The sequence below is a fragment of the Geotrypetes seraphini genome, chromosome 18 (genome assembly GCF_902459505.1).
Source record: "Geotrypetes seraphini chromosome 18, aGeoSer1.1, whole genome shotgun sequence".
Classification (NCBI taxonomy): Eukaryota; Metazoa; Chordata; class Amphibia; order Gymnophiona; family Dermophiidae; genus Geotrypetes; species Geotrypetes seraphini.
The window spans coordinates 19,264,011-19,336,099 of NC_047101.1; the positions used below are offsets into that span (position 1 = coordinate 19,264,011).

General features: G+C 43.3%; 1 protein-coding gene across 1 annotated transcript; it reads left to right on the top strand.

The window, feature by feature from the left end:
• Positions 1-37,837: 37,837 nt before the first annotated feature.
• HAND1 (heart and neural crest derivatives expressed 1) lies at positions 37,838-41,537 on the top strand. Its single transcript, XM_033927743.1, has 2 exons — positions 37,838-38,587; positions 40,890-41,537. Exons 1-2 carry the CDS (start codon positions 38,093-38,095, stop codon positions 40,986-40,988), a joined length of 594 nt encoding a protein of 197 aa, XP_033783634.1. The 5' UTR covers positions 37,838-38,092; the 3' UTR covers positions 40,989-41,537.
• The last annotated feature ends 30,552 nt before the right edge of the window (positions 41,538-72,089 follow it).

Below are 72,089 nucleotides of genomic sequence, written 5' to 3' on the forward strand. Positions count from 1 at the left end.
CTACTTCTAGATTTGGAGTGGATATCACCCTGTCCAGTGCCCTGGAGATGGGATCTACTGCTGTATGTGTGGGAGAGGCAAGTATATTGCTTCATGTACAATACTTGCACATTGGGTATTTTGGGAGCCACAGCATTCTGCAGACTCCAGAGCAAGCATAATGTTTGACAGGGAAGGAATATGTATCCCAAACACTATTTGATCAATGCCTGAGAGAGAAAAATTGCAAACATACTTCCACAGTTCTCAGGCATCAATCACCAGAAAAAAAGTTTCTATAAACAGAGGAACGCAGACTGTCTTTTTCACCTCTCGTACCAGTGCGAGGTCATTCATGGGTGCCCAGAAGAAGCAAATTGCACTGCCTGGCACAAATGCCAGTAGGAGAGTTAATGAAAAACTAAAAAAAAAAAAAAAAAAAAGAACATAAGAATTGCCTTACTGGATCAGAACAATGATCCATCAAGCACAGTAGCCTGTTCTCATGGTGGCCAATCTAGGTCCCTAGTACCTGACCAAAACCCAAGGAGTAGCAACATTCCATGCTACAGATCCAGGGCAAGTAGTGGATTCCTCATGTCTTTCTCAATAACAGACTATGGACTTTTCCTCCAGGAAATTGTCCAAACCTTTCTTAAAACCAGCTCCGCCATCCGCTCTTACCACAATCTCTGGCAATGTGTTCCAGAGCTTAACTATTCTCTTGAGTGAAAAAAAATTCCTCCTATTGGTTTAAAAAAGTATTTCTCTATAACTGTCTCCTAGTCTTTGTAATTTTTACGGAGTGAAAAATCAATCCACTTGTACCCGTTCTACTCTACTCAGGTTTTGTAGACTTCAATCCTATCTCCCCTCAGCTGTCTCTTTTCCAAGCTGTAGAGCCCTAACCTTTTTAGTCTTTCCTCATATGAGGGCTGAGAACACGTGATAGTGACGATAACTTTAAAGGCTACAGATGCATGCTTGGAAACAGTCTAGGATCTCATTTCTATATGATATGACAGCAGAGTCAAAAGTAATAACAAAGGCTTCAGTAGAAAAATCATGTCAGCCCAAGTGAGAGCAACCATTAGAGACAAAAGGTCACATAGATAGTGGAAAGACCCTTGGGTGCAGTTTTTTTATTTCTGGATTTAGCTCATGCTTTTTCAGTAACAAGTAATGTAGAGACAGAGAAAATGACAGCAGCGTAGCAGAGTCCAGTCCAGACTTACCCGGAGCAAACAGCACAAACCACCACTGTAAAAAGGTGCCACATGAAGAAAGCTTTTATTTTTCTAGAGACCTGAGTCTGTTTCCTCACCTCTTTCCCTCACCCCTTCCAGTATCTAACTCTATCCTCTTCCCCCAATCCAGCATATGCCCTTTTTTTCTCTCTCCTCTCCACTTCCTTCCAGCGTCTGCCCCACTCTCTCACCCCCCCTTCCATTCAGTGGCTGTCCCCCTCTCTCACCCCCCACTTCCTTCCAGCATCAGCTCCCCTTTCTCACCCCCCCCTTGCATTCAGCATCTGCCCCCTCTGTCTCCACACAATAAACCTACAGCGCCACTCAACCTCTTCCCCTTATCAGGCCATCTCCCTTCCTTCCCCTCACGTTTGCGGACGCTTTCCAAAACCAAAGTTCTCTCTCTTAGATGGGCCCTGACAGAATCAGTTATCACTAGTTGCATGCGGCTGCCCCAAACCTTCTCCTCTGACGCAACTTCTGGTTTCAGCCAGATGGCGTCAGAGGAGAAGCTTTGTGGCAGCCGTGCGTGTGCAACTAGTGAGAATGGCTGGCGCATCAGGGCCCCTCTGAAAAAGGGAATTGGTTTGGGAAAGCGCCACGAAGGTGAGGGGAAGGGAGATGGCCCGACAAGAGGAAGAGATGCCTGGACAGCGGGGCCCCCTGGAGCTAAGGGGCCCCGGGCCCCCACCCCCTGATGTTTTCAGGCCTCAGGCACCTGCCTACTGGGCCTACCCTTTAATCCGGCCCCGCCTGCACAATTAAGATGTCCTTTCTTAAACATAAGTCTCCTTTTACAAAGGTATGCTAGGGTCTTAAAGTGCGGAATAATGCACGCTAAATTGCCACGTGCGCTAGCCACTACCACCTCCTTTTAACCCTTTCAGGACCAAGGGACATATTTGTCCCATAACTTTAAAATCCTATAAATTTTGATTGGGATCGTCTACAGTTCTAAATTTGATATGTACGGATTCCATATGATACTGCCTTTATGTAAACAAACTGGTTCCGACATTCATTCATTAGCGTCGTTGCCAGATTGACGAGAAGATTCACTTGCCACACTGTCCATAAGCCAGAAGTGTGATTTTTTTAAATAAAAATAATGATATTTCACAAAAAAAATCAATTTTTTGGCATCTGCAAGCCCTTTTTACCATAAAAATGTCGTCAAAACCACAAAAATTGGCCTACGATCCTTATGGTCCTGAAAGGGTTAAGCAGGCGGTAATAATTCTGCTAGCGTGCGCTATAGCGCGTGGTAATTTTGTGCGTGCGCTAAAGCCGCTAGCACACCTTTGTAAAAGGAGCCCATAGTATGAGAAAAAAAGGCATGAAGGCAGATTAATCAGCTGTGGCCGAGTGCCCAACCTAAGTGAAAAGATGTTTAACCTGATGCAAATACTAGGATGAGTTTTAGCAGTAAATGTGAGTGATTGAGATTTTGCACCATACAACCTGGCTTACAAGTGAGGTCCATTACTATCATGGCATTTATAAAGCCAGCCTATTTCCAACATTGCCTTTTATTAACTTTGATGGGTTCAATTTTAGGATTTAGGGATGTTTAGAGACTATTTTTGTTTGATATTTTTCAGCATAAAATGTTGATTTATTGATTTTAATTTTTGATTCATGTTGCATGGATTTACATTTTATTAATTTTAATAGCTTTTATTTAATGCTGTATATATTTTATTGAGATAATTTAGTTTTATTTTATTGTAATTAGCTTTAAATCTCAGTAATGAAGCGTCGGAGAAATATAAATGTCAGATTAAATTAAAATTAAGAAGGGATATGGGGACATAATATAAACATTCAAATATTTGCCAAGCTCCAATAAAATATGAGAAGGCAAAACTTTCCATAGAAAAAAAACCTCTGGGACCAGGAATTATATTATGACATTGCGAGGAGGAAAGATCAAGGGAAAACATTTCTTCACTTACAACCTAGAATAACATAGAAACATAGAAAAAGACGGCAGATAAGGGCCATAGCCCATCAGGTCTGCCCACTCTACTGACCCACCCCAAGTCTACTTTCCTAGAGATCCCACTCCTAATGACCGATCTCCTTAACTTAACCCTCTATGGGATCCCACATGGGCATCCCATTTGCTCTTAAAATCTAGCACGCTGTTGGCCTCGATTACCTGCACCGGGAGCTCATTCCAAGGACCTACCAACAGAGAAAGTAGCAACCAAAACATGACAGAATTTAAATATGCTTGTGACAGAAATGAAGGGCAGTGGTAAGGGCAGTTGAGGGTTAATAGTTAAGAAAAGTAGGACAGAGCTCGAGTCATACGAAATCTTAGCGGGCCAACGAGAGGAAAGAGAAACAAACGTGAAGAAGGGATGGCCAACTGGATCAAGTTTCTAAAAGGGTTGGGGAAACATGAAATCAGGAGAACCTGACTGACCAGGAGAACCTAATTTAACCTGACCTTTGTAGCCACAGATTCAAGTGGAATAACAAGGTAACCACACAATTTTATCCACCCTGAGGACAGTTTTCCAAAAAAGCTGACCTCATCCATGTGAAGGACAATTTGAAACTCATATCAACCAAACAAGCCCACAGGAGTGGCCTATTGGTTAGAGTCGTTGCCTCAGCAGCCTGAGGTTGCAAGTTCAATCCCAGCCTGCTCTGGGCAAGTCATTTAACCCTCCACTGCCAGGACAGATAGGGAAAATACTTAAGCATGCCTGAATACTATTCAATGTATTGTAAACTGCTTTGGGTGAATCTCTTCAAGAAAAAAGACAGTTATTTAACAGTTTCATAGTTCATTAAAAATTTTGATTGAATTCTTATCATAATAAGAGTATAAATATAGATAGGGGAGCAAACAACAGATAATAGATAAATCCTTATACAACAGACAAACCTGGTTAGGAAAGGGAAGCTAAAACAAGAGGAAAAGAGGGAGAACTACAATCTGTGAAGCAAGAAAATGTAGAAGGATAAAAACAATGTGATATGAATAGGTAGGGATTGGTTATAGGAGTAAAAGAATAAAAAGAAAGGATAACTCAATCGTAGGCATCTTTACAAAGAAAGCATTTTAAACTACTCTTGAATTGATCCAAGTTTTGTTTTGCTCTAATATATAATGGGAGGGAGTTCCAGATTGAAGGAGCGGTGACCGAAAAGACGGAAGCACGACGGGTGCCAATTATTTTTAATGGAAGTTGAAGGTATGTTAAGGTTCTGGGAGGATCGTATGGTAGTAGAAGTCTATCTATAAAAGCAGGGGCATTAGTCTTTTGAGTTTTGAAAGTTAGTAAGGCAATTTTACCTGTAATCCGGTTTTAGCAAAGGAGTTACATGATCAGATCTTTTCAAGTTCGTGATGAATAATATATGTCACTCTTGAACTTAGGAAAACAAAATTTTAAAATTTTAATTTCATTTACACCCCTTTAGTCCTAGTACAGGTGGGACTTTCTAAAATTGGCAGATTAGAGGAGACCGCCCTTTTCAAATCACTAATTCTATCACGTGCTGCCTCTGTGTTTTTCTTTACGCATATAGGCCCTGATTCTACAAAGTGCGTCCCGATTTTAGGCAGCTGTAGGCGTCCTATAGCTGTCTAATCAGCCAATCGGGATGCACGTTTTTTAAAAAAATGCCTAGCCTGGGCCAATCAGGCCTTAGGATTAGTGGGGATGGGCGGACCTGCTATACCTAAGGCCTGATTGGTCCAGGCTTCTAGAGCCTGGGCCAATCAGGCCTTAGATTTAGCGGGGATGGGCCGGGAAGGGGCGGGCCCATCTCATTTCCACGAGGCAGGCCTGTCGGCTGGACGGCAGCAAGACCCGTCCAGCCGACCAACATTTAAAGGTTAGTTGGGGGAGGGAGATTAGTTGGGGCGGGGGGTCGTCGGGCTTTCCGGCAGGAGGAGTTGGGCATCCTCCTGTCGGCCATTACGAGTTTGGGGGGGAGGGGGGTTCGGGGCTCCGACAGGAGGATTTGGGCATCCTCCTGTCGGCGATTACGAGTTTGGGGGGGAGGGGGGTTCGGGGTTCCGACAGGAGGAGTTGGGCATCCTCCTGTTGGCGATTACCAGTTTGGGGGGAGGGGGAGTTCGGGGTTCCGACAGGAGGAGTTGGGCATCCTCCTGCCGGTGATGGGACAGGCGGCCGCGGCCGCTATACTTTTTGCAGCAGGGAGAGATCCCTTGCAGCGATAAGTGTAGCAACTGTGTCTAATTTAACCCGATTCTCTAACCGGCGTCTGTACCATAGACGCTGGTTACAGAATCGGGGTTATAAAGTCTTAAATACTCCTCTTCATTGTCTTTCATTTAACAAAACCTCTGGCCATCCTCAACACAGTTCTGGGTCAAGCAAAGTGACTTAAGAGCCTGTCCTGAAGGATTTTAGAACAAACCAGTAGAAAATGGAAGCCTGTGACCCCTCATCGCTATTTGCGGAGCAAGAGATTGACTGGGGTCTAAGACATTAGGGATATGCATAGTTAGTGTCCATATTTCATACTGCTAAACAGATGTTTCTTCAGTAATTTCTTAAAGTCAAGCAAATTTCCCTGCTGTCGTATTTATGTTGGTATTCGATTCCATTCTTCAGGACCTACACAGGAGAACATACTAGTTCTAGAGCTCACCAGCCTAAGATGTTTAACTGGAGGAATGGACAGTTCTACACGAGTAACTGAACGAAGTTTTGGTAACGGGGCATAAGTCAGAATGGAGCCCATCAAACATGCCGGGGCCATACCACGCACATACAATAGACCGTCACTAATAGTCTCTAGCGTATGCGGTTTTCCAGTTGTAGCCAATATAACTTAACATAGAAATCGGTTACGTGATCAGACGTCTCTAGTCGAAACGATGTTCTGTCAAGCAAATTTTGAGCGACAGCCAAATCTATAAAAATAAATTTCAGGTCTCTGTTTCTGTGTTTTTATGTGGCAAAAGCCATCACAGTCAGCTAGAGAGAGAGAGTGAGCGAGGGCGAACATGAACACCCTGGCTTTTTTCACTGCAGAGCAGCTAAAGATACAATTTCAGATCTGGTTAATGACATATCAAATTAAGCCTGTCACCCGTCAACAATAATTTCACTTTTATTAGAAGCCAAAGAAATAATGATTTTCTGGTATGACATCTCCCATACATGAAATTTTATATTGCTCGGTGTCCTGCCATCCTTCTCCCCAGCCCTACAAGAAAAAGTCTCCCTCCAAGGTGATGAGCAGAATTTCGGTTTAACAGCATTTGTCAGGAGCAGCCATTTATGTGATGCAAACATTGAGACACAGAGTTAAAGCATAACCAAGAATGCTTATATAACTTGGCATTTTAACTTGATATGCCACAATTTGAGGAGCCCTGATACATAGTAGCACAGTAAATGACGGCCGATAAAGACCTAAATGGTCTATCCCAATGGTTCTTAATCTTGTCCTGGAGGACCACCAGCCAGTTGGGTTTTTTTGAATAGCCCTAATGAGTATGTATGAGTGAGATTTGCATATAATGGAGGTGGCAGGTATGTAAATCTGCTCCATGCATATTCATTAGAGCTATTCTGAAAACCCAACTGGTTGGTGGTGGTCCTCCAGGTCAGGGTTGGGGGACTACTGATCTAGCCAGTCTGCCCTGTAATCACATGCATTACAATTTCTCGATTCAGGCGTGGATGTTGTTTGAAAATACTATCATGGAAGCCCAGACCAGATGTATTCCACGTGTTAAAAAAGGTGGAAGGCAGAAGAAACGAGAGCCGGTGTGGTTAAAGGGTGAAATGAAAGAGGCTATTACAGCCAAGAAATCATCCTTTAAAAATGGAAAAAAGATCCCAATGAAGAAAATAAGAAGAGATTGGCAAGTTAGATGCAAAGCACTGATAAAGAAAGCTAAACAAGAATATGAAAAACTTGCCAATAAGGCAAAAACTCATAGGAACAATTTTTTTAGGTAGATCAGAAGCAGAAAACTTGTGAGGGAATCGGTGGGACTGTTGGATGATCATGGAGTAAAAGTTGCTCTCAGGGAGGATACGGCTATAGTAGAGAGACTGCATGAATTCTTTGCTTCGGTCTTTATGGAAGAGGATGTAAGAAATCCACCTAAACCAGAAATGGTTTTCAAGGGTGATGAGGCAGAGGAATTGAAAGAAATCTTGGTGAACCTGGAAGATCTACTAAGTCAAATCGACAAGTTAAAGAGTGATACATCACCTGGATCAGATGGTATACAACCCAGGGTACTGAAAGAACCCAAATATGAAATTGCTGATCTGATGTTAGTGATCTGTAACCTGTCACTAAAATTGTCTGTAGTACCTGAAATTGGAGGGTGGCCAATGTTACACCGATTTTTAAAGAGGGTGCCAGGGGAGATCTGGAGAATTACAGACTGGTAAGCCTAATCTCAGTGTCAGGCAAAATAGTGGAAACAATTATAAAAATAAAATTGTGGAACATATAAACAAGCATGATTTAATGAGATAGAGTCAGCATGGGTTCAGCCAAAGGAGGTCTTGTCTCACTAATTTGCTGGACTTCTTTGAAGGTGTGAATAAACATGTGGATAAAGGCGAGCTGGTTGATGTAATGTATCTAGATTTCCAGAAAGCTTTTGACAAAGTTCCTCATGAAAGGCTCCTGAGAAAATTAAAGAGTCATGGGATGGGAGGCATTGTTCGATTGTGGATTAAGAATTGGATATCGCCGCAGGGATCTGTACTGGGACTGATGCTATTTAACTTATTTATAAATGATCTGAAAATTGGAACTACGAGTAAGGTGATTAAATTTGCAGATGACGCTACGCTGTCCAAAGTTGTTAAAATGCATATAGTCTGTGAAAAATTGCAGGAAGACCTTAGGAAATTGGAAGACTTGGCGTCCAAATGGCAAATGTAATTTAATGAGGACAAATGCAATGTGATGCACATTGGGAAGAATAATCCACATCATAGTTACCAGATGCTAGGTTCCACCTTGGGGATCAGCACTCAAGAAAAAGATTTGGGTGTCTTGTGGACAATCCGCTGAAACCTTCTGCCCAATGTATGGCGGCAGCCAAAAAAGCAAACAAGATACTAAGAATTATTAGAAAAGGGATGGTAAACAAGACTAAGAATGTTATAATGCCGGCACTAGAAAAGATTGAAAGAAGAACATAGAAACATAGAAACATAGAAAGGTGACGGCAGAAAAGGGCCACAGCCCATCAAGTCTGCCCACTCCACTGACCCACCCCATTAAGTCTAAGTGCTGATGACTTAGTTCCTTAGCTCGACCCTCGTAGGGATCCCACGTGGATATCCCATCTATTCTTAAAGTCGAGCACGCTGGCGGCCTTGACCACCTGCATCGGAAGTTTGTTCCAATGATCCACCACCCTTTCCGTGAAGAAGTACTTCCTGGCGTCACCACTAAATTTCCCTCCTCTGAGTTTAAGCGGGTGCCCCCTTGTAACCGAGGGTCCCATGGGAAAGAATATGTCGTTTTCCATCTCGACACGACCTATAACGTATTTAAATGTCTCAATCATGTCACCCCTTTCCCTGCGCTCCTCTAGAGTATAGAGCTTCAACTTGCCCAGTCTTTCTTCGTATGATAAAGGGAATGGAACTCCTCTTGTATGAGGAAAGACTGAAGAGGTTAGGGCTCTTTAGCTTGGAAAAGAGCTGGCTGAGGGGAGATATGATTGAAGTCTACAAAATCCTGAGTGGTGTAGAATGGGTACAAGTGGATCAACTTTTTTTTTTTTACTGTATCAACATTTACAAAGACTAATGGACACTTGATGAAGTTACAGAGTAATACTTTTAAAACCAATAGAGAAAATATTTTTTCACTCAGAGAATAGTTAAGCTCTGGAATACATTGCGGTTAATGTAGCTGGTTTTTAAAAAAGCTTTGGACAGTTCCTGGAGGAAAAGTCCATAATCTGCTGTTGAGACAGACATGAGGGGATCCACTGCTTGCCCTGGATCAGTGGCATGGAATGCTGCTATTTGGGTTTTTGCCAGGTTCTTGTGACTTGGTTTGACCTGTAAAGATGGGATAATGGGCTAGATGGACCATTGGTCCGACCCAGTAAGGCTATTCTTATGTATATTCTTATGTCTTTTTTCTTTGTTATTTCTGGGCCATAGACCTTAGAGGTCTATCCAGCTGTCCTTAGGTTCAAACTACTGGAGTTGCTGCTGAAACATGGTCTATGTCGAGCTTTTGTATATTCTCACTATAGATGGTCTCACAAATTTGTGAACAAATTCAATTACCCGGACGGTATCACTCAAATTCTCAATCCAACATTCGAGTATCCAACTTCTTAATTTCAGCTCCATTTTTATTATTGTATTTTGTGAAATCAAACTTCATAATTGTGCCAGTGTATGTTCTTTTATAGAAGAAAGGCTTCAGAAACACCTCCTCCTTTTGTGCATGCCATTTCTCTTTGGATTTACAATAAACTTTCAAATCTAATGAATGACTGAATCTTGTATCATCCCTCCTCTTGGCCATCTGTGCTCCAACTCTTTTGTCTCGATTTCTGCATGGATTTTTCCTCTTCACTGTTTTCATCTGTCAGTACTGAAGTTTATAAATGAGGACATGAAGAGTTAAATGGCATGCCCGAGGTCACTCGGTAGGATTTGAATCTCAGCCTTCCCAGTTCTTAGTTTTCTGTTCTAAACTATAGGCTATCGCTCCATTCCTAGCTGTTTTGAAACTATTCCGACAGCATTGTTTAAAATATGAGAGAAGTATTCATGTTCATGATGGGCTTCCAATATTTTCAATATAAAATAATTATAAATTGTCCCCATGCTCCTCACTCATGGTTAAGACAAGCAAACTGTTCCATGATGCGATAGATTTACAATGAACATCTGAGCACCATGCCCATTCATCTGTTGCTCATTTTAAAGTGTAGTTGATGTAAGTCATGTGGCTAGTTTTTAGGCTGTTCAATTAACTTTGGTTTATTAGTCATGTTTTTCTTCAAGGACCTTAATCTTTTCTCTACCCTCCATCAGTGTATGACTATGAATTAGAGAATGACACAGGGGCAAAATTGTTGGGCAGACTGGATGGACCATTTGGGTCTTTATCTGCCGTCATCTACTATGTTACTATGTCACTGTCCCTACCTCAGCCCTGTAAGCTCTGCTTTAACTGCACAAGCCTTGAACTTATCATTTTAAGGTGTTTGAGGCTCGTGCAGATAAGGACAGAGCTTGCAGGAATGGGACAGGGATAGGAAAAGAACTTGCCGGGACAGGAAAATGAGTTCTCTCGGGGACAGGGACATTCTCTACCATTGATGACATAAAGTACAACTCTGTCCAGCTATTGCTCCGAGCTTTCCTTCTCCCTCCATGAACCTGCTGAGGTCAGTGACACACACATATCACTCCATCTTTTTACCTTGGACGTTTCTTTCTGGAAGGGAAAACGTCTATGAAGAAGATGGAGATCAATTGAAGGTTTAGGGCAATACCAGAATTCAGTTTGGCAGAATAAATTTACTATTTCTTTCTACTTTGGCCAATCTTGGATATATGTGAGGAAATGAAGTGACAAAAGGATCAAAGTAAAGACCATGTGGTGACTTTATTTGAACTGATCTTTTTCTTCAATATAACATTGGTTATATGGCTCAAGCAGGGTCTGTAGGTGAAAATAGGACTTGGGAAGAGAGTGGGGGGCAGTGGTTAAAGCTACAGCCTCAGCACCCTAGGTTGTGGGTTCAAACCCACACTGCTCCTTGTGACCCTGGGTAAGTCATTTAATTCCCCCATTGCCCCAGGTACATTAGATAGATTATGAGCCCACCAGGACAGACAGGGAAAAATACTTGAGTACCTGAATAAATTCATGTAAACCATTCAGAGCTCCCCTGGGAGAACAGTATCATGCATCACCCTACTACCGGCAGTTACATTGGCTACCGATGGAAGCACGCATAAAGTTTAAATTTGCCTGCTTCTGCTTTAAAGCGCTAAACGGACTTGCCCCTAAATACATAATTGACCTTTTCTCCTTCTCTGCCAACAGACACAAGAGAAGCTCTCATTCCTACTTCGTTTCCCCCCCAGTTAGAGGTTGTAAACTGAAAAAACACCATGAACACCTTCTTTCACATCAAGCAGCATTGTGGGGTAAAGACCTAGATCAACTGCTTTCGCCCACTACTTATGAGGAATTCAGAAAACGTCTAAAAACTCAACTGTTCCTAAAGTATCTAGACAACTGACCCACTCTTCTTCTTTCTCCTCCATAGTGATTCCTCTGTCCTATTTATCTCTTTCTCCTCAACAACGCATTTCCGGTCCTATTAACTCTCCTCTTCCCCCCTCTTAAATTCAATCAATTTGTATCTCGCTTAATCTATTGTAAACCGCATAGAACTTAATGGTATTGCGGTATATAAACTGTTATTATTATTATTAACAGTATGGAAAATTGAATAAATATTCAGCAAACTCTAGCACTGGATGGTTGATTAAAAATTTGCTTTCAAAGCCACTACCTTATCTGTTAATGATATTACCTTGTTTTCAGGTCCATTGTTACATCTATGCAAATATAACTGTTGGGTTTTGTGCCAGTCCGGAAAGGTCCTCCAGGGTCATCCCCATGGTTGTTTTCAATGTGTCCAGCCATCTGATTGCAGGTCGCCCTCTTCGCCTGGTTCCTTTGATCTTCCCAAACATGATGTCCTTCTCCAGTGATCTCTCTCTGATGGTGTGACCAAGATAAGACAGTTGTAGCTTCATCATTTGAGCTTTGAGTGACATAGCCAGGTTGATCTCTTCCAGAATCAATTTAATAGTTCTTCTGGCGGTTCACAGCATGTCTAAAATCGATCTCCAGCTCCAAAGCTTAAAGGAGTCAGTCTTCTTTCTGTGTTAGTAGTAGTGTCTAGCCCATATATGTTTCATCTATGCAGTTTATTATAATAAAATGTGTATGTTGTGGTATGATAAGAATATAAGAATAGCCTTACCTGGTCAGACCAATGGTCCATCAAGCCCAGTAGCCCGTTCTCACGGTAGCCAATCCAGGTCACAAGTACCTGGCCAAAACCCAAGGAGTAGCAACATTCCATTCAGAATCCCAAAGAATAGGAAGATTTTGGAATCCCAAAGAGTAACAAAAGATTTTGGAACCCCAAACAGTAGTAACATTCCATGCTACCAATACAGGGCGAGCAGTGGCTTTCCCCATGTCTTTCTTAACAGACTATGGACTTTTCCTCCAAGAACTTGTCCAAACCTTTCTTAAAACCAGCTACGCTATCAGCTCTTACCACATCCTCTGGCAATGCGTTCCAGAGCTTAACTATTCTCCGAGTGAAAAAATATTTCCTCCTATTGGTTTTAAAAAGTATTTCCCTGTAAATTCATCGAGTGTCTCCTAGTCTTTGTAATTTTTGACAGAGTGAAAAATCGATCCACTTGTACCTGTTCTACTCTACTCAAGATTTTGTAGACTTCAATCATATCTCCCCTCAGCTGTCTCTTTTCCAAGCTGAAGAGTCCTAACCATTTTAGTCTTTCCTCATATGAGAGGAGTTCTATCCCCTTTATCATCTTTGGTTGCTCTTTTTAAAACCTTTTCTAGCGCCTCTATCTCGACCAGAATTGAACACAATACTCCAGATGAGGTCGCCCCCATGGAGCGATACAGGGGCATTATAACATTCTTAGTCTTGTTAACCATCATCTTTTTAAATAATTCCTAGGAGCTAGGTCAAATAATGACACAGAAAGAGGAAGCACATTCCACAAATTAGTTTGGGAGCAATTTTTAAAATTTGGGTACTGATCAAAGATGCATGTGCAAACTAATTGGATTATGAGCCAATTCATTGCAATAAGTTCATGTTATGGTACATTCGCTAGATTGTGAGCCCATCCGGAGTCAAACTCCCACAATTGCTCTCCTCGACCCTGAAGAAAAAGTTTCATTTGAAACATGCATGTTGGGAGAGATGGCTATGATGAGATTTGATTTAAAAAAAAAAAAAATATTCAAAGCAAAGTGATTCAAATTTATTTTTATACGAGTAGTTGCCCAACTAAGAATTGTAGACAAAAAAATATATAAAGTTTGAAAAGGATAAAATAATTCATTTATAGACATTTTTCAATAAAAGTGGACTGACGAAGACTTTAGCAGCTGCCCAACTGCATTCTGAAGGTCCATACAAAAATTTATTACACATGTAGCTGCTATATGTCAAGTGGTCTACATCAGTGGTTCCCAACTCTGTCCTGGAGGACCACCAGGCCAGTCAGGTTTTCAGAATAGCCCTAATGAATATGTATGAGAGAGATATGCATATAATAGAGGTGCCAGGCATGCAGATCTGCTCCATTGCATATTTGTTAGGGCTATCCTGAAAACCCGACTGGCCTGGTGGTCCTCCAGGACAGGGTTGGGAACCGCTGGTCTACATGACAATGCAATAAGAGTGCAGTATGGAAATTAGTACTTTATATGGGAAGATATATGACTTAGTACAGGGGTGTCAAAGTCCCTCCTCGAGGGCTGCAATTCAGTCGGGTTTTCAGGATTTCCCCAATGAATATGCATGAGATCTATTAGCATGCAATGAAAGCAGTACATGCAAACAGATCTCATGCATATTCATTGGGGAAATCCTGAAAACCCGACTGGGTTGCAGCCCTCGAGGGACTTTGACACCCCTGACTTAGTAATAATCAAGTGGCATTGAAGTACAGCATGTAGCAAAGCCGAGACAACTATTGCTTCTTGGTTGGTAGCCTTTTGGATGTATCCGATCCACCTTTTAAGCATGTTGTTTTACTGGCGTTTCCTCCTGAGAAGATCTGAAGGGCACCAAATGGGTGAAGGACGGTGAGCACACAGTGCAGTTTGCAACGGCAGCTCACGGCTTCACCCGGGGGATTTATAGCCAACGCTCCTTCTGAGCAGAGCTAGATGCTCAGCCAGGCCGCAGCAGGTGAGTTATGATTTTGCAGATAAACTCCATTTCTCAGGCAGCGATGTGTTGTTTAGCTTCACATTTTCGTTTCAGACACATCTATCTGTATAACGTATACAGGAGGAAGTTCTTCTACAGCCTGGCTTAGACGACCCCAATGACTTCCATAAACACCTTGTCATTCACAGTTTAACTACAAAAAGAAAACGGGGACATTCTCTGCGGAACAGGTTGTCCTTTCAGATGTAAATGGAAAAAAAAAAGTCATATTTCCCTCCCCCCCCCAGTGACGTTTGGTGTTCAGAATTAGTTGAAAAAGGGGTCAGTTGCTGGAGTTTCTATAAATAGTTTGCACTGTGTTATCTCAGGAGAGAGAAATTTCAGTCCCAGCCTTGTGCTTCCAAACAATCCTATTCAGATTACAGAGAAGGTAGACTCCCTAGTAGAGAGTTGCACAGGGACAGAAATCCCACCCATCCCCACCCGTCCCCATCAGGATCCTCTCCATCCCCACCCATCCCCGCCAGCATCCTCTCCATCCCTGCCCGTCCCCGCCAGGATCCTCTCCGTCCCCACCCGTTCCCGTCAGGATCCTCTCCGTCCCCAACCATCCCCGCAAGGAATTACCTCCATCTCCGCCCGTCCCCATAAAAAGCAGCAATTACCTCTGACAGGATCATCAATTCCACAGTTTCTTTTGTGTTTGCGCTGCTGTTTTCCTTGTGGAATCTCTTTGGTGGATCCCTTTTTTTGTTTTCTGTTCAGGTAATTAACTTATAAACCCCTTCTTTTACTAAGGCTGACGTGTCCATTATATTATATGGACGAACCCTGCTTCCAAAGCCTTCCATCCCCGTGGGAGTCCCGGTGGCTAGAGGGGGGTCCCCGTGGGAGTCCCGTGAGCCAGAGTGGCGTCCCCGTGGGAGTCCCGTGAGTTAGGGGGGATTCCCATGGGAACCCCACGGGACCTGCGGGATTCCCGCGATCCCCGTTCCCATGCAGATCTCTACTCCCTATGCCTAATTCTATAAATATTGCCTGAAAAATCGGCATCTGCTAGTGTGCATTCTAATATTTAGGGGAACCCTATTTATGCTAGGGTTTTCTCGGCCTAAATGGCTATGCCTAAGTTAGGCACCCTAACTCAAAAACACACCTATAGTCCGTCCCCCTAACCACGTCTACTTTTGACTAGGTGTTTTGCACTAGGCGCCTGTTATAGAATCATGCCTACCAAGTGATGCCTCTCATTTAAATCCAATTAGTGACAACTAAGAGGTATTGAGTGCTGATTATTGGCACAGATTTAGCCTATTGCTCAGATATGTACCTACGTAAGCGCCTACCTTTAAGCCTACTTTATAGAATTGGGGGGGGGGGGTCTGTATTTAACCAATAATGAAAATAATGGACCCGATATTCAGCCCATGGTGGTAAGTGGCTGACAGTGGTTACTGTGGATGGGCATACTAGATAGGCCATTTGTCCTTTAGCTGCCGTCAGGTTTCTATAAGGCACTTGCAGCCACAGGCTGAACTAACTACGAATATTCATTGCTGGGGTGTAGTCAGCTCTCTGCATGGAATATTCAAATATGTCCACTGACCTGTAAGTTACTCGGCACTCTATCAACTCAGACAGTATTCTAATTGTCAAACCACACATGTCCACAGTAGTGGGAGAGCAGACTGCCCCGGGTACCGTCTTGGTGGGGTCACTGGCACCCTTTCCCCTTTTCATGGTTTTACTGATTTGCAAATCATCATCATAATAATAATAACAGCTTATTAACTGCAGGACAGTGAAGTTCTATGCGGTTTACAAAGATTAAAAGAAGATACAAATAGATTGAACTGCGGTTTACAAAGATTAAAAGAAGGTACAAATAGATTGAACTTAACAGGGTAGAAGCTAGTGATTAACAGCTCAAGGGATCAGTTATTGAGGAGAAAGAGTTGTACGGGTCAGCTGCCTAGATACTTCAGGAACGGATATGTTTTTAGGCGTTTCCTAAATTCCCCATAAGTAGTAGGCGTAAGCAATTGTTCTAGATCTTTACCCCATAATGCTGCCTGATGTGAGAAAAGGTGTTGATGATGTCTTTTGAATTTAAACAGGCAGGTTCATATCTGCTATCGTATTAGCTGCACACCACACAATCTAATATAATAAAAGCCTAAGCCGCGCATGCGCACTCCCATTGCGTGTTCTGTTTTCCGAGCGCTGTAGGGCACCGCAGATAGGAGTACGCATGCGCGCAAAACACTCTCTCTCCTCCCCCGAGGCGGATGTTGGACGCGGCGGCTGTCGGCCTTGCTGTTCTTCGGTCTGCCCTGCTCCTTGCCTTAGTATATTTTTGAGGCAGCGGCTCCTCTCAGGATCCCCACCTGCGTTGGAAGTCCGATGCAGTCGAGGATCTTGAGAGGAGCCGCCGCCGCCGCCACGTCTTTCAACTTAAAAATATACTAAGGCAAGGAGGCAAGGATCTTCAAAATGGCAGCAACTCCTGCACAGAACGCCGATCCAGGGGAGTGGGCCAGCCAGCCAGCCAGCCATTTGGCCAGGGGACAGAAGCAGCAGAAGAGTGGCTGGATTAGAAACTGTTTTCTTTTTTGTTCCAGTTCATAGCCTCCCTGCCCCTTTTCCTGTCTGGAAGGGAGGGGCAGGAGCAGATGACCCCTGCTGCTCCAGAGTCTGAAAAGTAGTGGGACTGTGTTCCAGACTGTTAGGAGCAGCTTTTGAATGCTATGGTTTCTCCATTGCTCTCTATGGAACTGAGTCCACGTAATGGACCCTATAACTTGTTATGAGATTCTATGATTTTAATTGATTGTACATATTTGTGTTGCAGTTTCACCCCTGGCACAGCCTTTTATGGCAAAATGTGGCCACGTCTACTATGGAATTAATACACCACACTTAAAAAAAAAAATTTTGATTGATCTGCTCCTTGTGTTATTGTTTTGTCAATTGGCAGATCTTTGCCTCTTTATAGTATAACTAGTTCATGTCCATTAATTTGAAAAATAGAAAATCAGTGTTTTCAAGCAGCAGGAAAAATGGCCTTAACACACAGGAAAAACCCGCTAAGGGTAAATGGTAAGGCCAGCTTTTCCCACAACTTGGTAAATGGACCCCTAAGTATGAACATTTACACCATCTGTATGGTTGCCATAAAAGGCCCTAATTCTATAAACAGCGTCTAACTCCTTGGCATGGCTACCAATCATTGGCTAGGCGCTGTTAATAGAATTGTGCCTATCAGCGCCTAAGCGTTCATAGGCATGGGTAGGCATTAAAACCATAGGCGTGCCAGGGATTTCTTGGCCTAAATAAGTTCGCCTAAGGTAGGCGCCTAGTGGCACCTGTCAATCTATGCCCAAACTCTACCCCGGATTTGCCCTGAATTCATCTCTATCCATGCCCATTTGCCAGTGGAAGTAGTAGGCACCTACTGGCAAATTAATTTTTTAAAATAATTTTTAATTGTTTTTTTAATGGCGTTTTCAATTATCAGTGCTGATTAAGCCAGTTAAAAAAAAAAAAAAAATTAAGTTAAACGCCTAGATCATCTAGGCATGCCAATCTAGATACCAACTGTAGACATCCTTTATAGAATCAAGGCCAAAGTGCTCTTGCCCAACATATACGTGTGTACGAACATAAGAACATATGAATTGCCACTGCTGGGTCAGACCAGTGGTCCATTGTGCCCAGAAGTCCACTCACACGGCGGCCCTCTGGTCAAAGACCAGCACCCTAACTGAGACTAGCCTTACCAGCGTATGTTCTGGTTCAGCAGGAACTTGTCTAAATTTGTCTTGAATCCCTGGAGGGTGTTTTCCCCTATGACAGACTCCGGAAGAGCGTTCCAGTTTTCTACCAGTCTCTGGGTGAAGAAGAACTTCCTTATGTTTGTACGGAATCTATCCCCTCTCGTTCTCTCTACCTTGGAGAGGGTGAACAACCTGTCTTTATCTACTAAGTCTATTCCCTTCAGTACCTTGAATGTTTCGATCATGTCCCCTCTCAGTCTCCTCTGTTCGAGGGAGAAGAGGCCCAGTTTCTCTAATCTTTCATTGTATGGCAACTCCTCTGTTCTATAAAGGAAAGAAGATGCCTACTCAACAGAGTCAACAAAAATGTCCTCTAGGCACTTCACTGTAGATGGCTCATTACAGAATTGTCTTCTTTGAGTTCGAAAAATAACATGAAATTAAACAACAAAAATTGATGCTTTGGTGTTGCTTCCAAGTGAAAGCACATCCTATAGTCTCATAGCACACGTTGACTCTGTGGATTGCTACAGGAAAAGGTAGTGGATCATGGGGGAAGGGAGGGGTCTCGACATTGATCTACCGTTAAGCAAAGGGGAAGATGACAAGACCCGAGATGCCCTGTCAGCAGAGGTAGAGTAGCAGGGTTTGGACATCCTCACAAGAAATAGTGGGGGGGGGGGGGGGTGCAGGGGGGGGCTGGTTCATGCAGGGAAGTGAGGAAAGGCATTGAATGGGAGAAACAAGAAGAGCTAGTTTTGAGTTTGGTATGGGAATTTGTGTGTTCACTCCTCCTCCTCACTTACACATAGCCCTGAAAGGCGTACACAGCGCTGTACATTTTGACATTTATAGACAGTCCCTGCTCGGAAGAACTTAAAATCGGACTTGGATAGACAGTCATGACATATAGGGTTGGGGAGGCAGAATCCAAGGTGAGAGGAGTTAGGCGTTGAAAGCACTCTTCGAGAGGTGGGCTTTTAATTGGGCCTTGAACACTGCCAGCAACGGAGCCCTCTGTAGGGATTCGGGCAGCTTGTTCCAAGCATAAGGCGCAGCAAAATAGAAGGGACGGAGTCTAGAATTGGCATTTGAAGAGAAGGGCATAGATAGGAGGGATTTACCAGCTGAGTGGAGCTCAAGGGGGGTGGGGGGAGGAACATAGTGGGGAGATAAGCAAAAAGAGATGGTGAGGGGCAGCTGAGTGAGTGCATTTGTAGGTCAGTAAGAGGAGTTTGAATTGTATTGGGAAACAGATGGGTAACGCGAGTATAGCGGCTCTCCAGGAATGAGTCGGGCAGCCAAATTCTAGATGGATTGGAAGGGAGCGAGATGGTTAAGCAGAAAGCCTGAGAGTTGCAGTAGTCTAAGCACAAGGCGGTGAGGGTGTGGATAAGTGTTTTGGTAGTGTGCTCAGAGAGGAAGGGTTGGATTTCGGTAATAATATAGCGGAAGAAGCGGCAGGTTTTAGCGATATTATTATGTTCTTGTATACCGCCATACCCAAAGAGTTCTAGGCGGTTCACATCAATTAAATTAGTATCCGATCTGAACACGGATTTACAACATTTTGTCGGAATCACAAGCAACGGGGAAGGAAATGTTTGAATTATAGTAGGAATTAATCAGAGATGGATTGGAAGGGAAAGGGGGAGGTAGAAGAGGGCCAAAGGCGGGGAGGGGGAGAGAAAAGGGGGTGGGGTGGGGAGGGTGTTGGTTTATTGCGGGGGAATGAGGGTCAGGGGTCCTGTTCGCGGAATAGATATGTTTTGAGAAGTTTTCTGAAGTCGAGGTAGGTCGGGGCCTCGATAGAGAGGAAGAATCTCAGTCGGATAGATTGGATGGACCAATTGGTTTTTTTGTCTGCCGTTATTTACCACGTTATTATAATGTCCTGGTTAATAACACACACTGCCTTTCCTGAAAGTATAACAAGGCGATATACAAACTAAAATCAGTTAGAAAGAAACACCCTGAATTGACTCAAGAACTGTATAAGGATGCACTAGAAATTCCATTGCAAATGTAAGGTGTGGACCGCAAAGCAACGATAGGATTAGGCTCTAAAGATGTAGTCTGATTACTGGCTGTGGCTTAGCTATGGCCAAGACACTCTGGGACATTCTGCTATTGCGTCTCTTGCAAATAGAAGCTAATTGATACTATTTAAGCAGAGAAAAATATTTAAAGGATTTTTTTTTCCATTATTCAAGTTATTCTCAATGAAAGGGTCTGATTTATGTGATCTGTACAGTCAGACATGAATACAAAAGACAGGGGAAATATTTGACTCCACTGTAATGTAAACATCGGTGCAGCAGAGCCCCTTTTTATGGAGGCCGTGTAATTACAGGGAATTTGACAAGGCCCTTGATTTACAGCTATATTTAGATAAGCCGCTCAGCAAAAGGATTGGGAATGGCATCAAGGTCACATATGAAGCAGGGATAATGTTTTGCCTCCGACACAGATAAGATGATGTTTACAATGGCAAAGAATGTGGCTTTAGTCAGAAGAGTATCAACAGGTTCTGAATTGTGGGTGTTTTTTAAAAAAAACTTTATTTTATACGCCCTTGTATTGCTCTATGGTACTGTTTGCAGTTCTGGTCGCCATATCTCAAAAAAGATATAGCGGAATTAGAAAAGATACAGAGAAGGGCGAGAAAAATGATAAAAGGAATGGGTCGACTTCCCTAGGAGAAGCTAAAGCGGCTAGGGTGGCTTGGAGAAGAGACGGCATTTAATCTCGTAAATTTAACTTTTCGATAAACTGAAGAGGCTCTTTTTGATTGCCTAATGAGACAAAGTGCCAGGTTTTGAAAAGCCGTGCAGACCCCCCCCTGGACATGTCCGGAGATTTCCCAAACGTCCGGAAACCCTACCTTGGATGCCTATAATCAAATTAAATGCAATTAACATCAATTACAAGTTCTTAATTGCCAATTATCGACACTAATTAAGCTTTTTTAATAATTAACCCCCTTTCCCCCCTTTTAGGAAACTGTGTTAGACTTTTTTTTATCTCCAGCCACGGCCGAAAAAGATCTGACGCTCATAGAATGCCTATGAGCATCAGAACTTTTACCACCGTGGCCGGCGATAAGAAACGCTAACGTGGCTTCATACAAGGGGGGTAAGTTAGGTGTGCCAATCTAGAATCCTAACTTTCCCCACCTTTTACAAAACTGCAGAAATGTTTTTTTAGCTGTGGCCGGCACGCTAAATGCTAGGAACTCTGAGTGTTGGGAGCAGTGCAGAGCATTCAGTGCGCCGGCCTGTGCTAAAAACCGTTTTTGCAGTTTTATAAAAGGAGCGGGGGCTTATGCATCATTTATGGAATCTAGGCCTAAGCATTTCTGCATTAACTGGGAGCAAGTACTGCATGCAGGGCAGGATTAATTCGTCGAGGGCCCCTAGGCACACAAGTACACTGGGCCCCCCTGCCCCGCCCCACCCCACCATGCATCCAGGCAGAAACAGGAAGCTGCGTCAGAGGGAAGCTTTGGGCAAGCAGCACCGCTTGCACAATTACAGTTCCCGTTGCCTTTCTTACCCGCGTCACTTGCTTGTCTTACTTTCCGTCGATTGGGGGAGGGCCCGCGTTGCCGATCGATGCTGGAGGGGCCCATCACCGTTTGGAAAAACCAATGTTGATGCCCTCCTTCATCGGGCCCCCCTGATCATTTCTGGCCCTAGGCACGTGCCTACTTGGCCTGTTGGTTAATCCTGCCCTGACTGCATGTTAATCTGTTAACACTTGATCTGCAATAAAATATATTAGAAACACACTTTCTTGATGCATCGTTAACTTTGTGCTTGCTCTGTGTTGAAATTCTGCTTTATAGCACATTAAACCCCAAACATATAAGGCCCCTAAATAAATGAATAGAAAAGTGAATTCATTTCTCTACAATGTTTTAATAGTTCATGCCTTTTTTTGAATGAAAGTGGCACGTCGGTTTTTTACGCGGAGTTTGGAGAATCTAGCCCTCTGTTCACTAACTTCACCAAAAGAAGTCTGGAAGAGATGGAGTTAAACCAAGTGAAATTATTCAAGCCTTTAAACACAGAGGTAGATGGTTTCTCCTAAGTAGCCTTCCCTTATCAAGAAGATTCCTTAGCCACAGGCTGACTGTTGTTCTGGGCCCAGCCTTAGATTAGATAAATTAATCTGATATTTCTCTTTGGCTTAAATCAGGACAGGAAAAGAACTAATAACAAGTTCTCCTTTTCCTTTTGAACTGGCCAGTTTTTTCGAGGATCTTATGGCAAACTGCCGTTTCACAGTATACAACTCAAGGACACTTCCACAGAGAGTCAGTCCTAATGAGGTTATTCTCATAAACTGAATTTCACAACCCAGAAGCCCAGCATGTTGCCTCTATAAATAAACTAGAGGGAAGGCGGTCTGAGCTTTATTGATTGATTGATTAGGGCTGGTGCAATACTACTCAGAGCCATAGGCAAACCTTTAGCCTTGTAGACTCCTCCCCCCAATTCCTGACAGGACTAGCAGCAGCACTTAGCACCCTCCACTTGGCTGTGTGTGTGTGTGGGGGGGGGGGGGGTCCAGCACAGTGATTTCTCTTTGAACAACAGAGACCATAGGAGCCAACTCTGGGGGTGCAGGGGGTGTATGAGCACACCCAATGGAAACTCCATAGCATCGTCCAGAATAGGGTTACCAAATTTTACTATTGTAAAATCCAGACCTATGACCCCGCCCCATTCAAGTCATGCCCCCTTCATAGAAACATAGAAACTGACGGCAGAAAAGGGCCACGGCCCATCTAGTCTGCCCACACCAATGATCCACCCTTACCTACCTCTATGAAGAGATCCCACATGCCAATCCCATTTTTTTCTTAAAATCTGGCACGCTGCTGGCATCAACTACCTGCAGTGGAAGATCATTCCAGCGATCAATCACTCTTTCGGTGAAGAAATATTTTCTGGTGTCACCATGAAATTTCCCACCCCTGAGTTTCAGCGGATGCCCTCTCGTTGTCGTGGGCCCCCTGAGAAAAAAGATATCTTCTTCCACCTCACTATTGCCTATGACATATTTGAACGTCTCGATCATGTCTCCCCTCTCTCTGCGTTCCTCGAGTGATTATAGCTGCAACTTATCCAGCCGTTCCTCATACGGGAGATCCTTGAGTCCTGAGACCATCCTGGTGGCCATTCGCTGAACCGACTCAACTCTCAGCACATCTTTGCGGTAATGTGGCCTCCAGAATTGTACACAGTATTCCAGATGGGGTCTCACCATGGATCTGTACAACGGCATTATGACCTCGGGCTTCCGGCTGACGAAACTTCTGCGGATACAACCTATGATTTGTCTAGCCTTGGATGAAGCTTTCTCCACTTGATTGGCAGTCTTCAGGTCTTCACTAATGATTACCCCCAAGTCACGTTCTACTACAGTCCTTGCTAGGATGTCTCCATTTAGGGAGCAAGTCTGGCATGGATTTTTGCTGCCAAGGTACATGACCTTGCATTTTTTGGCATTGAAACTTAGTTGCCAAGTCCTGGACCAATGCTCCAGTAGGAGTAGGTCTTGTGTCATACGGTCAGGCATTGAGCTTGTTAGGCACTGTGCTTTGGTCTGTTGTGCTCTTGCCTACTACATTGCATAGTTTGGCGTCATTGGCGAATAATGTAATTTTGCCTCGAAGCCCCTTAGCCAAGTCTCTTACGAAGATATTGAATAGGATCAGGCCCAGGACCGAGCCCTGCAGCACTCCGCTGATCACCTCCGCTGTTTCGAAGGGGATGCCATTTACCACCACCCTCTGAATTCTGCCTCTGAGCCAGTCCTTAACCCATGCAATTAATGTGTCACCTAATCCCATCAAACTCATCTTGCTATCAAATGCTTTACTGAAGTCCAAGTATACGATATCTAGGGACTCCCCTATATCCAGCTTCCTTGTAACCCAGTCAAAGAAGCTGATCAGATTGGATTGGCAGGACCTTCCCTTTGTAAATCCATGTTGATGGGGATCTCGTAGATTCTCCTCGTTCAGGATCGTATCCAATTGGCATTTGATTAGAGTCTCCATAAGTTTGCTCACTATCGATGCGAGACTCATCGGTCTGTAGTTCGCAGCCTCCATCCTGCATCCTTTTTTGTGGAGTGGAATGACGTTAGCCATTTTCCAGTCCAACGGGACTCTTCCTGTACTTAGAGAAAGATTGAAGAGCGCGGATAATGGTTCTGTCAGGACATCACTTAACTCCCTGAGCACCCTGGGGTGCAGTTTGTCCGGTCCCATAGCTTTGCTAACCTTGAGATTTGATAGCTTGAAGTAGATGCTGCTGGGCGTAAACTCGAAATTTTGAAACGGGTTTTCCGAGCTTACCCTTGTCTTCAGCTGAGGGCCGGATCCCGGCGCCTCGCAAGTGAAGACTGAGCCCTAGCCCTGCCCCCTTTACCTGTTCTTATGCTTGGAGCCGCTTCAGGAGGGCATCTGCGCATGCATGACGCGATGACATCACCTTGTAGGATCCGCGCATGCACAGATGCCCTCCCGGCACGGTCTCAAGCTGGAAGCTTTTCAAAACCTGGAGAAAGTGCTGGGTTTTGAAAAGCTGTCCGGACGCCCAGTCTTGTCTGTGGTCCCATCTATGGCCATTAAGTTGAGGATGGGCCGAAGAAGGGCTTCGAAGGCTGGGATGGTTTAGATGGGCTGGAGTGAGCTTTCATGGAGACTCCAGTAGATGGAACCTAAACACAGTACCGGGCAGAGTTCTGGGTTGCTGACCCAGAAATATCTAAGAAAAAGGACAATTTAAATCGTTAATTTATAGAGCGTGTACGATTGGGGCAGACTGGATGGACCATTCAGGTCTTTATCTGCCGTCATTTACTATGTTACTATGTTTAAGATCTAAGTGATTGTTGAGGTATCTGGGTTTCGCCACATCTGGGTAGGTAGAACCAATGTTTCAGCCATCTTGCTAGGGTCCTCTCAGCATGATGGCTGAAATATCACTTCTACCTACTTAGACACAGTGAAACAACTGCAACAAGCATGACGCCAGCCGCAGAAGCCTAAGAGAAAAAGATCTAAGTGGTTTTCAAAACATATATGATAAATATTACATTGAAATATATATAAAAACCTGATCTAATGCAGACATAGGTCCACCCATTTTTACAACACCAGCCCTCAAGAGCATATGAAAAGGTCACCGTCTATCCCAACAGTTTCTTGAAAAGATATATTTTCTGGGTTTATTTTTTTACCCAGAAGATTAAATAAGAAATATCCAGTTTCTATCAGTGGACTGTTCCAAAGCTAAGATTATAATCTCTCTTGTCATCACCAAATCCTGGGCTTTTGTAGAAAGAATTACAAGGAGTGTAGACAATGCTGGATTTAGAGTTGGTGAAGCCCTAAACTATATTGTAGGCCCCTTGTTAATAAGCTACACCATATTGTATACTCTAAAAATAATGCATAAATGAAAATTTTAAAATAATTTTACCATACATTGATATTTTTATATATATGACAAAAATTTGTAATTTGGATCACTTTTATTAATATAGGTAATAATGGATTTGTTTGCAAAATCAGAAAAGTGATAAGCCTGAAAACAGAAAATTTATGCTTAAAATATTACCTTAATGCATTATGTATGAAGCCATTTTAGAAGTACAGATATGTAGAAATAAAAATAAAACAAAAAAGAATCCATCAGACTAATTAGAACATTTATTCAGATCAGAGTACAGATGAAAGAAATTCCACCTTTCAAACATTTAAATAAGTTTGATAAAAACCCACATATAATTTTCTGAACTTTTGTGAGGCTCCTGTAGATTGTCAGGCCCTAAACTGTAGCTTATTTAGCTTTGGAAAATCTGGCAACCCTATCGGAAAATCTGGACCCCTAAACACGCCCCCAGGCCCGCCCTGTAATGCCCTAATTCTGCCCCCAGTCCTGCCCTAGACCCGCCCTCCACTGTCTGCTCTTGTCAGGCAAGGAGTAAGTCCGCGGATGTGTGGACTTCCTCCCTGCCCGATGTGATTTGAGGAGGCTTTTGTCTGGGTTTGGAAAAGCCATCTGGACTCCCAGATATGTTCTCAAAAAGAGAACATAAGAACATAAGCAGTGCCTCCGCTGGGTCAGACCATAGGTCCATCCTGCCCAGCAGTCCGCTCCCGCGGTGGCCCAAACTGGTCACGACCTGTCTGTATCACCAGAAGAGGCTCCCTTGCCACCTTGGTTTCTCATTTAAGTCCTGTCTTCCTATCGAAGTCCTAACCTTCCGGTCTTGCACATGCACGACCTGGTTTGGTTTCTATACTCATTACTTGGTTAGCTTTCTATACTTGTGTTACATCCCAGATCCTCCCTCAGTATCCCATGATCCCTTTATCCCTCAGGAATCCGTCCAATCCCTGTTTGAATCCCTGTACCGTACTCTGCCTGATCACTTCCTCCGGTAGCGCATTCCAAGTGTCCACGACCCTTTGGGTGAAAAAAAACTTCCTTGCATTTGTTTTGAACCTATCTCCCTTCAGTTTCTCCGAATGCCCCCTCGTATTCGCTGTCCCTTTCAGTCTGAAGAATCTGTCCCTATCCACCCTCTCTATGCCCCTCATGATCTTGAAGGTCTCTATCATATCTCCCCTGAGCCTCCTCTTCTCCAGAGAGAAGAGCCCCAGCCTATCCAACCTCTCGGCGTATGGGCAGTGTTCCAGCCCTTTTACCATTTTCGTTGCTCTCCTTTGGACTCTCTCAAGTACCGCCATGTCCTTCTTGAGGTGCGGCGACCAATACTGAACCCAGTATTCCAGATGTGGACGCACCATCGCTCGATACAATGGCATGATGACTTCCCATGTTCTGGTTGTTATGCCCTTCTTTATGATGCCCAGCATCCTGTTGGCTTTTTTCGAGGCTGCTGCGCACTGTGCAGATGGCTTCAGTGATGCATCCACCAGCACACCCAAGTCTCTCTCAAGTCTGCTCATTTTAAATTTTTGTTCCTGTCCTTTCAGGTTAGACTCAAATTTATCATAATTCTGCTATCCGCTTTTTATTTAGATTATGGGTCAACCTTTCAGTACCTTTATTTTGGCTGATTCAGTCTGTCACAAGAGTCTCCAGCAGGGACTCCTAAGGCTTGAAATTAAAGTTTGTTTTCTGTTTTTACAAATTTGTACACCGCCTAAAAGACTGATTGGGCGGTATAAGAAATTTTAAATAAACTTGAATGCTAGACAACGAGAAGAGCTATTCTTAATTCCATTGTACCTCCGTGAAATACAGATTCATAAGAGATAGAATATGTCTTAAGGCAGTGGTCTCAAACTCGCGGCCCGCCAGATACTATTTTGAGGCCCTCGGTTTGTTTATAATAATCACAAAAGTAAAATAAAATAGTTTCTTGATCATATGTCTCTTTAGCTATAAATTACAATATTATTATTAAGACTTAGCCAAAAGGAAAGATTTATAAACTATAAAGAGTTTTACCTCATGCAAAATTGTCATTTCTTTACTAAGACATTAACTATTTTTTTCTGCGGCCCTCCAAGTACCTACAAATCCAAAATGTGGCCCTGCAAAGGGTTTGAGTTGGAGACCACTGGCTTAAGGGGAGGAGAGGGCAGAATGATGAAATTTAAGGACATTGCAAAGGACCTCTTTTGGGGGGATTTATTCCTGTCACTTGGAAAACAACTTGTCTTGTTTTAGGCTTTTGTTTGAAACAACATTTCATTCTTTTGATAAATGTAGATTTAAGTAGGAACGTCTAATGGTATGTTAGTATATTTCTTCTTTCTATAGAAAGGTGTAATAGTGTAAGGGCCTGTGGGTAAGCATGTATAGTGTCATCTCTTGTGGATCACCTTAACCTGGGAGCAACAACGTGTGCATGTTATGAAGCTTTTATAAGGAACTTTAGCATATAGAGCACATGTGTCAAACACAAGGCCCGGGGGCCAAATCCGGCCCGCCTGGCCGTTTTATGTGGCCCTCGGTGACTGTGTCGCATCTAAGTGCCTGACTGTGTAGCCCCAGTCCCAGTGGTGTGCCAAGCTCCTTACCATGCTGCCTCAGTACCCATTTGTAGGCAGAAGGACCCAGTCCCAGTGTAAAAGCTAGGTTGGAGCAGGGCGCTCCACCAAAGTGTCTAACCGCGCCACAGGTGTCTCAGGGCAAGGAAGGATCTATACTTCTCCTACGATTAAGTATCTTAATAGAAAATTTGGCCTTTGACTTAGCCTGTGTTTTAGATTTCGGCCCCTTATGTGATTGAGTTTGACACCCTTGATATAGAGCAATGTTTTAGGCTCTCCAGTAGACACTACGGAAACAAGACAGAAAGAAGATGGACTCATTTGAGCTTTGGTGCTGGAGAAGGATTTCAGGCGTGCCGCGAACCGCCAGAAGAACTAACAAATCAATTCTGGAAGAGATCAATCTGGTTATGTCACTCGAAGCCCAAATGATAAAGTTACGACTGTCTTATTTTTGGTCACACCATCAGAAGAGAAGGACATTATGGCCTCCTTTTATGAAGCCGCATGAGGCTTTTTTTAGATCGCCGGCGCTAGCTCTGACATTCATAGGAATTCTATGAAGGTCGGAGCTTTTACTGCCATGGCCGGCGATAAGCCTCATGCGGCTTCATAAAAGGAGTTATGTTTGGGGGTTATGTTTGGGAAGATCAAAGGAAATGGGCAAAGAGAGTGACCTGCCACTGTTTGGCTGGACACGTTGAAAACAAGCCATGGGGATGATGCTGGAGGACCTCACCGGACTGGCACAAAACCCATTTCTTTTTAGATCTTTAATTCATCAAGTCGCTAGGACTGGCACATAAATCGTTGGCACCTGGTATCTAACACAGGCTCTTATATAATTGCCTAGAGGTACATGTGGGGAAAATTAGGTACACAGGAACAATTTTAAGCTTAGTGCTCAAAGCTATCAGGGCCGGATTAACCAATAGGTCCAGTAGGCATGTGCCTAGGGCCCGAAATGGTCAGGGGGGCCTGATGAAGGAGGGCCTCCCCCCCACGATCGGCAACGTAGCCCCCCCCCCCCCCGATCGACAGAAAGTAATACAAACGAGCAACGCGGGTGCGAAAGGCAAGGGGAACTGTAATTTTGCAAGCGGTGCTGCTTGCCCAAAACTTCCCTCTGACGCAGCTTCCTGTTTCCGCCTGGGCGCATCAGAGGGAAGCTTTGGACAAGCAGCACCGCTTGCAAAATTACAGTTCCCCTTGCCTTTCGCACCCGCTTTGGGATTTTTATTTGTTTATATTCCACATATCCTGCAATTCTATGCGGATTACAAATTATTCAGGTACTCAAGCATTTTTCCCAATCTGTCCTGGCGGGCTCCCAAGCTTTCTAATATGCCTGGGGCAACGGGGATTAAGGCCCAGATTCACTAAACTCACCATTGTTGGGCGATCTGTGGCCGAGTCTTGCCGGGCGACCGATTCACTACAGAGTCCTCATGCAAATTATGTGATCGGACGCACGCCCCCACGGATCGCTGCAGAGTGATCCAGATGCACGCCCAGGCCATCCTCTTTGCCTGTAGATGTGATCCGCGCATGCGCTTGCTCTCCGCACAAGCTTGAGGTCAAAACTAAAGGGGGAGGGGTGGCTGCACTCGTTGACCCCCCCACGACTGGGGTTCAGGAATCATTTCAATTTTTTGTGCAGCCAGAATGGAAAGAACACGCTTTGCAGTCAGACTGTGGAACAACATGGAACAGAACACGCCTTGTGCAGCCCCGCTTTAAGCCCTCAGGTTAAAACCACGGTCTCGCACTGCGCAATGACTGGTCCTCAGCAGTCGCTTCATTTTGGATCATCAAGCCCAATTGGTGTTCCTTCTTCCGTTTAGTGAATCGAGGGCTTCCTACTTATGCATGTCATTTCCCCTCATTTGCATGGGCAGATCGGACCGGGTGGGAGATTGATCGGCCAAAAGGTTAGTGAATCGGGTCGGGGTCAGGGAACACTCGCAAACTGGTCGGGTCACAATCCGTGAGCTTAGTGAATCTAGCCCTAGTGACTTGCCCAGGGTCACAAGGAGCAGTGCGGGATTTGTAGAGATAGAAGCCCAGTTCAGACGTCATCTTAAAATAAGAGGAGTCCACTTTGGGCTCCTTTTACTATGCTGTGCTAGCGTTTTTAGCGCACGCTAAAGATTAGCGCGTGCTAACCCTGCGCTACATTAAAATACTAATGCCAGCTCTAAGGAGGCGTTAGCGTATAGCGCATGTGGCATTGTAGTGTGCACTAAAACCGCTAGTGCACCTTAGTAAAAGGAGCCCTATGAATCTGATTCTATTAGAAGGCGAGTCTGGCAGCACGTCTAGAGGTTTGTTCGAAACTGTTTTATTCCATTCACTCTTTTCTTTTTTATTTCATATTATTTATATATTTATTAAATTTTTCAAATTATTAATGAAGCACTTGATTACAGATTTACACCATTAATCAAAGAAAATTAATAAACCTAACATCACTTACTACAATAATGTCATTCACTCTTTTCTAATGAAATATGTATTTGTAAACAACATTAAAAAAAAAGTAGTTTCACAGTTGTAATATAATTGCCCTTAAATGAGACTAGTAGGGTTATCTACTACAAATATCTCAGGGGAGGATGATTAGAATCATAAACTGACATTAACAACTTTTCACACTGTTCAATTATAGGTTATTATATTGTAGATCAGTGTTTTTCAACCTTTTTACACCTATGGACCGGCAGAAATAAAAGAATTATTCTGTGGACCGGCATCGGTCCGCGGACCAGCGGTTGAAGAACACTGGGCTAAGTTGTGGGCCAGACCCCGCCCATCTCTACCTAATCTCCACCCAGACCCCGCCCCCATAATAGTACTAATTGTGGCTTTGTGCACTGAATCAGTTAGGAAGAGGGAGCTGGCTCGAAGATAACGCCACATCGATCGCACCGTGGACCGGCGGTTGAAGAACACTGTTTTGGGCCTGATGCACGTGCTGGCCCTGTGGACCGGCACTGGTCCATGGACCGGTGGTTGAAGAACACTGTTGTAGATCATAATTCGGTAACTGTTGCCTAGTACCTTGAGTAGAGAAAATCGATAAAAACCTATTTGTTTGGTAAATTTATGCAAATGATTTCACATTATATTAGAGTGTTCTGTATCATATTGCATTCCACTGAATTCTACTCTATTTTGTGTCTTCACCGATATGTCTCTGTTCTCTTGCTGTGAACTGCCCGGAACTTCTGGTTAAATATAGTAACATAGTAGATGATGGCAGATAACGACCCGAATGGTCCATCCAGTCTGCCCAACTTGATTCAATTTAAATTTTTTCTTCTTAGCTATTTCTGGGCAAGAATCCAAAGCTCTACCCGGTACTGTGCTTGGGTTCCAACTGCCGAAATCTCCGTCAAAACCTACTCCAACCCATCTACACCCTCCCAGCTATTGAAGCCCTCTCCAGCCCATCCTCCCCCAAATGGCCATATACAGATCGTACAAGTCTGCCCAGTAGTGACCTTAGTTCAATATTTAATATTATTTTCTGATTCTAGATCCTCGGTTGGGTGGTATATAAGAAAATAAATTATTATTTTTTTTTTTTTTTGGGGGGGAGGGATGTGCTGAAAACATCTCAGCCCAACCAAGAAGAGAATGATGTGGATATGGTTCAATCAACGATCTGAAACAATGTTTAAAAAAAAAAAAAAAACTCCATAGAATTTTGTTTCTGCAAATTGGCGCTTAGTGAAATCAGATAACACTTTTGGGCTACAGTGGCAAGATTATGCTCAGAATTTGGGGAGTTGATTGGATGTGTTGAGAACTTTTCAGCACGCCTTCGTATATTACATTTTTTTAAATAAAAGTCTTATCTGGAGTGAATTGGTACAGAACAGAATAATGTATCTATACTCAGAAAAAAAGAACAGGAATTTGTTTTCCATCTTACTGACTGTGCGAGTGTGTGGCGCAGGAGTTAAAGCTACAGCCTCAGCACCCTGAGGTTGGGTGTTCAAATCCCTGGCTGCTCCTTGTGACCCTGGGCTGGTCACTTAATCTCTCCCATTGCCCCAGGTACACCAGATAGAGTTTGAGCCCACCAGGACAGATAGGCAAATAATGTAAAAGTACCTGAATGTAAACCACTTAGGACAGAGCTGCCCAAGTCCGGTCCTCGAGCTCTACTGGCAGGCCAGGTTTTCAGGATATCCTGAATGAATATGCACGAGAGAGATTTGCATACCAAGAAGGCAGTGCGGGTAAATCTCTCTCATGCATATTCATTGTGGATATCCTGAAAAACCTGGCCTGCCAGTAGATCTCAAGGACTGGACTTGGGCAGCCCTGACTTAGGATATAAGTGATATATACCGGTAAATAAAATGAAATTATATTGTAGCTGTTTTATATGGACGCTAATACCATATCTATAATAATTATTATTGCATCTGTGATGTAGATAATAAGCTATTAAAGACATCAGATGCATAGGAGAAATTAGTGAACTCATCTCCGCGGTGAAAGTCACATATATGCAAATAAAATAAACCTACCCATTCAGACTAGAATTTACACACTTTGCTCAAATGTTCTGGGGGGGGGGGGGGAAAAAGGGATCTTTTCCAGATAAGCCCCGCCACTAATGGAAAAAGTGGACGTGCCGAAAGTTAAGCCCCGCCACCTTTTGCCAGCGCACGCAACCTTAACCAGTGAAATTCTCAGCACAACGGCCCCACAACGCGGTGCGATGTGTATAAAGTAAAGTGGGGGGGTTCCTCCCCACACACACCCCCCCCATCGGAGCACCCAAAAAAAGATTATAAAAAAGAGGATATGAAACTTAACATTATAAAAAAAATAGGATAAACTGTCGACCATTTTTTTTAAGGGCTCCAATCGTGCCTCTTTTTTATAATTTTTTTGGGTGGCGGGGATTAACTTTTTGGCAGGGCTTATCTGGAAAAGATCCAAAAAAAAGTAAGATATTACTCTACAGACCTTCTCACCAAAAAATATATAGATAAATAATAAAAATAAAAAAATATATATATAAAGAAAAAATAATCCTCTTTGCTCAAACTTTCCTTCGGGTCTTGCACCCTATTTCACAGGATCCATCTCGAAATTACAATTTACTGACACACCTCTTAAGGGCAGCCTGCATTGAGTATTTGCTCCAGCAATTAATGATTATCTCTTGCATATAACAGACAGGTTGGGTCGTGGCCCATTGTTCCAGCCCTGAGCCACCCAAGTGTCCGATATAAACGGTCCTTGGCTTTATAAACAGCGAAAACATTTGTTCTTGCAAGGATGTGTTATCAGGGGTGTGCAATTGAAAGATACATATCTTAGTCGGACAGACGGTGCCTAGAAAACGTCTGACGCTTTTTCCTCCTCCTTGAACAGAAGGCAGAGACAGAGGAGCGAGCTGGATGCACTTCTTTGTTTGCAAATCTTTAAGTTCATCTTATCAGGTGTCCAGTTGATTTTTATTGCTCCTTCTGGCTCTGTTTGCTAGAAAGACAAGCCAAGGGGGGATTTTTTTTTTTTTTTTTTAATTTATAGAGGTTTGGGAGGCTCAGTGAAGTGTTTCAAAGGCGTCCAGCTGACTGGAAAGGTTAGATTCGAAGGGACAGCAGTCTGCCTGCGCCCCACAGACCCTACACACCAGATACCCCTATATATATATATATATATATATATATCGCTTACTTAAGAGTTGAGCTTTAGAATATCACCCCTATAATGCTTAACCCTTTCAGGACCATAAGGATCGTAGGCCAATTTTTGTGGTTTTAACGACATTTTTATGGTAAAAAGGGCTTCCAGATGCCAAAAAATTGATTTTTTTGTGAAATATCATTATTTTTATTTAAAAAAATCACACTTCTGGCTTATGGACAGTGTGGCAAGTGAATCTTCTCGTCAATCTGGCAACGACGCTAATGAATGAATGTCGGAACCAGTTTGTTTACATAAAGGCAGTATCCTATGGAATCCGTACATATCAAATTTAGAACTGTAGACTATCCCAATCAAAATTGATAGGATTTTAAAGTTATGGGACAAATATGTCCCTTGGTCCTGAAAGGGTTAAAGAGAGAAATATTTCTGCATTTTCTCTCTCATCTGTGTCCAGCCATATTTTACATATGCAGTTATGATTAACATTCTAAAAACATACATGTACAAACCTCTTGCTCTCTTTAACACGTGTAATAGCGGGCGCTAATTTGCCGGCCACGCTAGCCGCTACCGCCTCCTCTTGAGCGGGCGGTAGTTTTTCAGCTAGCGCGAGCTAAAAAGCTACGTGCAATAAAGCCGCTAACGCGGCTTCGTAAAACGAGCCCTCAATGTACATAAGAATCCCGTATATTGCAATGTTGAAATTAATTATTAGGATTCGACATCCATAAATATTTCCCGTTAATTTCTCTCATTCTCTTGCCCTCCTTAAATACACTGCAGGATCCCCTCCTCCCCCCCCCCCCCCTTTATATGCGAATGAAAAAAATATTAAGACGTTTGCCCGTCATTAAAATGCTTGGAAGCAAGTTTTCTTCTTGGTAGACAAAGCCGGTTTAACCAACCTTCGAATATATGCGAACTTCAATGCTTTTGCTCCCTTGTGCAGAACCCAAGCACTAAAAAAAGGAGATCTTATTATTTGCTGCAGAAATAAGGCATAATATGCTATTATTTAAACTAATATTTTCTTTTTTAAATCTTTATTAATTTTCAAATGTTAACAGTGCCATACAATAAAATTTCAAACATAAACACTACACAGAACGCACTTTAAATACACAAATAATTCAAAAACCAATCATTTTCACCTCCCTCCTCCTCATAATTAATAAAAGAAGAAGTACCTATTTAATTTCAATAATATAGATCATTAAGTATAGCAAACTAATAATACATTCCACTCCCCCCACCCTGGATGTGTACGGAAGTCAAATAAAAGGAAAATTTTCATCAACTACCATTAAGTTGAAAGCCACTGCAGGTTAGGTATTGAGTAATTCTTGCGGCTCGTTAACGCTGACGCTGGAAGTTTAGGGGCGAATTTATCAATGTCTGTTACTCTTAAAATGGGTTATTTTACCATAAGTCATGATATGTTAGCACAAGGTCCCATTGCATAAAACGAGTCTCTGTGCTATAATAGCAAGACTTGGCTTTTAACCGTAAACATTGATAAATTCTCCCCTTATGGCTTTGAAAAACTTAAGTGGGAAAAGGATATTTTTCCTGTTATTTATTTGCAGTCTATAGCAATTATATATATCAGGCCAATAAACTGATGTAAAATAACAGATGTTGTCAACAGTATATAAATCCTGGAATTTTCTGATTCGGTACATTTCAAAATTTGGGAAATGTGGTTATGATGTATTATTTATTATACGGTGGATACAAATTTAAACTCGCATTTAAAATCTTTAGAGGGATCACCAATGCAATTGCTAACACAACATAATGTCTACATAAGTTCATCTTGTAGCGAAAGACTGGAGCGTTCTTTATAATTCAAGGTAATATAAAGAAATAAAACAAACAAAGACCCAAAGGAAATAAGGCGATATCTTTTTTTTTTATTATTGGACTAAACGCTTCTTATGATGAGCTTTTGAAGGTAACCCTTCTTCTTCAGATCAGAAATTCAAGAGACTTGTTTTTGAACTGCTTGTGATAATATATTTTACAAAATTCTTCAGCAATTAAGGATTGTTAATCTGTCTTTTCAATTAGAGAAAAAAGAAAAATCCTGTCAAAGCCGCTTTAAACACAGACATACAAATGATTTTACAGAAAGAAAGTTTTCTACGAAAGCATTTAAGTTTTCACTTAGGGCTCCTTTTACTAAGCTGCGGTAGCATTTTGAGCGCGCGCTAATCCCTGCGCTACGAGGAGAAACTAATGCCAGCTCAATGGAGGCATTAGCGTCTAGCGTGCGCAATTTAGCGCAGCTTGGTAAAAGAAGCTCTTACTCTAGGGTTTCCCCCGATAAAATACACCACCTTGTTTCCTAAAAGTGTTTAAATATTCCCGTAATGTTTTAGTTTCGCGATATATACTTTTGGGGTAACTGAATTCGGAGGGTTTTTAAAATATGCAGTAGGCTTTTTTCCGTAACAGGTGAAAGTATGATCATATTTCACGTGAAAAAAATACACAGACCGACAGATTATAGATGTCCGATATCGTATAACGATCTCTAAAAATAATGTATTATTTAGAAATTAAACAAAAACCAAAGGAAATAAGGTAACATCTTTTTTTCATTGGACTACCTCAATGCATCTTATGGCTAGCTTTTGCGTTAGTCCAATGAAAAAAAGATGTTACCTTATTTCCTATGTTTTATTTCTAAATATTACCTTGAAAAGTGGACCAACATGGCCACCACACCATTTCACTAAAAGTAATGTAAAATGCAATTGTATTTGAAAAAGATTATTGTTGCGGTTAAAATGAAAGAAAATACAGATTGATAAATATATAGGTTGCATTTATTTTTTTCCATTTATTCATCGCATAGATGCATATTTGAAAAGTTAACTTAAACATACAACAAATACATTATGTTTGCCTGTTATTCCTGGCTATTATATCTATATTGTGAATAATTTTTTTTTTTTTTAAAGTCAGTACTTTTTATGCAATTGCCTACTCTGAGGAGAATGACCCAATCCTCTGGTTTCAAAGATAGCAAACAGTTTTATTTCATGTTCAATACATTTTTATTAATTACAACAATAATTATCATACACAAAGCAATTTTCAACAATTATTATAATAAAAAATACAGAACATATGTATGATGACATTGACAACATCAAAAATAATATACAAAAAATGTCATCTAAAGAGAAAAAGCAGTAAGGATAAATAACATATAACATAGGACTTATAACATATAACATAGAACATGTAAGAAATTAAAGATCTAATATTAACAGTTGGATGTTATTTGGGGTTAAGCTATGTTGAATAAGTGGTTGCCCTGTTTTATCAAACAAGTGGAAAAAGTGTTGGTTTTTTCAGCAGCAACTCTTTCATACTTAGCAGGTATGCACGACATATTCCACCATGTAATAAATTCCACTGCACGGGGTGTCTTTCCAATGCTGAAAAATAGTTTTTAATTGCTAATGCTAGCATTATGCCAAGTAATTTTGCAAAGCTTTTATTTTAAAAATGGCTTCAAACCATAATATCCCATTATGACAATTTGCAAGGTCAAAGGCTCTTTTTATTCGCTCTGGCTCTGCAGACGGGTCTCCCAGCACTTTTTATATCATATCACACTGTTTATTTAATGCCCATCCTCCTTTCCATCTGCTTTTTGGTATTTCATTACCATCGCCTTACCTTGAAGAATCAGCCACAAATCTATGTCAGTTCTCCAGGCACTGAATAAAGAGAACACTTTTTTTTTTTTTTAATATAGTCATTATTTTTTTCTTCTTTCATTTAAAATACATCTTAATTGTCCTGCCCCCTTCCACAACAGACAGCCAAGGTGAAGTATCTGAAAACATTTTATTGGGGAAAAGCAAAGAGAAAGGTGTGTGAAAACGTAGAGCAAACAAATGTTTGAAAGCCCTGTAAGACAGCTGTGGGGAGGGGGGGGGGGGGAGAGTAGGTAGTTTATCTGCCCTCCCTTTGGTATCGGCTCCTCTCCTCCTCATTGGCTAGGGAAACAGTTTGGCATCAAGATCCCTGAACTATATAAACCTGATGTGGGAGACTTGAGTAAGAAGAAAAAGCCTCGTCAGACTGCTGCCACTGACTGAACAAGCCGAGACGTGTAAGCTCAGGTCAACAGAGACCCCCGACCCCCAACCCCCCTCCCCAACACACTTTTTTTTTAAATGGCAACTTTTGCGGCTGCCTTTTGAACTGAGCTGACGTGAAGACATTTCAAGAAGCTGCGTTGGCCAAGGAGAAGAAGCTTTTCCACGCATCCAATGGCGACCTCGTACTAGGAGGAATTCGAAGATAAACCGAGGGGGGAACGGTCCGGAGAGATTCTCGATTTTCTCTCGCTTTCCAGAGAGGCCAGTAGACCATGAATCTGGTCGGGAGCTACCAGCACCACCATCCCATGCTGCACGAGCCTTTCCTCTTTCCCGCCGGCTCCAGATGCCACCAGGAGAGACCCTATTTTCAAAGCTGGCTCTTCAACCCGGGGGAGATGTCCCCCGAGTTCGCCGTCCAGCCTCCCTACAGCCCCGAGTACGGGGCGGCGGGGCCGGTCCCGAGCCACGGCAGGCTGGAAGCCCTGACGGGTCGCCTGGGCCGGAGGAAAGGCGCAGGGCCCAAGAAAGAGAGGAGGCGGACGGAGAGCATCAACAGCGCCTTTGCCGAGCTGCGGGAGTGTATCCCCAACGTGCCAGCCGACACCAAACTGTCCAAGATCAAAACCTTGAGGCTGGCGACCAGCTACATCGCCTATCTGATGGACGTGCTCGCCAAGGACACCCAGGCGGGGGAAACGGAGGGGTTTAAGGCTGAGCTTAAGAAAGTGGACAACAGGGAAGGAGGCAAAAGGAAACGAGAGCCGGTAAGAAGGAGCAGCTTATTCGAGAGCAGTGGTCTCCAACTCAACCCCTTTGGATCTGTAGGTCCTTGGAGGAGGGCCTCAGAAAAAAAAATAGTCAATGTCTTATTAAAGAATTGACAATTTTGCATGAGGTCGAACTCTTTATAGTTTATAAATCTTTCCTTTTGGCCAAGTCTTAATAATAATATTGTCATTTATAGCTAAAGAGACATATGATCAAGAAACTTTTATTTTACTTTTGTGATTATGATAAACATACCGAGGGCCGCATGTGGCCCCCGGGCCACGAGTTTGAGACCACTGTTCTAGAGGCATGGCTATTTAAGGTGCAAACTGAAGTCAATCTTTAGAAAAATCAGTGGTCATTATAGATATTTGCAGAATTTCAGCCCAGGGTTCTTCTCGCTCTTCTCTTTTTTTATTAATACGTAACTGAGCTTTGGAGCAGTAAATTGCTGAAGATTTCCCCCTCTCCCCCATTAACTATTCTACAAAATACAGTTTTCAGTGAAAATTTAAAAAAAAGCCATCCCAAAATAAAAAAAAACCTAAAAGAAATTTTTTTTAAGTGTTTTATGATAACACTTATGTCTCAAATATATTTATAGAGAGAGTGTTCAGTCTTCTGCAAACAACCCCCCCCCCCCCAAAAAAAAAAAAAAAGAAAAAGAAAAATGCTCATCTCTCAAATATTAATACTTATGTATAAAAAAAGCTTTGGCCAGCACACCAAACCAGTGGCTCCGAAGAGCGAGCGCTTTAAATTAAAAGTCGGTTGTCTCGCCAGTCGTGCTGCATTAGGTCTGCTTATTTGGTGTGTTGTCCTTTTGTATCGCTCTCTGTCCTTACTTGAAAAGTTGGGGACATTAGTGACGACACCTGCGATTGAGATATAGGCTTGCTGGAGTCTCCGAGGGACTCCCCTTTTATTTTTTGCTCTCTCTCTCTCTCTCCGAGAGACGAGTGAGCATCACACACAACGTTGTTTTTAGGTTTATCTTTAGAATTTTGAGTCCAAAAAGCTGCCACCAACTGCAAACGAAGAGCCCTTCTCCAAAACTCACCAGGTCCAAAAGCCGCCCCCTATTTTTTCTCAAGGCTGCAGCCGATGGACTTGAGTGAATTTTGCAAAAGCGCTCTTCCATTTGTTTCGTGGCTCTCTCAAAATACGGGGTGCGGGCGATTTAGGGCTCCTTTTACTAAAAGGTGCGCTAGCGTTTGTAGCGCACGCAGGAGATTACCGCGCGCTACGCTTCTAGAACCAGCGCCAGCTCAATGCTGGCGTTAAGGTCTAGCGCACGCTATTCTGCCCGTTAAAGCCCTTAGTGCTCATGAACTCGTATTGTCTAGGAGAATCTGCCACTGGGTGTTATTACTCAAGGCGATTGCTAGTTTTGCTGTAGGATATGGACGAAGTCCTAAATTGACGGGTTTTTGTTTGTTTTCCTATAACAAATTGCATGAACATATTTAAATTCCCCAATTTATACGGATCCCGATGTTGATTTCTGCATCTACAGATGTACTTTCTTGATAGAAGTGTTTTTTAGATATCCATTTATGTATGATTTCTTATTAATCTTTCAGCTAATCCACTCATCTTCCAATGTATTTACCGAGAGATTTTTTTTCTGTTCTTAATCAAAATGGTAGTTGGTTATATGAAAGAAATATATTTGGGTTTCTGTTTATTAAAATACTAAAAAGGATCCAAGCGGTTTACAATGTACATTCATTAAGAAAAGAAAGCCATTCTGTTTCATTTTCACATTGTACAAAACACAGTAAACGTTTTCACGGGTTTCGCCGGGAATAAAATATTTATCTTGTCTATATTTGGAAAATCATTTTGACAGTCACTTAACTAACACTTAAACCAAATGTACAAAAAAAAAAAAAATGGTTGATGAAATTTGCCAGTGGAGGGGCCTGTTTAGCTCATTGGGTCACATGAGAACCAAAATGTGTATAATCGAGTCATAATGAGTTACAACTTACCAACAAAAGCACATAATTATGAGTTTACAATACCATGTAATGCATTCTTTAGAGTACTTTTTGCAAATGCCAATCAGATTTATGATCACCACCATTGTATTAACATTTATACACAAAACTCATCATATTTACGATATTCATAAACATAAGGCTTCCATCAAACAAGACTAACTTCTGATGTACAAACGGATAATATTCTCATTTTATTTTTTAAGCACATACTAAAAAAAAATAAATAAAAAAAAATATATATATATGTTTTGTTGTGGCTGTATTTTAAAATCGATATTCTTCCTTTTCTCAGAGCGAAGTTTACTCCGGTTCTATAGGCCATGGCGAGAAAAGGCTGAAAGGAAGGACAGGCTGGCCTCAGCAAGTTTGGGCACTTGAACTAAATCCCTGAGCAAGTATTAAAGACTAAAAGATATAACCTGAACTCATTTTCCCCTCAAATATGTTTCGAGTCCTGTAGAAAAGGAGGAGAAATATTTGAGCGCGCACTCTTCAGGCTGGGAGTCGTTTTCACAATTATTGATAATGTGCAATGTAGTGTTAAAACATTACTTTCTGAAAATGAAACGCAGTGCGGTGGAGCCTGTAGTGCGAGGCCCTTGATCTGAACACGTCTGTACCCCGTTTATCTAATGCATTTCAAGTAGAGGCTTAATCCTGTGGCAAACGGTGAATCCATCACACCGACTGGGTCATTTTCAATAAATATTCGGGAACCTGCAAACAAAACCACCACAAAGCAGCAGAGGGAAACCAATACTTTAAAAAAAAAAAAAAAGGCCCCGGCCCATCTTATTTAGTCCACATCAGCCATGATTTGAAACAGATCTATTGTGAAACTGATTTTAGCCATTCCAATTCCACCAAGTATGATTTTTGTTTTGCTCCTTGAAAAAAAAAATAAATTTCACGCTGTATTTTATATGGGAAAACTTCAACACAACTTAAAAAGAAGACATCAAACATGCGAGAGAAAAGAAGGAGCAATTAAGGGGGAAACCAATGTAATTATTTCCTGTAGTTTATAGATTTCTTTTTTCTCTGTACTTCCTTTGTTGAGGGTCTGGTTCACTTCTTGGTTGGAAGGGGAGTCCACACAGCGGATTTGCAAATGTTTTTTTTTTCCTAGGGTCCCCAATTTCAGCTACTTTGATATTTGTTAGGAATTGGTCCCCTTAAAATTTTTTTAAAAAATTTTTTTAACTTTTAAGAGGTTAAAGTAGGTAGTAAGAAAACTTTTTTAAAAACAAAATGTAAATAATAAAACTTGTTTTTGATTATGTTGAAAATGTTTTTAATGTATTTAACTACCTAAAAGTGTGCATTTAGCAAATTTACTGTAACGTTTTCCTACCTCATGTGTATGACCACTTACTTCCCCAAAGAACAAGTTGCCAAGACAAATATTTATAATGTCTAAAAAATAAAAAAAAGTTTTATAGAAAGAGACTTCAATGCTTTACCTTTTTGCATCAAGTCCAAGCTGTCATTACTACTGCAAGCGAAACGATTCATTTTTCAAGGCACAGTGAATATGTGGGGAAGGGATTTTGAATTTCACTCAGGCCTTTTTTTTTTCAGGTGTAGCTCAAGGCCACTTACATTCAAGTCTGACAGGTATTTTTCGTTCCCTGGAGAGTTTACAATCTATGGCGGGGGTGGGGGTGGCCAACCAGAGTCCTTCAGGGACGCAACCCAGTCCAAGAGTTCCACAAAGAATAGTTAATATATACAAATAAAATTATATATATTACATTTAAAAGTGAACTTGCATTGCCAGTGGCGTAGTGAGGGTGAGAGGCACTCTGCCCCCATCTCTGCCCCCACCACTTCTTCCCCTCCCCCACTTACCATATGCGCCCCCTTCTCCATACCTCTAGTTGCTCGCAGCAGTCATCGTGCTCCTCGTGACCCTGTCGGCTCTTCCTCCGATGACACTTCCTATGTGTGGCACCCGGAAGTGACATCAGCGGGAGAGCCGACGGGGTCGCGAGCAACAACTTCCACTAGAGGTATGGGGAAGGGAGGGGGGGTGTGCACATGGAGGGAAAGAAAGGGAAGAGGGGGCGGAGAAGAATTGGGGTGTCAGCGACCCCCCCAACATGGCGCCCGGGGCGGACCACCACCTTACCCCCCCTCCCCATGCCACTGTTCCTGGCTACTGCACCATTTTACACAAAGAATGAGATTGACCTTTGTAGAATGGAAGCAGTATTTGCAAATCCATTTCATGGCTTTTCACTGTGGAAACCTTGAAAACCCAACTGGATTGTGATCCTTGAGGACTATGGTTGCCCAGCCCCGATCTGAGCTGCTGTAAAATCTGGATTTAAAGGGCAAGCTAATGGATTTCCTGCTGCTAAGAGGCATTTTTTTTAAGGGCTTTACCAGTTTTATTTATTTAAAAACCTCCAGCCTGCTTAAGACCGAAGCAGGTACCATAACAAACGTACTTAATAAAAACCAACATTGAAACATTCTTCACAATAAAACAAATAAATCATTCAGTAATCACCTAAAAATCAATATTCCTCACCCATTAAAAAAACACAAACGCTTCTACAAATAAAGAAGTCTTCAAAAGCTTTTCTGAATTGCTGTATATTGTTGTCATCCTGAAATAGCCATAGCTCTTATCAATTGATAAACACTTCACTACCACAGATCTCAGTGGAGGATACCAGGGTATTCCAAAATGTAATTGCATGTCCTCTATACCAGTGGTTCCCAACTCTGTCCTGGGGACCACCAGCCAGCTGGGTTTTCAGAATATCCCTAACGAATAAGCATGAGAAAGATCTCTTATATAATAGAAGTGAGAGGTATGTAAATCTCTCTCATGTAGTAGAGGTAGGTTATGGGAATAGTCAGGGACCACTTCACAGGTCATAGGCCTGATGGGCCGCCGCAGGAGCGGACCACTGGGCGCGATGGATCTCTGGTCTGACCCAATGGAGGCAACTTCTTATGTTCTTATGTGCAGTGGTGTACCAGGGGGAGGGGGGGCGGACCGCCCCAGGTACCAACCATGAGGGGGATGTTCCCGGCCTTGGAGTCACGGCCCAGCCCCAAGGCTCTGGGTAGCCTCCATGGCCCAGCATGTTCCCAGCCTTCTCGTTCGGTCTGATGCCCGTTTACCATCCGCCAAGCTGAAAAAAAAAACCTGCCAGCCTCGGCAATGATTCCCCGGCTCCCCTTCATGCTTTCCGCGTCTTTCAATGATGCAACTTCCTGTTTCCGTTCAGGTGGATTGCGGCAGAAAGAAAGCAGGAAGGGGAGCCGCGAGCAACGTGGCAGAATCGCTGCCGAGGCTGGCAGTTTTTTTCAGTTTGACGGAAGGTAAAGCATTGGACCAGCAAGGGTTGTTACTAAAAATATTTTTTACATGGTAGGTGTGTGTCAAAAAAATGATGGGCCCCGGGTGTCACGGGGTCCAATGGCTTGCCATTCACTGCATTTCTTGGTTTCACTTGTCTTAGATTTTTGCCTAGGGGTCCTTTTAAGGTGCGCTAGCTGATTTAGCATGCGTTAAAGATTAGTGCGCCCTAAATGCTAAGGCATTTAGAGCACCTTAATAAAAGGACCCCCTAATTTGGTATACAGTACATTCTTTCCGAGTTTGTGGCAGCTTCCTCTCAGCTGTAATTTACAGGCAAAGTTATCCCCCTGTTTTCAAGAGGGAGAAAAACTGGCATGCATAATTTACTGCAAAATCTCTATTTACCCTTTATTTATTTTTAACTGGCTTAGAAATGATTCTGCAGATTGCTGCAGGTTTTTCATCTTGAGCCTTCTTCAGGGTGTGAGCAATGAAGCATAAACAGAAGGGCCCAATATGCAAACTTTGAGAAAGATGCTCAAACGGTCTTTTTGAAAATTTAGTAGGACTAAGGCCTGGATTCTCTATAGCAGGGATAGGCAATTCCGGTCCTCGAGAGCCACAGGCAGGTCAGGTTTTCAGGATATCCACAATAAATAGGCACGAGATAGATTTGCATCTCAAGGAGGCAGTGCATGCAAATAATCCCATCTCATACAAATTCATTGTGATAACCTGAAAACCTGACCTGCCTGTGGCTCTTGAGGACTGAAATTGCCTACCCCTGCTCTATAGTCGAGGGCCCCTAAGCACACAAGTACACTGGGCCCCCTGCCCCGCCCCACCCCACCACGCACCCAGGCGGAAACAGGAAGCTGCGTCAGAGGGAAGCTTTGGGCAAGCAGCACCGCTTGCACAATTACAGTTCCCGTTGCATTTCTTACCCGCGTTGCTTGCTTGTCTTACTTTCCGTCGATGGGGGAGGGGGCTGCATTGCCGATTGGGGGGGCCCACGTTGCCGATCGATGCTGGAGGGGGCCCATCGCTGTTTGGAAAAAAACTATGTTGATGCCTTCCTTCATCAGGCCCCTCTGACCATTTCGGGCCCTAGGCACGCGCCTACTTGGCCTATTGGTTAATTCTGCCCTGTCTATAGCAGCGTTTCTCAACTCGGTCCCGGAGTACCCCCCTTGCCAGTCAGGTTCTCAAGATATCCACAATGAATATGCGTGAAAGAAATTTGCATATCACGGAGGCCGTGTATGGAAATCAAGTTTATGCAAATTCAATGTGGCTAGCCTGAATACCTGACTGGCAAGGGAGTACTCCAGGACCGACTTGAGAAACACTGTTCTATAGGGTGCCAACGTTGGCGGCTGCCGATTGTGTGCCATTCATGCAACAGTGCCCTATAGAGAATTGCATCTCTGTGAAAGATAGAAACAGACGGCAGAAAAGGGCTATAGCCCACCAAGTCTGCCCATTCCAAATACCCGCCCCCTGGTTTCACTCCCTTAGGGATCCCATGTGAATATCCCATTTTCTCTTAAAATCTGACACGCTGTTGGCCTCAATCACCTGCAGTGGGAGTTTGTTCCAATGATCCACTACTCTTTCGGTGAAGAAGTCTTTTCTGGAGTCGCTATGGAACTTCCCTCCCCTGATTTTCAGCGGATGCCCCCTGGTGGTCGAGGGTCCCCTGAGGTAGAAGATATCTTCTTCCGACTCGATACGGCCCGTGATGTACTTAAACGTTTCAATCATGTCTCCCCTCTCTCTTCGTTCCTCAAGTGAGTACGGCCTCAGTTTATTCAGCCTTTCTTCATACGTGAGATCCTTGAGCCCCCAAGACCCTCCTAGTGGCCATTCGTTGAACCGACTCGATTCTCAGCACATCCTTCCGATAGTGTGGTCTCCAGAATTGAACACAATATTCCAAGTGAGGCCGCACCATGGATCTGTATAGCGGCAGGCAGATAAGCGCAGGCCAGAGTTTCCCGGGCCTACATTTCCAGTGCCTATCTATGCCATGAATCATGCCTACATAGGCACTTTACAGCACCTAACATCACTTCTGGCATTAAGTACCATAAAGTACCTATGTAAGTGCGATTCTGGCACCTTTTATTTTTACCAAAAGGCCAAACAAACCTAAGTATGCCAAAATAACAATAAATACTACCAAGCAAGAATTTGGCAGAAAAACTTCAAATCCCCTTTCAAGACCGACATGGCACTCAATCAAAAAATGATTTATTTAATGTTTAATAAAAAGGACTAATCAGTATGGGCCAAAAAGTTAAATAATACATACATAATACTTTTACAGCCCCAGGCAGGAAACTCCTAGGTGACTAGCACCAGGTTGATAACCTAAATAAGTCCTGCCCTGTACATCATCTGGTCCTGTGCAAAATGCATACAAACTACCAGTGAAAAGAAGGAAAAAAAAAAACAAAACGGTTCAAAAACCCATCCCCTAGTGAGAAGCTAATCAAAAAGTTTAAAAAACTATCAAAAGATATCAATGTCCACAAAAACAATAATGTTTAAATAGTGTTGTCAGAAACAAATGTCCAAATAATAGTAATCAAATAACTTATCTGGAACAGATTCTTGTCACAGTTCGGAGTTCCAGATAAGTTTTTTGATTACTATTATTTGGACATTTGTTACAATATTATTATTAAGACTTGGACAAAAGGAAAGATTTATAAATTATAAAGAGTTTTACCTCATGCAGAATTGTCATTTCTTTAATAAGACTAACTATTTTTTTCCGAGGCCCTCCAAGGACCTACAAATCCAAAATGTGGCCCTGCAAAGGGTTTGAGTTGGAGACCACTGGCTTACAGGGATCATAGGAAAGGACCCTCATGCTAATGACAACATTACTCCATGCAGTGGTGTAGCAGGGTCAGTTGCACCCCTACCCTGCCCTTTCTCCACCCTGGCTCCTTCCCGACCCCCTCCCTGCCGCACGTGCGCCTTCCCTTCCCACATACCTTTTTAATTTTCCAGGCATACACCGCACCCGGGGCAAACTGCTCCAGTGCTGTCAGTAGAACTTGGAGCTGCTCTGTGTAGAGCAGCTGAATTTTTTCATTGTTTGGTGACTGGAGATGAGACTCGAGTCTATCACAGCGATCCTAAATCCAACATGGAGTCAATGCAGAGGAAACACAAGTCATTCCTACCCCCCCCCCCCCAAAAGTTCAAGACAGAAAAATCTGCAAAGTCATGGCAACTGTCTTCTGGGATGATGGACTTTTGCTTCTGGAGTTCATGTCATACGACGCAACCATAACCGGGGAGAGGTACAGCCAACACATTGAGTGCAAGTGTATCTGTGTGTGTGTGTGTATAAACAGAGCATTAGCATTGGCAAGTAAAAAGACAAATTTACTCCTACACCTGGCAAATTCTACACAAAATCTGATTTATATAGAAACTTTAAGAAGGAGTAACAAGCCAGCAACAACTCCAAAAGCCTCAAAAGCAGCTCTCTGTAATTAGGGTTGCCAGATTTTCCAGTCGGAAAATCTGGACCCCTAGACCTGCCCAAAGGCCCCCCCCATCCCCGTCCTAATCTGTGCATGCATCACATGGCATCCACACGCGCGCAGATTTCCTTCTTGCCCGAAGCGATTTGAGGAAGCTTTTCAAAACCCGGATAAAGTGCTGGGTTTTGAAAAGCCGTCTGCACCCCCGACACGTCTGGAAAAATCTGGACGTCTGGTAACTCTTATCTGTAATGGGCTACTGTGTCAAATGCCAGCAAACCCATTCCTGAACAATCCCGATAACCTGGGCAATGCAAGGGAGCTCTTATACCTCCGTCACATTTATAATACACTAGAGTTTAGGCCCGTTACATTAACGGGTGCTAGAATAAATGTCTGTCTTTCTGTCTCTTTGCCTGCCCCCTGTCTCTTTCTTCCTTTCTTTCTGTCTCTCTCCCTGCCCCGTCTATCTTTTTTTCTGTCTCTCTTCCTTTCTTTGTCTCTCTCCCTGCCCCATCTTATCTTTTTTTCTGTCTCTCTTCCTGTTCCCTGTCTCTTTCTTCCTTTCTTTCTGTTTCTCCCCCCCCCTGCTGTCTTATCTTTCTTTCTTTCTCTCCCACTGTCTATCTTTCTTTATTCCCTTCTTTCTATCTTTTTTTCTGTCTCTCTCCCTGCCCAGACCCTCACTGAAGCCGCCTTCCAGCTGTGCCAGCTAGATCCCTTGCCCTTTCCTCAATTCAGCTGTGGCCAGTTACCCGCACACACCTGCCTAGCTACAGAATGGGCAAATGTGTCCAGTCTCCCTTTTGAACCCCATTTGCTCACCCTTGGTGCTGGATCGCCGCCTGATGCTGCTCCACAGGAAGCTCGCGAACTGCTGGGCCATGGCGAGCCAAACCGAGCCCCAGCGCGCACTTCTGCACTCCTCCGCGCTTTCACTTTCTCCGGGGCAGGGGGGGAGGGCTCCTTTAGCCCTCGCTTGCCGAGGTACTGGTGGCCCACCCCATCCATGTATTCTCTCACTCCTACCTACCCTCCAAATGCCTGCTTCTCTCACCCACCCAAAGCCTCTCTCTCTCTAGTGGCTATCCCATGTTTTTCTTCTCCTCACCAACCCAGGCCCCAACTCCAATCCTAACTCCCCCACCCAAATATCATTCTCCTCCTTGTCAGGGGGAAGTGCTGTGGCAGTGTCATGCAATCGATCTGCCTTTAATTTCTAAGGTTGGGACATGGTGGTAGACGATGTTGGTATTGGTGGAAGGTTGAAGACAAAAACTGGCCACATTGTTTGGACCCCTTTTAAATGTCCAACACCACAGCCTCCAGCTGCTTTTCGCTTAATAATCATGTCTTCAGGATTCAGCAGACTAAACTCGGTATTCTGTTACTAAGTCTGCAATGACCTTCATGATTTTTTTCTATGGGTTACCACTTTGGGGGGGGGGTCACAGCCACGGACATCGGGGGTTTTTGTTGCTGCTTGGGGGGGGAGAGAGAAGCCCTGCCCTTCCCTCCCGCAACCGGAAGTGCCTCTTTCCCCCTACGTGCCAGCGATTGTTTTTTTCTTTTGGTTTATTTCGGCAGACAGAGACAGAGAGAGAGAGAGCGGGAGTGGCCACCATGGTGATCGCCAGGGGCTCTGGACTCGCAGCGTCGGCAGCGGTTGGTGAGTGGGTGGGGGGAGGGGGGAAGCTCCAGAGACACAACCGCGATCCTCACCAGGCTCCTTTCAAGCGGTGTCGGCAGCGTTTGGTGAGTGAGGGCGGGAGGGGGGAAGCTCCAGAGTGTTCCCTGCCACCGCGTTCTAAAATAGAATCCGGCCACGGATCAGAAAACACGGCGGCAGGGATCACGAGACCCTAAGTGCGCATGCGCGCTTAGGGTTTTATTATGTAGGATTTAAGAAGGACGATTATACAGGAAGATATTTCAGGCAACTTTTTTCTTATACAGTTAGGTGCTCTTTTCTTTCTGCGACAGCCAGACCGCCAGTGCCCCCTCCTCCCTTAAAGTGGTGGTCCCTATTTTTAGCATGAGGAGCCATGTAAAGCAGCTGCAGAATCTCTCTTTTATTTGGGATGGCTGGGAGGAGGGAGCCCACTGATTTTTTTTTTTTTTTTGTTCCTTAAGGCAAACTATAATTACATAGAAACTCTCTGAAATCAAATGAGGGGCAGACTCGCAAACTAAATTCTGCTTTTAATGCACTTGCTAAACCGGTTCAGCGTGCAGGTATTTTAGTGGTGGATCATCAAAACGGTTTACCGAGGCCTTTTCCAAGTTTCCGATACTACCAAGCAAATGTTCATACAGTACTAATAACATCGTTGTACCACATTTGCAGCCAAAATTTACCAACATTGCCTTACTTTCTGAAGAGTGCCGATTGGCTCAGGCACTGACAGGAAAGTAAGGCTCGACAGCTCAGACCCTTCCCCCCCCCCCCCCAATGCAAATTAAGAAAGTAAACAAGCAAACAAACCCCAAAGATCGGCAGGAGAAAGATGCCCACTCTCTCCTGCCGCATTGCACAATCACCCCACACTGCTAAATCCCCCACAGCAGGAGAGATGCCCACTCCCAAGCAATGCCCCCCACCCAGCAGGAAAGATGCCAACTCCCTCCCGTGCCAAGCAATGCCCATAGACTCTCCCCCTAGCAGCGGGAGATATGCCCACTCCCTCTCGCAGCTGCCAAGCGACCCCTCACCCAACACCCACCCCTGACAGGAGAGATGCCCACTACCTCTCGCCACCATGCAATTCCCCCCACGCCTCCGATGACTCCCCCTGCCCCCCTATCTTGCTTATGATGACTGGGCAGAGGGATGCCTACTCCATCCAGCTAGCAGGCCTGCCTGTTCAAAATAGCGGGCCTTACCTTTCCCGGTGCATCCTGGGATGCATCAAGGAGGAGCCTAAGGGTCCAATTTGCCCAGGTTGTTTAAGGCCCCTCCAATAGGGCCCCTCCAATAGGGCCAACTTATAAACTGTTAACCTCAACCCCTAATCACAAACCATGAACACACTATTCAATTTACGGAATATTTCTACTTCTGTGCAAGCAGCTTGGCACTTCTTGGCCTGCAGCACACATACTGTCGTAAACATTATTAATGTTACCAGATGCACACTGCTATACTCTTAATTCGTTGTATGTACAGTTTCTCTTTATTGTATTTACAGTTTCTTTATTGTATTTACAGTTTCTCTTTATTGTATTTATTGTATTTACAGTCTCTCGTTTTGTAAACCGCCTAGAAGTCGCAAGATTGCTGGCGGTATATAAGAATAAAGTTATTATTATTATTATTAATCAGAGCCTTAGGCCACTCCTCGGTGCATCCCAGGAAGAGAAAGGCCTCCATCTAGCCATCATAAGAAAGGTAAGGGGGCAGATGTGGGGGGGTTGTTGAAGGCACAGGGGTGTCGGGGTAGCGGGAGTGGGCATCTCTCCTGCTGCTCAGGGGATGTTGGTGGGAGGTGTGCTGCTTGGTGGTGGGTGGGAGTGGACATCTCTCCCACTGCCTTGGGGGAGGGGGGTTAACAGAGTCAGGCGATTGTATGACGTGACAGGAGAGAGTGGACATCTCTCCTGCTGCTAGGGGTGGGTGTGGCATTGCTTGGCGGTGAAAGGGAGTGGGCATTTCTCCTGCAGCCAGTATGGGGATGGCAGGTGGAGGGGGGATGTCGCTTAACATCAGCGGCAGGAAGGAGTAGGCATCTCTCCCACTGCCTTGGGGGGTGTTGGGGGGCACTGCTTGGCAGCAGGAAGGAGTGGGTATCTCTCCTGCTGCACAGGTGGGGGGAGGTGAGGGGTAGCAGTGTTGGGTGATTGTGCGACACAGCAGGGGAGAGTGGGCATCTCTCTTGATGCTGGGGGGGGGGGTTGCTTGACTTTGCCACGTGGTTCAAATTGTTGTCACGTTGCTTCTATTGCTTTATTCTGCGCATGTGGCCATCGCTATCACCAGCAATGGGCACATGCAAATTCAGCGCATCTTCACTACTCTCCGCCAGCCTCATTTGCACGAGCGCTTTTTGGAGAATGACTCATTTTTAAAATCGCTACAATAACGGCTGCAACAGTGGCCGATTGGCTTTTAAGAATTTATCCCTGATTGCCTTGTTTATTTAGGAATTAGGGATCCAATTTGGACCAGAACTCGAACATAGTCCACTTCTCTCCTAGTCAGATGTTCAAATGTACATCCAAGCTGATCAGAACCAGAAGCATATGGGCTTTTCGGTCAAAGGCAAAGTATCTGACTGCACCTTTCAAACACTCTTCATATACTCACAGATGTTTTTCCACTTACAGATAGGGACACATGCATTAGCCTAGCTGTGCAATCTACAGCCCCAGATCTAAGCACTCGTTATCCATACCTGTAAGTACAGTAATATCTATTTGTTTATATATCATACAGGAGAGAGTGTGGTGCAGTGGTTAAAGCTACAGCCTCAGCACCTTGAGGTCGTGGGTTCAAACTCAAGCTGCTCCTTGTGACCCTGGGCAAATCACTGAATTTCCCCCCATTACCCCAGGCACATTAGATAGATTGTGAGCCCACCGAGACAGATATGGAAAAATGCTTGAGTACCTGAATAAATTCATGTATCACAAACTGTGTGCATCCTGAGATTTCAGCTGTGCCGCAAGATGCTGGGGAGAAGGAGGAGATGCCGGCTGATTACCTACAGGACGTGTCTCTCATGCCGGCACCCCCCCCCCCCCCAATGGTGGCTCAGGGCCCATCTGGAGGACCCTCATGCCTGCATAGACGTTGACATTAGAGAATGACACGGTGGTTGTTACCCGTGGCTAGCCGCGGGTAACCCGCCAAAACGGTGACCCCCCAAAAAAAAGGTCACCGCGAGATCGGGGACAAGGCCATTCACCGCCCCGTGGAGCGGTGAATGGTTAGCACACGCGGTGAACGAGCGTTCGATCCGCAGCTCCCTCTCTCCCTCCTTTTTCCTTACCCTTTCTTGTTGAAACTGGCAATTTCTATAAGCTGTATTATAGCCGGAGCCTTGAAACTGCGTTGCGTTGCCTGCTGGAAAAATCTCCTCTGACGCAACTTCCTGTTTCCGGTTGCATCGGAGGAGACTTTTCTAGCAGGCAACCCGAAGCGACTTCAAGGCTTCGGCTGTAATACAGCGCATAGCCTTATACAAATTGCCAGTTTCGCCACAAGAGAAGGTAAGAGGGAGGGAGGGAGAGAAATGCATGGCTGGCCGGCGGGAGGGAGCTGCTGGACCGTGTGAAAGGTGGGGGGATGGAGAGGAGAAGACGCTGAAGACGGGGACGTGGCAGTGAAAGGGAGAGTGGGGACGGGTCAGTGAAGAGGATGGTGGTCCAGGGACGGGGCAGTGACAGGGACAGAAATTTTCCCCGTGTCATTCTCTAGTTGACATTAGAGATTGACACGGTGACAAAATTCATCACTGTTCCCGTCCCCGCGGGAAATAATCCCATGTCATTTTCTAGTGTCTATTTCAACCTCGGTCCTTCTACACCAGCATTCTTCAAAGCAAAGCTTGCGGGTCAGTGGTTGTGGCCATTCATACTCTGATTCTTCCCTCTCTTCTTAAAGAATGACATGAAGATGGTTTCCCACGGTTCTCCGCGGGGATGGTAACTGTAATGAATTTTGTCACCGTGCCATTCTCCAGTTGACATGTCACAAATGCACATGACATCATCATATCAACGTCCGTGCACTTCAAGCTGTGGCCATTATGTTTAGAGTGCTGCGGCTTGACAAAATTTGAGGGACACTGATGCGACCTCTCCTGGCAGAATGGTATATAAAACTGAAAAAAAAATAAATTAATATTAGGTATATTATATAGAAATATTTGAGATGCAATAGCATCTACTGAGCAAGTTTCTAAAGACCTTGAAACTTCAGCAGGATAGGGGTCTGTAGGGGATTGTTTATTTGGCTTCATCTCTAGTTCCTTGGAGTTGTTGTATCGCTAATTACGGGTTTCTTTATCTGATCTCTTGTGAGTCACCTCTTATCTTGGAGCTGGTCAGGCAAGGGTTAAAGAGGACAGCTCTGCAGACAGCACGGAGCCATATAAAATACCAACCTGACATTAAGACAAGAGTGAACAAGGTAAATGGGCAGAAACCCTGGAAAATAAGCTGGGAATGTTCAAACTGCCAATGGGGCAAATTCAACGGCGAGAGAACATGTCTTCACTTAACTCCAGACACCTCAGATTCTTATTTCACTCTATGACACGGGGCCCGATTCACTAACCTGATCGTGACCGATCCATTCATGATGGGACACTATTCAAATGGGGGCGATCGGAGGAACGCCTCCCACCGGCCGCACGGATCACTACTGAGCGATCCCGACGCATGCGCAGACCATCTTCTGTTATTTATTTATTTATTTAGATTTTTATCCCGTCCTCCCAGTAGCTCAGAACGGTTTACAAGTAAACATTCACAATGGAGTGAATTGGACATACAAGATTATACAGTAGATTTAAATACTTGGACATACGAGACTGGGCAGCAGTGTAAATATAGGGACTATACAGCAAATTAAGAAGGGAAGGGGTAAAACCCGGACCTCATGGACCTGGCGGATCTAAACCCGTACAGCCTTAAAAATCTGAGGTCCGTGTCGGTCCGGTGTCCGTGCCGCTTGTAGTTTCTGTCACTGACAGACCTTGATTGAGATTTGAGCGCTGACGGATCTGTCTCAGCATAGGGAGGGAAAAGTGTTAGGATCCGTCAGCGCTAAAAATCTCTTCGAGGTCTGTCAGAGCCAGAGACGAGTGCTGGAGCGGCAGAGCGGGGACATAGGTTTTGAACGTGCGTTATGGAAAAGAAGTCTCCAAACTCCAGCTTGAGTCTCTGGCTCTGACAGGCCTCGAAGAGATTTTTAGCGCTGACGGATCCTAACACTTTTCCCTCCCTAAGCTGAGACGGGTCCGTCAGCGCTCAAATCTCATCAAGGTCTGTCAGCGACAGAAACTACAAGCGCCACGGACACGGACCGACACGGACCTCAGATTTTTAAGGCCGTACGGGTTTAGATCCGCCAGGTCCGTCAGGTCCGCGTTTTACCCCTTCCCAATTAAGAACAGTAGTTTAAATATAAGTAGTTTAGTTTAGATACAAGTTATTTGAGTATAGGCTGAGAGTGGACTATACAGAAATTTGGGGCAGAAGATTAGAATGGAGAAAGAAGGGTAGAGGTGGGGGTTTAAGGGAGTTGGGTGTAGACTGAGGGTGACCTTTAGTTGAAGAGGAGGGTCTTTACCATTTTCCGGAATGTCATTAGTGAGTTCTGTAGTCTGAGTTGAGGGGGGAGTTGGTTCCAGAGTTGGGGAATGAAGTGGCTGTAGGAGCGTTTGCGGGCGGTTTCTGAGAGGAGGGACCTTCCGGGACCTTTTTTGCCTGTAGATGATCTGCACATACGTTTGCTGTCCATGCTTTTTTTTTTTTTTTTTTACTGTTTTACTTTACTCGCGACCGCGAGCCCGTGGTTTTAAAGCGGATTAAAACCACAGGCTCGTGCTGCAAGGAAGGGAGGCAGAGCAGGAGAATATAGGGCGGCAAAAAGGCAGAAGAAATCGGGGCAGAGAGCAGGGTTTTTACACAAGCGATTGGTCCTCATTAGTCACTTGTTTTGGGATCGGCCAGTGCAGTCGGTGTGCCTGAATTTTGTTAATGAATCGCGTCCTTCCTACTTTACATGACATATCCCCTCATTTGCATGCACAGATCGGAATCGGATCGGCACAGAGGTTAGTGAATCTGGTCGGAGGAAAATCGGGTCACAAAGCGATCACTACACAATCAGTTTGCTCAGTGAATCTAGCCCTTAATAGTGCTTCCCAAACTTTTTACTCTAGAGCAGGGGTGTCAAAGTCCCTCCTTGAGGGCTGCAATCCAGTCGGATTTTCAGGATTTCCTCAATGAATATGCATGACATCTATTTGCATGCACTGCTGTCATTGTATGCTAATAGTTCTTATGCATATTCATTGGAGAAATCCTAAAAACCTGACTGGATTGTGGCCCTCAAGGAGGGACTTTGACACACCTGCTCTAGAGGGACCCCCCCTAAAATATTTTTTCAGATATCAAGGAATCTCCACCTCAAGCCCCATCCAGTTTCTGCTCTCCATTCCCTCCACCAAGTCCCATCTCTCTTCCTTCCTAGGTCATTTCCCCCTCCCCTTCTCAATTTGACATCTCCCCTTCTTGCTCAGACCTCCCCCACCTCAAATCCAGCATTTTCCCCCTCCCCTACCTATCTCATGCTGCTTTGGAGAGGCCCATCTTTAGTTTAACCAAAGAGGTTCATGCCCATTTGTGTTACCTGAGCAGCAAAAGTGAGGCATGCTTCAGCCACTGGTACCGGGACGCCCAGGGCAGCAGTTCAAGCTGAAAGGAGCATGTGCAGGAGTACCAGCGTTGGAAGCTGAAGCGTACCACAGACTCTCTCGCTTGCTAAACCTCTAAATCAGGGATCTCAAAGTCCCTCCTTGAGGGCCGCAATCCAATTGGGTTTTCAGGATTTCCCCAATGAATATGCATTAAAAGCAGTGCATGCACATAGATCTCATGCATATTCATTGGAGAAATCCTGAAAACCCGACTGGATTGCGGCTCTCAAGGAGGGACTTTGAGACTCCTCTAAATGAACTAATGGACCTCTAAGGTGCTATACATGATACAGAAAACACTGATCAAAATGAAACCAGGTACTATCCTAGGAAAGAGATCACTACAGTCCATAGAATGAACCAGGTTGCCTCCTACTGTTTTGGGAAAATGAAGACCTAGCAGCTGTTACTATAATACACTAGCAGGGCTGCCCAAGTCTGATCCTCGAGATCTACTGGCAGGCCAGGTTTTCAGGAAATCCACAGTGAACATGCATGAGAGAGATTTGCCTGCACTGCCTTCTTGGTATGCAAATATATCTCATGCATGTGTGGGCAGCCCCGCACTAGGGTTATCCAGAAAAAAAACCCATAAGTTGGAAAAACTGCAAATTGAAAATTTTCCCATGAATTTGATTGTTTGATCAGAAAACCCCGCTTAAAAAAAAAATTTTTAAAGAAATTTCAGGATGTGTGGAAACCATTAACAAAATATTGTCAGGATTAAGTAAAATTATTTCCCTTATGTTTATCAGTTTATGAGGTAGGGAGGGGGGTATTTTATTATTACATATATCATACAATAATGGAGTATATGGTTGGGAGGGATGGGAGAGGGATAGGGATAAGAATTTATGTAATATACCAATGATTGTTTATAAGTGATGTATTTATTGTTACTGTGAATGAAAATATTTAACACTTAATGTAATTTTTGAAAATGAATAAAGAATTATAAAAAAAAAAAAAGAAAACACCACTTTAAAATCATTAAGTGTTTGAGGATTGTGCAGTTAAGGCAGAGCTTTCAGAAATGGGGCAGGGACAGAGACAAAACTCGCAGGGCCGGGACAGGAAAATTGAGTTCCTGCGGGGACAAATTTATCCCCGTGTCATTCTCTACATCAGATGTCGAAGAAAGCTTTAGGAGTTACCTGTACAACTCTAAAAGGCAGTGGTACAAAATCTGAAAAGTTGAGTGATGGACAAATTGGGGGGTAGGGGGGGAGGGGATAATATGGTAGATTATGCCAGACAAAGATTGAAATTGCCCATCTTGTCTGCTCAATAAGGTGACTAGAGTTGTGTCACTCTGTGCAATATAGCCTTTGCCCCAGACTTTTGTTTAGGGTTGTAACTGTATGCTCCTCATGCCTTTTTATAAGGGCAAAAAGGTGAAAAGCACGTTGCGCTCCATATGGGAATTTGTGTTCCAGTGGGACAAATCAGTACTGCCTAGACTGGATGAGGGAAGCCACTGCTTGCCCTGTATTGGTAGCATGGCATATTGCTACACCTTGGGTTTGGGCCAGGTACTAGTGACCTGGATTGGCCACCATGAGAACGGGCTACTGGGCTTGATGGACCATTGGTCCTCCCCTCTTAAAGTCAATCAATTTGTACCTTTGCATAATCTTTGTAAACCGCATAGAACTTCACGGAATTGCGGTATATAAGCTGTTATTATTATTATTATTATTGGTCTGACCCAGTAAGGCTATTATGTTCTTGTTTTTCTTATCTGCCATCATTTATACTGTATTACTGCAGCGGTCTCTCCTCTATGATCAATAATTGGGTAATAATGTGTTTTGACGTCAGGATGGCATCAGAGATCAGAATAAAATCTCTAGGTCAAAGGTTAGAGAGACAAGAGAAAGCCTGACCTATGGTCGACCTTAAAGTAATGGCACAAATCTCAGAGAATAGAGCAGGTGAGAGATTTATAGACTCTGCACCCTTTTCGTCATCCTTCCCCAACTCCTTAGATCACAGATACTTTCAAAATACTATGCTGGAACAGAGCGTGGTTGCTGGTTTTTTTGACTTAAATACGCTCGTCTCTGTCCAACATGAACCTCACCCCAGAAATCACACCAACATGAAGAGGATATCACGGCAGGGTCTTTTCACTTCAAAAGATGGGTGGGCTGGTTTACACTGGTACCTCCAGTTTCTTCCGGATTAAAGTGCAACATAATTAAAAAGAGTAGGATCTGGGAGAGAGAAAACCTGACCCTTTCATCTCTTTATTAGCAAAGTATACATTGTGCAACACAAGAGACTATTAGGGCTAGATTCACTAAGCAAACCGATCGTGTACCGATTGGTTTGTGACCCCATTTTCCTCCAACCCGATTCACTAACCTCTGTGCCGATCCGATCTGCTCTGCACATGCAAATGAGGGGGAAGGGCATCCAAAAGTAGGATGGACGCAATTCACAAAAAAATAAAAATTAAGGAACACTGACTGGGCTGCCCGATCAAAAAAAAAAATAAGCGATTGCTGAGGACCAGTCGCTCAGGACCTTTCCGACTGCCCTGCTCTCTGCCCGACTCGCCCGCCCTGCTCAACCCCACAATGCGAGCCCGTGGTTTTAACCTGCGGGTTTAAAGCGGGTTAAAACCACGGGCTTGCCAAGTTAAAAACCCCCCCCCCCCCAAGTAAAAAATCTCTGCCGGGTATGAAAGGCCAGCGCATGCGCAGACCATGTACAGTCAAGGAAGATGGTCTGCGCATGCTCAAGGATCGCTCTCCGTGCAGTCATGGGGGGGGGGGGGCATGCCAATGATCGCCCCCATTTGCACATTTCATTGAGAATTTGTCAGCCTGGCACGGATCGGGCAGGTAAGTGAAACTAGCCCTTAAAAGCCCTACAGAATCATTGGTAGCTAACATCTAACCTCACAAAGGGTTTTAAGGGCTTTTTTACTACGTTACAGCAAGCAATACTGGAGTTTTAAATGGCTTACTCCAAAACACATTCTTGAATTTCACAGTAAATTCAAAGCAGACACGCACTAAACTAGGAGATCCAACCTCGCCAGGTAGGATTTTCAGGATTTCGCAAATGAATATGCCAGAGATCTATTTGTATGCAAATAGATCTTATCCAAATTCATTGGGGAAATCCTGAAAACCCGATTGGACTGCAGCCCTCGAGAACCGACTTTGGACAACCCTACACGAACCGCATGCTAAAAAAATTTTAAACTTTTTACTTTATTAAGTTGTAATTTATTTCACAATTGTAAACCACTTTGTTATATATCCTTTATTTGTAGAAAAATTATAAATCACTTAATCAATTAAACTAAAGACAGACTAGAGTTAAATTGAATAATGACAACACATCATTTAAGAATTGCAAACAATCTGTTCTATATATATATATATATATATATACAGGATCTAGTACACCAAGCATAAGCAATGCCATTAACTTACAGTGGCAGAATGCAGATTTTTTTTATGGTAGAGAGCTGTAAATCTGTATCTCTACACACACTGGTTGGGGGAGGTAGCTTTGGGGTTATCTCTCTCTTTCTCTCTCTCTCTCTCTCTCTCTCTCTATATCCTTGATATATAACTCTAAAGTCACCTCCCCCAACCAGTGTGTGTATACAGTATATAATTTTTTTTGCTTTTTGTAAATTGAGGAATAAACGCACATAAGTGCTTTTAATTCATTTTTAGTTTTTACATGTTTGTGTTGCTTTTGAACAATGGATGGGTAGGTTATAATAATATTTTTTCAATAAAGTGATTAGAATGTGGAAGGCCCTATATCAATCACCCCAAAACTGCTTCCTCCATTCCTTCCTATCGCTGAAAATTCAGTTTCCATCCTCATCTTTTATCAGTTTACAATGAACTTAGAATTAAGGTAGAGTCCTGGAGGACAGAATGTGGATATACACAGAGCCATTATGAACAGCTTTGGATCCCAGCAGAGACACCAGCTCCGAGAAAGTTACACAGTAAGCACTGGTAAGAGAACCTGAGAAATGCAGTAACTACATGAGAACACGAGGGGCCCATGTTAATGAGGACTACACATCTGGAATGCTCTTCAAAAAGGAGTGGAATCTAAGTAAACCATATGAACCTTCCTGCCAGGCTGGTTAGTTATATGAATATTTAGCAAGTACTGCCCTCCTCTGGTGAAACTATAATAAGACACCCAGAGGTATAGACTTGCAAGAAAGTGAATTCTCCCATCACTCCAATAATTTACAGTTTAATAAATTTTGATATACCACTCCCACAAAAAAATTATGACACATGAACTCTACTGTATAATACATAGGACAAGAAAGGTCACAGACAGAACTACAAGCACAATTTTTCAGGCCCTAATCAGGAATTACTGTCATTCAAACTGATCAACCCAAGCGCTTTCTGTCAAAAATAAGTTATCAAATTGAACCTTACATTTCTTAAAAGATGGCTCCCCTGAATGTTCAACAGAAGCTGATTCTAGACTGGAGCATACCAATAAAGAGCACATGTTGAACCTAAGGGTTCTTTTTACGAAGCCGCGTTAGCGGTTTAACGCACGCTAATTTGCCGACCGTGCTAGCCGTTACCGCCTCCTCTTAACCAGGCGGTAGTTTTTTAGCTAGCGCAGAGGTTAGCACGTGCTAAAAAGTTGCGTGCGACAAAGCCGCTAATGCGGCTTCGTAAATGGAGCCCTAAGTGAGCTCCTACATGAGTCAGGTAAAATTAACTTACGAGTATTATAATAATTTTATTTTTTCTATACCACCATAATCTTACGCCTTCTATTAGCAGACCTCAAGGCTTTACATATAATGACAGGCCATACATACCAAATGAGGAGTCATTTCATAAAACGCCTTATGAGCTATTAACATAGTAACATAGTAGATGACGGCAGATAAAGACCCGAATGGTCCATCCAGTCTGCCCAACCTGATTCAATTTTTTTTTTTTTTTTCTTCTTAGCTATTTCTGGGCGAGAATCCAAAGCTTTACCCGGTACTGTGCTTGGGTTCCAACTGCCGAAATCTCTGTTAAGACTTACTCCAGCCCATCTACACCCTCCCAGCCATTGAAGCCCTCCCCTGCCCATCCTCCTCCAAACGGCCATGCACAGACACAGACCGTACAAGTCTGCCCAGTAACTGGCCTAGTTCAATCTTTAATATTATTTTCTGATTCTAAATCTTCTGTGTTCATCCCACGCTTCTTTGAACTCAGTCACAGTTTTACTCTCCACCACCTCTCTCGGGAGCGCATTCCAGGCATCCACCACCCTCTCCGTAAAGTAGAATTTCCTAACATTGCCCCTGAATCTACCACCCCTCAACCTCAAATTATGTCCTCTGGTTTTACCATTTTCCTTTCTCTGGAAAAGATTTTGTTCTACGTTAATACCCTTTAAGTATTTGAACGTCTGAATCATATCTCCCCTGTCTCTCCTTTCCTCTAGGGTATACATATTCAGGGCTTCCAGTCTCTCCTCATACGTCTTCTGGCGCAAGCCTCCTATCATTTTCGTCGCCCTCCTCTGGACCACCTCAAGTCTTCTTACGTCTTTCGCCAGGTACGGTCTCCAAAACTGAACACAATACTCCAAGTGGGGCCTCACCAATGACCTGTACAGGGGCATCAACACCTTCTTTCTTCTACTGACTATGCCTCTCTTTATACAGCCCAGAATCCTTCTGGCAGCAGCCACTGCCTTGTCACACTGTTTTTTCGCCTATTGTTCAAATATTAAACGTCAAGGTGCAAGGTTCCTATTATTTGATAAACAGCTTAAGGTAGAACTATCAAAGCGGTATACAACAACAAAAGCACATTGATAGAAAGAAACAAAAGCAAAGTCTTCTGTCTGTACAGTAGATGTTTTATGGTTCTTTGTTCATTTATTAAATTCAGCTTACATCTTTTTTCAAGGTGAGTTACAATCAAGTATCTGCTGTGTTCTCCATAACACAGCAACCAACAGCGCTAGCCTATAAGGCAACTCTATACCTCGTGACCGAGCGTGGCCCTGGCTGGGGCCTAACCCGGAGCACATGGGCCTCGGCCAAGCGGCAAGGCTCGGCTCAGAGTAAGTGGAGTGGAGAAGAAGAGCAAACAACAGGTGTTTAGAGTGAAAAAAACCCACAAAACTTTATTGGCTCTTATTACAGTTTCATAAGAGTTCAATGAGGGTGCAAAAATCAAGAGCAAACATATACACAATTTAATAAATTCTCTCTTTCTGCTGCTTCTGGCTTTGCCGCCTATTGTGGAAACCAGGTAAGTCATACACAATCAAAACCAAACACAAACTGCTTGCAGTTCAGCTGCTATGCTCAGTGTCCAACAGCCAGTGCTTGGGGCAAAACATGAAAGAAAAAAAAACCCCTCTTCCTCAAGCTGGAGATTTCACCTCCCAATTAAGAACATGAATTATAGGTTTCCCCCCTCACACACTAGAATCTCCAATACAAATACTGGCTGCTTTACAGGATTCCAAAACAACAAAACACAGTTTTTAAAAAACCCAATACCAGGGTCTTAATCAAACTTAATGCTCAATTTCAGCAGAAAACAATCAAATCTCATTCTTCTTTACCAGCAAGCTCGGTCCCAGATACGGCAGCTTTTAGTTGAACTCCATACCTCTATGCCATCCCCACCCCCCACACTGCCATATCCATGTGCTTTCTACAACTTCTGGCTCCATTGGAATATCCTCATAATTAAAAGCTAGCTCACAATTCGAGGACCGTACCTGAGGCTTCGGTGAAATAGCTGCTTTCCAGTCCTGTGCTGGAATAGACTCCTTTCGGAATCAGTCAGTCTGTAGTTGGGAGATGGTATAAGCTTCCCTTGGTGAGGTCCCTGTTTCCTACTAACCACTCCCTTTCAGTTCCCTGGTGCTGATTAGCACTCGCATCACCTGAGCTCCCTTGGCTCAAGCCTTCCATTCTCTGGGTTGTCCTAGGCTGATTACTGCTCCTTGCACCTGGACTGATTAGGTTACCCAGGCCAGCCCAGGTTTACCTTGCTCCAAGCCTGGAGCATGCTGGGACGGGTAGTTCCTGCCCTTTCCCTGTTGTTTGCTGTGTAGGGAAATCAGAACAGGCTTTGAATAACTTGCCCCTTTTAAAACAGATCTGTAAAGGATTCTGCTGGTGCTGCAGTGCTCTGGATCTAACTTTGGGGACAGGTATCGCATCTCCTACAGTCCGGTCCGTGCCTCCATCCCCGTTTCTTGGGCACTGCAGGGTTTCCTTTATAGGCACAGTGGTGACAATTCGATGTGGTGTCAACTATAGAAGGATTAGGTTCTTACCTTGATAATCTTTTTTTTTTAATGGTGCAGGCACCATTTACAGAATGGAATCAGCGCCTAGTTTTGGGTACAAGGTGTAAATCTTTGTGCCTAAATTAGACATGGAACCCCCTAATTCTGTAACAGCACACAAAGGGCTAGATCAGGGGTGTCCAATGTCAGTCCTCGAGGGCCGCAATCCAGTCGGGTTTTCAGGATTTCCCCAATGAATATGCATGAGATCTATTTGCATGCACTGCTTTCAATGCATATTCATTGGGGAAATCCTGAAAACCCGACTGGATTGCGGCCCTCGAGGACCGACATTGGACACCCCTGGGCTAGATTCACAAAGCAAACCGATCGTGTACCCATCGGTTTGCGACCCCTTTGTGACCAGATTTCCCTCCTGCACTATTCATTAACCTCTCATGCGATCCGCTTCGAATCAGTGCATGCAAAGTAGGCAGGGACGTGATTCACAACACAAAATTTCACATCCGACTGGGCTGGCCGATCAACTGAAGAAGCGAGTGCTGGGGACCAGTTGAAAATGTCTTTCTGACTCTGGAAGCCCTGCTCTGCAATCTCTCCTGCCTGCTCTGCTCCGAATCGCTGCCCTGCTCTCGCCTCCTGCCTGCTCGCCTCAAATGCCGCCCTGCGAGCCCGTGGTTTTAACTCAAGGCCTTTAAGTGGGTTAAAACTACGGGCTCAATTAAAAAAATAAATCTATGCCGGGCCTGGCTTTCTCCACCAGTACACCAGTTTCACATTCCCCTTCCCTTGGAAAAAAAAAACAAAACCCAGCCGGCCCAGCTCATGCGCAGACCATTTACAGATGGTCTGCGCATGTGCTGGGATTACTATAGAGCGATACAGGCAGGCAGATGGGGGCGTTCCTCCGATCGCTCCCATCTGCATATTGGCGTTTAGAGAATTCATTGGACCTGCCTGGATCGGGCCAATTCGTGAATCTAGCCCAAACTACAGGAACACCCTCCAATCCACCCAGGACCCTCCCCTAACCACACACCCTTTTTGAGATCCTGGTGCCTAAAAACCTGCATATTTTAATTGATGTCAATTAGCACCAATTGACACCCAATTATCAGTGCTAATTGGCTTGTTATTCGATTGTATATGGAAACTGGGCACACCCAAATTTCTGCACGCAACGTTTAGCGCCATTTATAGAATTAGGTTGTAAACGACTTGTTTTCAATGAGGCTTTAATCCATGAAAGCGAAGGTGCTGTACTACTGTGGTGATGCCAGCACCTCGACTGGGCTTAGGTTTCTAAAACTTGGGCGGAGCGATGTGCATCAGAACTCAGCTTTATAGCACCATCTCCCAGAGTCCGTAGCTAACTTTGGGCAACCTATAATTACATTACATTAGGGATTTCTATTCCGCCATTACCTTGCAGCTCAAGTAAGATTACAAAAGAATTATCAAGGAATTACAAGAACTTACTAAAAAAGAAAGAAAAAAAAGGAGTTTGGTCATTTTCAAAGAGAGTAAGAAATGAGTATGGTTATTTGTTTGGGGTAGTTGGCTTTAGAGAGAGGTGGTGTTTTTTAAGGGCTTTCTTGAAGAGTATGGTCTTTATTTCTTTTCTAAATGTCTTGTAGTCTAGGGATGCCACCAGTAGATTGGCGATTTGGTTGTCTAGTTTGGCTGCTTGAGTGGCCAGGAGGCCATCATATAGTTTTTTCCGTTTGACCTCCTTAATTGGGGGGTATGAGAATGGGGTGTGAGTTTTCCTGTCTGGTTGAGGTGTTCTGGATGAAGCGGTTGTTCAGGTAGTTTGGGCTGTCTCCGTATAAAATCTTAAATAGTAGACAGTAGAATTTAAATTGTATTCTTGCTGGGATTGGAAGCCAGTGCGATTGGAGATATGCTTCTGTAATGTGGTCATGTTTCTTCAATGAGTAGATGAGTCTTAGTGCTGTGTATTGGATAGTTTGTAGTTATTTTGTTATAGTTGCAGGGCAGGGGAGATAGAGGATGTTACAGTAGTCAAACAGGCCTAGTATTAGGGACTAAACTATGAGCTGGAATTGAGTTTTCTCAAAGAATTTCCGAACTTGTCTTAAGTTTCTCATGACTGAGAATGATTTTGTATTGTTTTGATTTGCAGTTGCATGGTGCAGCATCTGTTGATTGTTATTCCTAGAAATTTTAGGGTGGCTTGTATGGGATAGTTGATTCCGTTGATTTCAATGTTGGTTATGGTTAGTATTTTGTTTTCTAGGAGGATGAATTTAGTTTTATTTGGTGACAATAATCATTAACAAATATTCTATTACATGCATGTCTAAACTTCTTAGTACTAGATTGTCATATTTGCATTTCTTTTCTAGACTCAGCACTTATTAGTCTTGATCATCATTTTTAAACCTTTAATTTTTAGTTTATTTGGACTTGTTCCTAATCCATGAGTTTTTCCAATAGAACCCATTGGGTATGTACTCCTTCTCTTAATGCGATTCTGTTTCTCTCATCCTTCATCTACTCATCTTCTTCTCCCTTGGCCACATTTTTGTGGTCACATAGGCACGTCTATTGCCCTTATCACTCTTTTCATTTCTTCTGATATCACCAGCCACCACTCTGTTTTAATGCTTCATCACAAGTGATTTCCACTTCCAAATACCTTTTAATCACTTGGACCGTATCACATCTCACTTTATACATTGCACACACATATTATGTTTATTCATTACATTATCACCCGCAGGACCCCTGAGGAAGACAGTTTTGTGAAAACATGGACCATGTTGAGTCCATATCTCTCAGAGGATTGGGTCCTTGATTTTAAGGTTGATAAGTCATCTTGAACATCAACTCTCCAGTCTTGTTTTCCTTAAACTTCTTAGTGCACAACTCCAAAAGGGAGGGGGGGGGGAGGGGACATGGGCAAGGGAGGGTCAGGGGCATGATGTTAAGGATTTTGTGCATCTTACTGTCATTAGGTGGGCACAAGCATTTGCACCAGCTTTTGACGAGGATACTTACTCACGGCCAAAGTTAGGTGTGAAATGAATGCCAAAAGGTCGTTCTGTGCAGAGCGCCCTTTACAGAATACAAGCTTAAAACGCACAGCATTTTGATATTTGATGCCTGTCTTTGGGCTACATTTATGGAATCTAGCCCCATTTCCTTCCCCCCACCCCCTTGGAGAACATTATTATATGAACCAGCCTGGCTTTAGCATCCTCAGCTGAGGCCACAGCACACTCAAGTCTTGGGCTAGTACACGTTGAGAAAAGTCAGCCAATGGCAACACAACTGGAAGAAATCACGACTTGAAATGATGAGATGGCAAGAGCTCCCATACTTCAGATTTTTAAAGGCTACTTTTCTGCATCTGAAACCAAACACTGCTGGTCAGAAAAGACAGTACAGCTTTTATTGAAAGAGTTAATCAGGCACACGTGCTGAAGGATTCAATACACAGTTCATGTTTCCAACACAAATGCTGACGCCTGGCATTTGTTCCGGGTTATAAAGAGGAAAAATGATTAAAAGTCTACTATAGATTTCTAGGATTGCTTCTCAATAACACAGTGATATATAAAAAAAAAAAAAAGGCAAGTTATCTAAAAATTGCTTGGAAGTGACAGAACATAAAAAGACCCCAGTTAAAAGACATTACTTCAGAAGTGTTTACTGACCAAATACCCCAGTGTTATCAAAGGCAAGAAAACCAGGGCAGAAAGGCATTCACAGTATCCTTAAAACCCAAAGACTAATACTCATATGAAAGTGCCTTTTGAGTCGTCATTCAGAAAGTGACTGGATTGATGGTTTGATTGCCTAGTTAGACTTTTTTGGTTCCCCAGGGCAGCATTCAAAGCCTCTAGTACAGACCTAGGACCCCATGTTAGGCCGATTCCTTTGGAAATGGTGTTTGAAGCCCCTGGTTAAGGACTGTGGCTGCAGAAACTGGGCTGAAATGGGTGAAAAACAAAAATAAGAGGGAACCCCCCCCCCCCCTCCAAATGAAGGCTCATGCTGGCATAGTCCACAGAAGGCCATTCGCAACCGAGTTCAAAGTTCACAGACACTATTGGGCCAAAGAACGTAGATGTTTAGGAATAACTTGTGGGTAAAAATTACAGAATTTCAACAGCTTTGGTTTAAAAGGACATCCATTTGTTTCCTAGGCAGGGAAGCTCCTATGTCCAGACAGCCATCAGAGTTTAAATAAAAAGATCTAGCTTCCAAACCACACTTCTATTGTATGTGCTGGAGCACTATTGATCCAATCCCCCCTCTCCTCCCCACAATCTACAGAATGGGAAGGCCTAATAGCAGAAGGGACAGATCAGAGCCAAGTTACTACCAGACTATAGGGCCCTTTTACTTAAAGCTTAGCACGTGTACTAACAGACTTAGAACACACTAAATGTAAGAAACCCACAGATTTAAAATGGGCTTCTTAGCATGTGTTATGTGCTAAGCTGCCTAGTGGCCAGACAGTGTAACTGACTGAGAGAGTTTACCCTGCCAAAAAGGACATAACTACCCTTTAAATGAAGATATGGTGAAACGGTGAACCTGGCAGATTAGCAGATTCTCTCTCAGTTGATTTTCACAATGTATACTTTTGGATGCATTAAGAGGCATTCCAGGAAAACTAGAAGTGTACACTTCAGTTTGAAAAAAGTGCTCCAGCACACATGCTTTATGCCATCATTCAACACTATTTAAGTATAGTTTTAGGCATATAAACTGCTTATCTTAAAAATGTGTGCAGGTACTTGATGTATGAGAATCAGGTGTATTTCTGCAGGCTGTAAGGTACACAGAAATCACTGTAATTAGGTGCAGAAAAGCAGCATTAGGATTACTACGGTAGATATATTGATACTAAAATGACCGACTGACATAGGATAGGTTTGAATTAGAGCAATGGTCTCAAACTCGCGGCCTGCCAGGTACTACTTTGAGGCCCTCGGCATGTTTATCATAATCACAAAAGTAAAATAAAACAGTTTCTTGATCATATGTCCCTTTAGCTATAAATGACAATATTATTATTAGGACTTAGCCAAAAGGAAAGATTTATAAACCATAAAGAGTTTTACTTCATGCAAAATTGTCATTTCTTTAATAAGACATTAACTATTTTTTCTGAGGCCCTCCAAGTACCTACAAATCCAAAATGTGGCCACGAGTTTGAGACCACTGGTTTAAACTGACTCGCATTCAAGACTTGAGTCGATTCAGTGCCAAGGGATTGATTTTCAGAAGCTGTTTTGAAAAGTTGTCCAGCCAAAAGTATACACTTGAATCAACACCACATACAATGTTAACTGCAGGAGACGGTGGCATTCTCAGAGGCAGGTTCAGACAGGGGGAAAAAAAAATATAATGACCAGAGAATGTGCTCCCCAAATCTAGGCATGTTATTTTACATATAGAAAGTATTCATAGCCAACAATTAGGTTTCTAATAGACTTTTCCTAGATTCATCCTCTCCCCTCTCATTGAGCCGTCAGTAGCAAATCCTGATATGTGCAAAACAAATTACATCCATCCATCCAAGGCCTTAAAAAACATTTTTTTTTAAGTCTTTCAGATTCATTTCACAAACAGGTGTCCAATGCAAAGCATTTCTTCCTACGATTCCTAAAATCATCTGACTCACTAGGCTACAGCCACAGTTGCTACCTTATTGATTCATATCGAAGACTTTCAACAGTCTGTTGGCGCACGAGAGGGAGAGCGAGAACAACGTCATTCAAAAACTCCTCCCTGAAAAGCCAGGCTGTGGTATTACTGAGCCCAGTAAGTTAAACCAGAAGCACCTGGAATAAAGGCAAACCTGTGTCTGAATGCCTGAAGGTAGCTATTCCATGTACAGTGGATCTGGCTACCAGAGACGCAATGGAGCAAGGCCCACTTGTGAAAGGGGCGGTCATTAATGGGTTCTGGTATCTGGACCCCCGTTTGAGTGCTCAGAAATCCAGAATGTAAGGCTGGTAACACCCTCCAGTCCCATCTGTTATGCGGAGTACGCCAGTATATTTAACAAAGCTCTTTTCAGTGGGCAACTTTTCATCCAGCTTATTTCATTAGACTAGCAATGTTTTAAATACAAGTTCACAATGGGCCACAAAACATTTCTACATAATTGCAGTTAGATGCTGCATCACTATTTATTTACTGTCACTACTTGGACCATCCTTATTATCTGATTTGTGGATACAATGGCATGCCAAAATTTCAGCTAAAAAAAAAAATTCACTAAAATATGTGAACACTCTTAGGGCACCTTTGGGTGATGTCAGCCATCGTATCTGTATTTGAAGATTTCTCATTTTTAAAAGAGTTACAACCTGTCTATTTGAACATCTCTGTGACTACAAAAGTAATTCAGACTGTCTGTTTGATCTTGCAATATGCAGTACAACAATACTGGTGTTAAAAAGCATTTAACCCATTGCTCTTCCTCTCTCATTTTGATCCGAGAGTTCAACTGGTCAATTGCTCACTCCTGTAAGTAAGATGGATTAATCTAACACTTACTACACTGGAAACTTCAGCAATTTATACCAACCTAAAACTGGCTCTCTGTAACTGGGATTAAGATACTTTGAATGGAGGTAAGGTGAGAAAAGAAATCACATTTTTTTTTCATTGTGTTTTCTTCCTTCAATATAACTGAAGATCCCACTTTTGTTTTGTTTTTTTACTTTTTGCCTTAACTCTTGTTCCTGGAACTATTCAAATCCAGAGTAAAAGCCCACCTCTTCAAGAATACATTTAACTCATAACCCCCTCATCCTAAGTACCCTGAGAAACTCCCTAAGTCCCTACTTGTCCTGTTGTCTGTTAACCCTTTCAGGACCATAAGGATCGTAGGCCAATTTTTGTGGTTTTGACGACATTTTTATGGTAAAAAGGGCTTGCAGATGCCAAAAAATTGATTTTTTTGGTGAAATATCATTATTTTTATTTAAAAAAATCACACTTCTGGCTTATGGACAGTGTGGCAAGTGAATCTTCTCGTCAATCTAGCAACGACGCTAATGAATGAATGTCGGAACCAGTTTGTTTACATAAAGGCAGTATCATATAGAATCCGTACATATCAAATTTAGAACTGTAGACTATCCCAATCAAAATTTATAGGATTTTAAAGTTATGGGACAAATATGTCCCTTGGTCCTGAAAGGGTTAATTTAGATCGTAAGCTCTACTGAGCAGGGACCATCTCTTAAATATGTTGTACAGTGCTGCGCTTGCCTATCAGTGCTACAGAAATGTTAAACAGTAGTACGAGGGTCATATTGAAATTAATGAGCAACAATTAAAAAAAAATTTTTTTTTTACTAATATAGAAAAAACAAGTAAATCATCTTAATGTAGAGTTTACACGACGCATCGAGGTCCTGTGACGTCATTAGCTTCTATCACGTGACCACAGGCAGTAGATACAAAATGGCCGACACTGATGTTTTGTTTCATCACTGTGCTGTCATTGAATTCCTTGTTAAAGAGGACATCCCTGCTGCAGAAATTCTCCAAGACTTCAGCGTACATATGGAGATGTGTGCATAGGCGTTAGCAGTGTTAGGAGATGGGTGAAACATTTCAAAGATGGAAACACGAGCATCCAAGATGAGCCTCGTAGCGGTCGCCCTCACACTGCCTACACTGAACTCAACAAGGATTAATGACATCATTAAAAGACAGCAAAACTTGGAATAGGACGCAGTGTCGAAAAGTTTGTGCCCGCTGGGTCAGAGAAAAGCCATCATTCAAGTCCTTCTTCAGAGATATCGAAATGAAGATGATTTTCGGCACTCTGCCTATGGTCCCGACCTGGCACCCTCTGACTACCATCTTTTCTGTTTTGGGAAGGAACAGATGCGAGGCCAACACTACAAGATGGTGGAGGATGTCCAGAAATCAGTGCGTCTGTGTCTTCAGGCAGCTGGATCCGAGTTCTACCGCAAGGGAATTTTCATGGGAAAAATATGTACAGAGAAATGGCGACTATGTTGAAAAGTGAAAGAAAAGTCTGTACATTAAGATGATGGACTTGTTTTTTCTACATTAATAAATTATGATTAAAAAAAAAAATTGTTGCTCATTAATTTCAGTATGACCCTCCTAGTAGTAGAAGACTTACCCTGCCCAAGCTTTGTCTTGATTCTGATAAAAATTCTCAAAAAACTTGGATCTGGATTTGGGAATACCTTTCCAAATCTGAGCTCAGAGTGAGTTACATCCAGGTACATTTAAGTATTGCTCTGCCCAACAAAGACTCACAATCTAAGTTTTGTACCTGAGGCAATGAAGTGTGAAGTGACTTGCTCAAGGTCATAATACAAAGCACTAGGAGAGAAATGAGATTTGAGCCTTGGCTTCTCTGGTTCTTAGTCTCCTGTTCTAACTACTAAGCCAGTTAAGCTGTTGTACAGAAAGGTTAAGGCTATCTTTAATGAAATTTCACAGCAGCAGCTAGTGAGGGCACCGGCTAGCAGCGGCAGAATTCTTGCTTCTCGGTGCCTTTATGCCGAGAAGTACAGTGGTACAAGTCTATTTTGGGGGGGACAACAGCTGAAATCAGGAATACAGTGGTTAGTCATTATACTCGCTTATTTCGTGCTGGGCTATCACAGCTCTGCCAGCATCAATCCAATAAGGACTACCATACCTCTGGTTCTCCATGTAGACTAGGCTTATAACAATATCCCCCTACGCTTAGTGCAAATCTACTGTGGGACATTCGGTTGTAAGTCAGAAAAGCCCACTAACATTCAACAAAGTACAACAACAAAAAAACTCCCTTTCTTTCTCCAGTAGCTTAAATCAGATTCTGAATCCAGGTAATACATTAACCTACTACATTACATTAGACCTGACGTCAGTGGTAGTGACAAACTTTTTAATGCTCTGTTTAGCATCACAAGGTGGGCAGATTACTTAAA

Coding starts and splice junctions, on each gene's coding strand:
- HAND1 (XM_033927743.1), top strand. CDS start 38,093: ATGAATCTGGTCGGGAGCTACCAGCACCACCATCCCATGCTGCACGAG. Junction 38,588..40,889: donor GCAAAAGGAAACGAGAGCCG/GTAAGAAGGAGC, acceptor TCCTTTTCTCAG/AGCGAAGTTTACTCCGGTTC.